The sequence below is a fragment of the Amblyraja radiata genome, chromosome 43, assembly GCF_010909765.2.
Source record: "Amblyraja radiata isolate CabotCenter1 chromosome 43, sAmbRad1.1.pri, whole genome shotgun sequence".
In the NCBI taxonomy this organism is placed as follows: domain Eukaryota; kingdom Metazoa; phylum Chordata; class Chondrichthyes; order Rajiformes; family Rajidae; genus Amblyraja; species Amblyraja radiata.
This window is the reverse complement of record NC_045998.1, coordinates 7,102,973-7,173,997: the sequence shown is the minus strand read 5'-3', so window position 1 is coordinate 7,173,997 and position 71,025 is coordinate 7,102,973. Positions and strand designations below refer to the sequence as shown.

The 71,025-nt window shown below is 47.4% G+C and overlaps 4 protein-coding genes and 1 long non-coding RNA gene across 5 annotated transcripts; 2 read left to right on the top strand and 3 right to left on the bottom strand.

The window, feature by feature from the left end:
- The first annotated feature begins 1,343 nt into the window (after positions 1-1,343).
- LOC116968058 (single-stranded DNA cytosine deaminase-like) lies at positions 1,344-5,262 on the top strand. The gene is made up of 3 exons (XM_033014687.1): positions 1,344-1,783; positions 2,821-2,936; positions 4,947-5,262. Exons 1-3 carry the CDS (start codon positions 1,372-1,374, stop codon positions 4,998-5,000), a joined length of 582 nt encoding a protein of 193 aa, XP_032870578.1. The 5' UTR covers positions 1,344-1,371; the 3' UTR covers positions 5,001-5,262.
- A 7,322-nt stretch (positions 5,263-12,584) lies between these two features.
- LOC116968057 lies at positions 12,585-14,847 on the top strand. Its single transcript, XR_004410400.1, has 3 exons — positions 12,585-12,596; positions 13,262-13,267; positions 14,785-14,847. It is a non-coding gene; the product is annotated as an uncharacterized LOC116968057 (long non-coding RNA).
- An 82-nt stretch (positions 14,848-14,929) lies between these two features.
- On the bottom strand, positions 14,930-15,467 carry LOC116967978 (histone H4). The gene has a single exon (XM_033014614.1). The coding sequence runs from the start codon at positions 15,426-15,428 to the stop codon at positions 15,117-15,119; it is 312 nt and encodes a 103-aa protein (XP_032870505.1). The 5' UTR covers positions 15,429-15,467; the 3' UTR covers positions 14,930-15,116.
- A 10,363-nt stretch (positions 15,468-25,830) lies between these two features.
- On the bottom strand, positions 25,831-64,610 carry LOC116968015 (histone H3.v1-like). The gene is made up of 3 exons (XM_033014647.1): positions 64,173-64,610; positions 28,157-28,802; positions 25,831-26,638 (listed from the first exon to the last, which is right to left on the bottom strand). The coding sequence occupies exons 1-3, from the start codon at positions 64,579-64,581 to the stop codon at positions 26,224-26,226; spliced, it is 1,470 nt and encodes a 489-aa protein (XP_032870538.1). The 5' UTR covers positions 64,582-64,610; the 3' UTR covers positions 25,831-26,223.
- Positions 64,611-66,092: 1,482 nt separating this feature from the next.
- LOC116967979 (histone H4) lies at positions 66,093-66,500 on the bottom strand. Its single transcript, XM_033014615.1, has one exon. The coding sequence runs from the start codon at positions 66,457-66,459 to the stop codon at positions 66,148-66,150; it is 312 nt and encodes a 103-aa protein (XP_032870506.1). The 5' UTR covers positions 66,460-66,500; the 3' UTR covers positions 66,093-66,147.
- Between the last annotated feature and the right edge of the window lie 4,525 nt (positions 66,501-71,025).

Below are 71,025 nucleotides of genomic sequence, written 5' to 3'. Positions count from 1 at the left end.
GGGGGGCGGAGGGAGGGAGAGAAGGAGTGGGAGATGGAGGATGGAGTGGGAGAGAGAGAAGGGAGTGAGGCAGAGATGGGGGGGGTGGGGGGGAGAGGAGAGAGGAGGGGAGGAGAGAGAGAGAGAGAGAGAGAGAGAGAGAGAGAGAGGGGGGGAGGGAGAGAGAGAAAAAGAGAGAGAGAGAGAGAGAGAGAGAGAGAGAGAGAGAGAGAGAGAGAGAGAGAGAGAGAGAGAGAGAGAGAGAGAGAGAGGGAGAGAGAGAGGGAGAGAGAGAGGGAGAGGGAGAGGGAGAGGGAGAGGGAGAGGGAGAGGGAGAGAGAGAGTGTTTAACTCTGTCTATCTCCTATTTACTGTGTAGGTTCTGCCCATGTTATTGCTCCCAAAATGCAACACTTCACCTTTCTCTGTATTAAATTCCGTTAAAAAATCCTCACCCCATCTGTCCAACCGATCAAGATTCCTGTACTTTCCTGTCTAGTTTCCCACAGCATCCTCACATAGATCTGATCTGGCCTAGGAGAGTTGTCTATCTCCACACTCGTCAGGACCTTCGGCACCTCTGCAACCGTAACACCGTCTGCTGTCAGGACAGCTCAGTATCCCCATCCTCCTGCGTTTCTCCACGCTAAAGATAGAGGAGACATACTCATTGGGGACCTTTCCCATCTCCTATGGCTCCATACAGATTGACTACTTTTCCCATTCTCTCCCTGGTTATCCCTTTTCCCTTTACATCTCTTGGGATTATCCTTATTGCTATGTGCCACACGTATTTCCTGTTCCCTTTTTGAGCTTCTGATTGATACACTTAATCCCTGCTGCCTATACCTGTCCCAAGCCTCCTACTCTTGACAAAAGCCTCAATTTCCCTCGTCATCCAGGCTTGCCTGCCTTGCCCTTCCCTCTAACAGGGAAGAGCAAGAAGACGTTCCTGTACCACTACCACTGGGCCAAGGGGAGGGGGAAGGAAGGGAGGTTCACTGTGTGTGTGCGTGCATGCGCGTGTGTGTGAGCGAGAGATGGAGAAAGGGAGACAGTACAGTGCAGCTTCACTCTATGTGTGTGTGTGTGAGAGAGACAGAGGGGGAGGAAGAGAGAGGACGAAGGAGGGAGAGAGAGAGAGAGAGTAGGTCGGTGGGGGGTTGGGGGGAAGGTCTGGACGGTGCGGAGGGAGCTTCAGTCTGTGTGTGTGTGAGACCCCGGGGAGGAGTGGGCGGCAGGACAATGCGGAGGGAGCTCCACTATAATGTATGTCGGTGCGCGCTTACAACATACGAGAGGAGTCGGTGGCGCAGCTCTGTGGAGGGAGTTTCACTCTTTTGTTTCTCCTCTCTCTTTCTCTCTCTCTCTCTCACTCCCCACAGCTGCCTGATGACCAAGAAGAAGTTCCTGTACCACTTCACCAATGCCCGCTGGGCAAAGGGGAGGCATGAAACATATGTGTGTTACGTATTGGAGCGCCGGGACAGCCCCGTCTCCCGCTCGCTGGACTTCGGCTACTTGCGGAACATTCCGGGCTCCCACGCCGAGGAGCTGCTCCTCCGGATACTGTCCGGCTGGCCCCTCGACCCCCTCAGGCCCCTGTGCCTCACCCTCTACGCCTCCTGGAGTCCCTGCGCCCAGTGCTCCCTCCGCCTCGCCACCTTCCTCCAGCGATGGCCCAACCTCACTCTCCGTCTATTCGTGGCCAGACTCTACTACTGCCAGGGCTCTGGACCCCACCCCGGGGGGCTACGGAGGCTGAGGGGGGCGGGGGTCAGTCTGGGGGTCATGGGGTACACAGGTACGCGGAGGTGACGGGGGGAAGGAGGAAGATGGGTGCAGGGGAGCGGAGGAAAGGAGGGGATGTGGGTGGTAGAGAGAGGGAGGGGGTACAGAGGTATGGGTAAGGGGGTGGGGTGAGGGAGGGAAGTGTGGATGGGAAGAAAGGAGGGAGTGGTGCCGAGGTACGAGGAGGAAGAGGGGTACACAAGTATGCGGGACTGGAGGAGGGGCGGAGAGGGGGTGAGAGGGATGGGTAAGGGGGAGGGAGAGGGGAGGGAGGGATAAAGGTGAGGGAGCGGTTGAGTGGGAGGGAGTACACAGGTATGGGGAGGGGAAGGGCAGAAGGGGGGAGGGGAGGTGGAAAGGCAGAAGAGGGAAGGGGGTGAGTGGGGAGGAAGGGTGGGAAAAGAGAAGAGAGGGGCTGGGGTCACAGGCACGTGGGAGAGGAGAGGAGGGAAGGGGGGGGGGTGTAGGAATGCGAGCGAGATGGAAGGGGAAGATCAGGAGAGAAGAGGAGAGGAGGGGGAAGTGAAGAGAGCAGGAGAAGGGGAGAGGTAAGATGAGGATGGAGGAGCGATGAGGGAAGTGGGAGAGGAAAGGAGGGGATGGGAGGACGTGTGAAGGTGAGGGGAGGTGTTGAAGAGTGAGGGGAGGGGCGTGGGATTGCTGCGGGTACGAGAGGGAGAATGCAGGGGAGAAGGAGGGAAGAGTATAGTGAGGGGAAGGGATAGGGGCAGTAGGAAGGGATTGAGTATGGAGGAGAGAGGGCGGTGAAGGGAATGGAGGAGGAGGGAAGGGGAAAGCGCAGTAGGAAGGCGTTGGAGGGTTGAAAGGGGGGGGGTGAGGAGGTGACGGGGTGAGATGAGTGGATGGGGTAGTGAGGGAAGAGAAGAGAAGGCAGTGAAGGGGAGAGTGAGGACGAGGGAAGGGGAGAGGGAAGTGGCAGTAGGAGGTGAGAGGACAGGGGGAGGTGAGGGAAGAGGTAGTGGGGGATGAGGAGAGGTGAGGGTAAGGGGAAGTTTTCTCTCACCCCTGCTTTCTCCCTCTGTCCCCCAGATTATTCCTACTGCTGGGATAATTTTGTGGCACGTCGGGGGTCCCTGTTCAAGGGGTGGGACGGGCTGCAGTCAAATTCAGTAAGGATTTCACGTCTGCTCCGTAGAATTCTACAGGTCTGTGGCCCCTTCCCCTGCTCCCTTTCCCTTCACCCCCCCCCCCCCCCCCCCCCGCCTATGCTACACACCCTGCACCCCCACATGCCCCCCCCCCCCCCCCCCCCCAAGGTAGGAGAATAAAAAAACATAGGACATTATACTTATACAGAACTGTGAAGAGGGTGTTAGGAGGTTGCAGGGTGACCTGGGCAGGTTGAGTGAGTGGGCAGATGCGTGGCAGATGCAGTATAATATAGATAAATGTGTGGTTATCCACTTTGGCAGATTATTATCTCAATGGGGTTAGGTTAGGTAAGGGGGAAGTGCAGCGAGACTTGGGTGTCCTTGTACACTGGTCACTGAAATTTGGCTTACAGGTACAGCAGGTAGTGAAGAAAGCTAATGGAATGTTGGCCTTCATAACAAGAGGATTTCAGTCTAGGAGTAAAGAGGTTCTTCTGCAGTTGTATGGGGCTCTGGTGAGACCACATCTGCAGTATTGTGTACAGTTTTGGTCTCCTAATTTGAGGAAGGACATACTTGTGATTGAGGCATTGCAGCGGAGGTTCACGAGATTGATCCCTGGGATGGCGGGACTGTCATATGATGAAAGATGGAAAAGACTAGGCTTGTATTCACTGGAGTTTAGAAGGATGAGGGGGTTTCTTATAGAAACATATAAAATTGTAAAAGGACTGGTCAAGCTAGATACGTTGGGCGAGTCCAGAACCAGGCTTAGAATAAAGGGGAAAGTACACAAACATGCTGGAGAACTCAGCGGGTGCAGCAGCATCTATGGCGTGAAGGAAATAGGCAACGTTTCGGGCCGAAACCCTTACTCCACTTAGAATAAAGGGGAGGTCATATAAAACTGAGATGAGAAAAAACATTTTCACCCAGGGAGTTGTTAAGTTATGGAATTCCCTGCCACAGAGGGCAGTGGAGGCCAAATCACTGGATAGATTTAAGAGAGAGTTATATAGAGCTCTATGGGCTAGTGGAGTCAAGGGATATGGGGAGAAGGCAGGCACGGGTTATTGATAGGGGACGATCAGCCATGATCACAATGAATGGCGGTGCTGGCTCGAAGGGCCGAATGACCTCCTCCTGCATCTATTTTCTATGTTTCTATGTTTCAAGAACGTTGGTGAAGCTGCACTTGGAGTATTGTGTGCAGTATCGGTCGTTTAGCTGGAACGGGTGCAGAGAAGCTTTACAAAGATGTTACATAGATCCCTGAGACTGGCGCCACGAGTATTAGAGGCGGAGATAGATTAAACAATCAGAGCCTTTTCCTCGCAGGGTGGAAACATCAAAGACTAGAGGGTGTAGCTTTAAGGTGAGAGGGGTAAAGTTTAAAGGAGATGTGCGGCGCAAGTTTAATTACACCAAGGTTCGTCGGGACCTGGAACGCAGTGCCCGGGTGGTGGAGGAGGCAGATATGAGTGGTATTTAGGAGACTTTTAGATAGGCACATTGAAGTGCAGGGACTGGAGGGAGATGGATCACTTGCAGCCAGAGGAGATCAGTAATATGGATTCCCTCCCTTTCCCTTCCCTCGCTCGTCCCCCTCATATTCCCTATTGCTTCTTCCTCCCTCCCACGACCTCCCTCTCCCCTCCCTCCATCATCTCATTATTTAAAGTTATCTCTCTCGCTCCTCACCCTCACCCTCTTGCTGTCCAACACACCATCCCTCCCTCTCTCCTCCCACCCTCTCCCTCGATACCACATTTCACCCTTCTCCTTTCCGCCCTCTCTTTCTTCCCATCACCGCCTCCGCTCTCCCTCCCTCCTTCCACTCTCTACTCCTACTCTCCCCATTCCCTCCGCCCTTCATCTCTATTTCTAACATTGTCGCCCTCTCTCTTTTCTCTCCACCCACATCGCCCCCTTCTCTCCCTCCCCCTCCCCCCATATCACCTCCTCCCTTAAACCCCTCTCCCTCTCTCCCACGTTCCCTCTCCCTCTCCACCTGCTCCAAGTCTAACATTATCTCACTCTCTCTCTCTACCACCCCATTTGCAGCCATTGGATGAATTTGAAGACTTCAGCGAGACCTTCCTAATGCTCGGCCTTTGACCTTCGACTTGATCTCTCCTTCCCTCCCCTCCTCTTCCCTTAATTTCCCTCCCTCTCCTACTTCTTCCCTTCCTCTGCCCTTGCCTCCTCTTTCCTCCTCCCCTTGCCCCTCTCTACCCTCCCCTTACGTCCCCAGGGTGATGGTAGCAGAAGTTAGATCGGCCTTCTTGACAGTAAACCCACACCAAGTCATTGGTCCTGATGGAGTTCCGCCTCGTGTCCCCAGTAGCTGCATGGACCAGCTAGCGGGAGTATTTCGCGGACATCTTTGATCTGTCCCTACTCCGTTCTGAGGTACCCACCAGCTTCAAGTGGACCACCATCATCCTAGTGACAAAGAACAGCAAGACCTCATGCCTAAACGACTACCGTCCAGTGGCCTTGGCATCCAACATCATGAAATGTATTGAGAGGTTAGCAATGGAAGGCATTAAATGCGGCCTCCCCAGCTGCCTTGACCCACTGCAGATTGCCTACTGCCACAACAGGTCCACGGCCGATGCCATCGCCCTGGCCTTACACTCACACATGCAACATCTGGATAAGAGTGACACCTGCATCAGACTCCTATTCATCGTCTACAACTCTGTCGTTAATACCATTATACCATCCAAGCTCATCACCAAACGCACGCGACTTGGTGTCAGCCTTCATCCCTGCAACTGGACCTTCAACTTTCTGACCAACAGATCCCAATCAGTGAGGATAGGTAACAAATCATCCTCAACACGGGGGCTCTGCAAGGATGCGTTCACAGCCCCCTTCTTTACTCCTTGTACACCCACGACTCTGCAGCCATGGACAAATCTAATTCAATATTCAAATTCGCAGACGATGCCATCATTTTGGATCAGATATCAAATAATGATGTGTCAGAGATTGAGAACCTTTTGTCCTGGTGTTGAGATAACAACCATTCTTTCAATGTCAGCAAGATAAAGGAGATAGTGTTCGACTTCAGGACGCAACCCCAGTTTGTATTGACGGTGCCAAAAGTAGAGATGGTTGAAAACACCAAATTCCTCGGAGTCAATATCACCAACAACTTCTCCTGGACCACCCATATTGACCAAGCAAGCACTCCAATGCCTCTACTTCCTTAGAAGGCAAAGAAAGTTTGGCATGTCCCCTACAACTATCACCAACTTCTACAGATACACCATAGAAAGCATTTGATCAGGATTCATCACAACCTGGTTTGGGAACAGCTTCATTCAAAATCGCAGAACATTGCAGAGATTTGTTGACGCAGTCCAGACCATCGCACAAACTAAAGATAGACATAAAATGCTGGAGTAACTCAGTGGAGCAGGCAGCATCTCTGGAGAGAAGGAATTGGTGATGTTTCGGCTCGAGACCCTTCTTCAGACTGAGAGTCAGGGGAAAGGGAAGACATATATAGTTGATGTAGAAATATAGAACAATTTAATGAAATTTATGGAAAATAGTGAAAGAAACAGGCCATTGTTAGCTGTTTGCTAGGTGAGTACGAGAAGCAGGTGCGACTTGGGTGGGGAAGGGATGGAGAGAGAGGGAATGCAGTTGTTACTTGAAATTCAATCCATTTTCATACCACTGGGTTGTAAGCTGCCCAAGCAAAATATGAGATGCTGTTTCTCCAATTTACATTTAGCCTCACTCTGACAATGGAGGAGGCCTAGGACAGAAAGGTCTGTAGGGAATGTGAAGGGGAATTAAAGTGTTTGGCAATAGGGAGATCAGGTAGGTCCAGGCGGACTGAGCTTAAGTGCTCAACGAAATGATCGCCCAGCCTAGGTTTGGTCTTGCCGGTGTGAGTCCACGTCTTGAACAGCAGATACAGTAGATGAGGTTGGAGGAGGTGCAAGTGAACCTTTGCCTAACCTGGGAGGACTGTGAGCGTTGAGAGAGGAGGAATATGGACATGTGTTGCATCTCCTGTGGTTGCACGGGAAGGTACATGGGGAGGGGGTAGTTTGGATGGGAACGGATGAGTTAACCCGGGAGCTGTGGAGGGAATGGTCTCTGTGAAATGAGTGGGGATGGGAAGATGTGGGGTCCTGTTGGAGGTGGCGAAAATGTTGGAGGATTATATGTGGTATATGACCACACAATTAAAGCACACGGTATTGGGGGTAGGGTGTTGACATGGATAGAAAATTGGTTGTCAGACCGGAAGCAAAGCGTAGCAGTGAACGAGTCCTTTTCAGAATGGCAGGCAGTGGCGAGTGGAGTGCTGCAAGGCTTGGTGTTGGGGCCACAACTGTTTACCATATATTTTAATGATTTGGAAGAGGGAATTAGGAGCATCACTAGCAAGTTTGCGGATGACACAAAGCTAGCTGGCAGTGTGAGTGATGAAGAGGATGTTAGGAGGTTGCAGGGTGACCTGGACAGGTTGAGTGAGTGGGCAGATGCGTGGCAGATGCAGTATAATATAGATAAATGTGAGGTTATCCACTTTGGCGGCAAAAGCAAGGGGGCAGATTATTATCTTAATGGGGTTATATTAGGTAAGGGGGAGGTGCAGCGAGACCTGGGTGTCCTTGTGCACCGGTCACTGAAAGTTGGCTTACAGGTACAGCAGGCAGTGAAGAAAGCGAATGGAATGTTGGCCTTCATAACAAGAGGATTTCAGTATAGGAGTAAGGAAGTTCTTCTGCAGTTGTATAGGGCTCTGGTGAGACCACATCTGGAGTATTGTGTACAGTTTTGGTCTCCTAATTTGAGGAAGGACATCCTTGTGATTGAAGCAGTGCAGCATAGGTTCATGAGATTGATCCCTGGGATGGCGGGACTGTCATATGAGGAAAGATTGAAAAGACTAGGCTTTTATTCACTGGAGTTTAGAAGGATGAGGGGGCTCTTATGGAAACATATAAAATTATAAAAGGACTGGACAAGCTAGATGCAGGAAAATGTTCCCAATGTTGGGCGTCCAGAACCAGGGGCCACAGTCTTAGAACAAAGTGGAGGTCATTTAAGACTGAGGTGAGAAAAAACTCTGTCACCCAGAGAGTTGTGAATTTATAGAATTCCCTGCCACAGAGGGCAGTGGAGGCCAAGTCACTGGATGGATTTAAGAGAGAGTTAGATAGAGCTCTAGGGGCTAGTGGAGTCAAGGTATATGGGGAGAAGGCAGGCACGGGTTATTGATAGGGGACAATCAGCCATGATCACAGTGAATGGCGGTGCTGGCTCAAAGGGCCGAATGGCCTCCTCCTGCACCTATTTTCTATGTTTCTATGACGGCAGATGGAGTGAAACATTAGGACTAAGGGGACTCTGTTCCTGATGCGACTGGGGGAAGGGGGAGCAAGAGCAGAGCTGCGGGGTACCGAGGACACACATGTGAGGGCCTCATCCCTGATGGAAGAAGGAAACCCCTGTTCCTTAAAGAATGAGGACATCTCGGGTGTCCTGGTATGGAACACCTCATCCTTGGCACAGATGCAGCGTAGATGGAAGAATTGGGAGTAGGGGTAGTGTCTTTGCAGGAAGCAGGGTGGTAAGTTCTAATCCAAGATGTCCTCATTCTCACTCATATCTTCTCCCCACCCCCCTTCCCTCCCTCGCTTCTTTCTTCCCTCATTTCACCTCACCTCCCTCTTGGCTCCCCTCCCCTTCCCTCTCTCCTCTTCCACCCACACCCCTCCACTCCCTGGCCTGTGGCACGGCATCAAGGCCTATGTTGCCAATCGTGGATAAAAATGATACCAAATATTCCCTCTGGGGATTAATTTGCGGTTTGTTTGTTCGCCATGCCTTTGATAGGTAAACTCTTCCATTTTATCCCGGTCCGAGAAAAAAAGAGGTCCTCATCTTTGACCTCGAGTTATACAGTTAGAGAGTCACACAGCACGGAAACAGGCCCTTCGGCCCAATTTGTCCATGCGGACCAACATGCAAATCTACATTAGACCCACCTGCCTGCGTTTGGCCCATACCCCTCTCAGAATTTCCTATCCATGCACAAGCCCAAAAGTTACTTAAAATTTGTGATAGTACCTGCCTCAACTACCTCCTCCGGCAGCTGGTTTCATATACCCACCATCCTCTGTGAAAAATGTTGCCCCTCCTATTAAATCTCTCCACCTTCATCTTAAACCTATGTCGTCTGCTTCTCCATTTCTCTACTCAGGGGGTAAAAGACTCTGTGCATTCACCCTATTTATTCCTCTCATGATCTTGTACACCTCTATAAGGCCCATAACCAGGGGTCACAGTCTTAGAATAAAGGAGAGGTCATTCAAGACTGAGTTGAGAAAAAAACGTTTTCACCCAGAGAGTTGTGAATTTATGGAATTCCCTGCCACAGAGGGCAGTGGAGGCCAATTCATTGGATGGATTTAAGGGATAGTTAGATAGAGCTCTCGGGGCTAGTTGAGTATAGGGATATGGGGAGAAGGCAGGCACGGGTTATTGATAGGGGACGATCATCCATGATCACAATGAATGGCAGTGCTGGCTCGAAGGGCCGAATGGCCACCTCCTACACCTATTTTCTATGTTTCAATGTAAGATTACCTCAGAGCCTCCGGTGCTCCATGGAATAAAGTCCTAGTCTGCCCAACCACTCCCTGTAATTCAGGTTCCTCGAGTCCTCGTAAATCTCTGCGTCCTTTCCAGCTTCACGACATCTTTCTATAATAGGATTAGTAAAACTGTGCACAATACACCAAGTGCGGCCTCACCAAACATCTTGCACAAATGTTATGTGATGTCCCAACTTTTACATTCAGTGCCCTGAGTGATGAAGGCCAATGTGCTAAAAGCCTTCTTGACGGCCCTATCTACCTGTGGCATCACTTTCAGGGAACTACATGCAGGTCCCTGCATTCCTAGATCCCGCTGCTCTACAACACACCCTGCCTAGCTGTGACAACGCTTTCCGGGAACAATGTACCTGTACTTCTAGATCGCTCTGCTTGCCAACACTCCCTATTTGCCTGTGATGTCACATTCAGGTAGTGAAAATCATGCCATGTCTCTACCTCGTTAGCCCCTCCATCCCTCCCTAACCCAGGACTTGAAGTAATTAGCATTACAGATGAAAGATTACGCATTACCGATCAAAGTTCTTGTGTAATATTCCTTGTAAAAAATAAAAAGAAGATTATAACAATGTCTATTTTCCTTTGAAGCTCTGATCTAATCCAGAGGTTCGAGGGTGGGGGGGTTATATACAGAATAACAGATCCCTGGCAGTGGGTTACAATCTTGGATCTAACCCAGGGTTTGTGGTATTTATATATAAAAAATAACAGATCCTTGCACTGCAGGCTGTGATCTATTATTGCGGCTACGGGAGGCTTATATATACAATAATGGATTCCTGGGAGTGGGTTACAGGCTGAGATCTAATCAAGGTGTTTGGTGGAGTTTATAAACAGAATAACAGATCCCCAGGAGTAGGTGATCGGCTGGGATCTAATCCAAGCATTCTGGATGGGTTTATATAAAGAATATCAGATCCCTGGGAGTGGGTTACAAGTTTGGATCTAAAGAAATGTATTAATATATGTATATATATATGAATTACACACATACCTTGGAACCGACACACACACTGCATGACGTTCCCTGTGCACCGTCCTCACACACGCTGGGCCCCTACATCTCCCTCTGTAACCCCCTCTCCCCTCTCCCCTCTGGCCCCTCCCCATAACCTTTTCCCCTCCAGCCCCTACAGGCCAATTCCCAGTCTCTGTAACTCCCTTCCCTCCGGTCCTAACACCCACCTTCTCTCTCCCTTTCTGTGATCACCGCTGGCCATTGCTTATCAACAAAAGCTTTTCACGGACACAAAGATAATTAAAATATGAAACAGAGAGTCCGAATATCAATGGAATTGTTAAAGTCATGAAAATTCAGTCTTGACAACCAATCATCCAGTCTGCGTTTGGTCTCACCGATAAATAATAATCAAAAATCTTGAACAATGGATACAGTAGATGAGGTTGGAAGAGATACAAGTGAACCTCTGCCTAACCTGAAAGGACTGTCGGGGTCCCTGATAAGAGACGAGGGAGGAGGCATAGCGACAGGGGTTGCATCTTCTGCGGTTGCAGGGGAAGGTACCTGGGGAGGGTGTAGTTTGGGTGGAAAGGGATGAGTTAACCAGGGAGATGCGGAGGGAACTCTCTCTGCAGAAGGCGGAAAGGGGTGGAGATGGGAAAATGTGGCTAGTGGTGAGATCCCGTTGGAAGTGTTGGAAATTTTGGATGATTATGTGTTGTATGCTACGGCTGATGGGGAGGAAAGTAAGGAATAGGGGGACTCTGTCTTTGTTGCGGCTAGGGGAGGGAGAGCAAGGGCAGAGCTGCGGGGTACCCAGGAGTCACGAGTGAGAGGTTTATTTATGATGAGAGAGGGGATCCCCCGTTCCAAAAAAATGAAGACATCTCGGATGATCTGGTATGGAACAACTCAACTTGGGCGCAGATTCGGCGTAAATGGAGGAATTGGAAGTAGGGGATCCTGCGGCCTACACCAACTTAAAGCCACGGTCTCCGGTGGGGAAGAGCCGATCCTGGACTTACCTGGACTTGTACTTGTCCTTTTACCATCTGGACGGCCGCAGCAACGGCTGCGGAGGGTTGAGGTCCCGACCACGGTGGAAAATGGAGGAGGACTGGCCAAATTGTGTGCCTTCCACCACAGTGATGAATGCTATGGTGAATGTTTATGTTAAATTTTTATTGTGTTTTTGTGTGTGTTCTTTATCATTGTACCGCTGCTGACATATTCATTTCACTTGCACTTTATGTGCAATGTGACAAATAAACCGTATTGTATTGTATTGTATTGTAGAATCTTTGTAGGAAGCAGGGTGGGAAGAGTTGTAGTCAAAATAGTTGTGGGAGTCAGTGGGTTTGTAATAGACATCAGTCAATAGTCTATTTCTTGTAGGTAGACACAAAATGCTGGAGAGACACAGCGGGTCAAGGTCAAAGGTCAAAGGTCAAAAACTTTATTTACCATTTGTGCTTGCACACATAGGAACTCTTGTGCGGCTATTCAGAGAGTCAAGTTACATTAAAAAATTAAAGTTAAAAATTTAAAATTTTTTTAAAATTTAAAAAGACACACAGAAGACACATAGAGCATTGTAGCTTGCACAAACACTATATCAGGACATCAGTTCATTTTGTTGTGTTTTGGCCAAGAGTCTCACTGTTGCAGGGAAGAAGCTCTTAAAAAAGCGTGTTCTTTTTGTGGCGATACTGTCCGCTCGTCTGTGCCTGAGGTTGTATGTGCAGTTTTTGTGTTTGAGCAGGGAGTGAGCTGGATGTAATGTGTCTCTAATGATTCTCCCTGCTCTTTTTTGACAGCGCTGTGTGTAGATTGTGTCCATGGAGGGGAGTTCAGTTCTGATGATCCTCTCAGCAGTCTTTATGACTCTTTGCAGAGCCTTCCTCTCTATCTGTGTGGTGTTTCCATACCACACCGTGATGCCTGTGGTGAGGATGCTCTCTACCAGTCCTTTGTAGACCTGGGTGAGAGGGCGACAGTGCAGACCAGCTTTTCTGAGCAGCCTGATGAAGTACAGTCTCTGCTGGGCTTTTTACATTGTGGCTGCAGTGTTCAAAGTCCAGTTCAGATCTGATGTTATTTGTAGTCCCAGGTATCTGGTGAGGTAGCATCTATGGAGAGAAGGAATTGGCGACGTTTCGGGTCGAGACCCTTCTTCAGACTGATGTCAGGGGAGGGCGTAGGACTAAGAAATAAAGTGGCCGGGGACAGTGGGACTAGTGGGAGGACTGGGAAGTTGGATGGAAAGGAGGGAGCGAGCAAGGGCTACCTGAAGTTAGAGAAGTCAACATTCATACCGCTGGGGTGTAAACTACCCAAGCAAAATATGAGGTGCTGTTCCTCCAATTTTCTCAGGGCCTCAATCTGACAATGGAGGAGGCCCAGGACAGAAAAGTCAGATTGGGAATGGGAGGGAGAGTTGAAGTGCTGGGCCACCGGGAGATCAGCTTGGTTAAGACGGACTGAGCGGAGGTGTTTAGCGAAACGATCACTAAGCCTGCGCTTGGCCTCACCGATGTGACACCTGGAACAGCGGATGCAGTAGATAAGGTTGGAGGAGGTGCAAGTGAACTGCTGCTCACCTGGAAAGACTGTTTAGGTCCTTGGGTAGAGTCAAGGGGGGAGGAAGGGACAGGTGTTGCATGTCCTGCTGTTGCAGGGGAAAGTACCTAGGGAGGGGATGGTTTGGATAGGAAGGGACGGGTTCACCAAGGAATTACGGAGGGAACTTTCTCTGCAGCAAGCAGAAAGGGGTGGAGATGGGAAGGTATGGCCAGTGGTGGGATCCTTATGGATGTGGCGAAAATGTTGGAATATTATATGTTGAACGTGGCAGCTGATGGAGTGGAAGGGGAGGACAAGGGGGACTCTGTCCTTGTTACGAGAGGAGGGAGGGGGACTAAGAGTGGAGGTGTGGAAAATATCGTCCTGGGCACAGATGCGGCATAGACGGATGAATTGGGAGCAGGGGATAGAGTCTTTACAAGAAGTAGGGTGGGAAGAAGTGTAGTCAAGATAACTGGGAGTCAGTAGCATTATAGTAGATGTCAGTCAATATTTCTTGTGATGGAGACTGTGAGATCAAGAACGGGGAAGGAAATGTCGGAGATGGTCCAAGTAAATTTGAGTGCAGGAAGAAAATTGGTGGTGAAGTTGATGAAGTCCATGAGTTCTGCAGGTGGTAGCACCGTTGCAGTCATCATTGTAACAAAGATAGGGTTTGGGGATAGGGCCAGTGTATGCCTGGAACAGGGATCGTACAACGTACCCTACAAAGACGCAGGCGTAACTGGGGCCCATGCGGGTGCCTATACCCATGCCCGGGTGGAAGTGGGAGAGGTCACAGGGGAATTTGCTAAGAGTGAGGAACAGCTCCGCGAGGCGGAGTAGAATGTTAGTAGCCGGAAATTAGATGGTTCTGCGGTAGAAGAAGAAACTAAAGGCTTTAAGGCCTTCCAGATGGGGGGGTGGATGCGTGACTGAACGTCCATTGTAAAGATGAGGGAGTGGGGGCTCAGAAAGCAGAAGTTATTAAAGAGACGAAGGGCATGTGAGATATCTTGGACATAGGTCAGGAGAGATTGGACGGGGGGGGGGGGGGGGGGGGGGGGGGGGGGGGATAGGATGGAGTTGAGGTACATGGAAATAATTTCAAGCAGGCAGAAACAAGGGGTCTGCTGGGGCAATTGTGTTTGTTGATTTTAGGGAGAAGGTAAAAACGGGCTCTGGAGTTTAGAAGGATGAGAGGGTATCTTATTGGAACATATAAGATTATTAAGGGTTTGGACACGCTAGAGGCAGGAAACATGTTCCCGACTTTTAAAGCCTTGGTGAAGGGCCGGCCCACAGCGTGAGATTGGCTGTAGTACAGATGCAAACATGTCGTTCCCGCGCTGCGATTGGCAGCAGCTCAGTCAGCAACTGGCCGCCAGTTTCAAGTCTGAGGCCCGCGGGGAAAATATTATTTGTGACCAAATACAGAGATTTGTGAGCGGCGGGCGGAGCTCAGGCAACCAGTGAGGGCAGGCACACTGTCGTGTGGTTCAATTTCAAATTGCCCGCCAGTTTAACAGTAAGCGGGAACCGAGGTAAATACTCCCTTGCAATTGTGGATGCAGCACCATTTTGTACCTACCAACTTAATTTCGAATTAATTTAAATCACCTCCGTAAACCACTGTCTGAATATGCGGTGCGAATTTACAGACCCGATGTGGAAACTGACGGTATTCAGTTCCACCTGAGACTGGAGATAAACCACTGCTTCCCAGGAAAGTTTCGAGTCGACCTTTGTGTTGCTGGATTTACAAAGCGTTAAGTGGCAAAGGAGAGAACGGAGATAGCATCTATGATATTCGGCCTGGCGAATAGTCTACTATAAGCCCCCCCTCAGTTTAAACTTTCAGAATATCTGCCTAACTTCACCCTTCCTCATCACAACCGTTGAAAGCAAGAATCAATCAAATGCATGCAGCGGTCGGGCAATAACTAAAAGTTCATTCATTACATATTTTCATGCTCGCGGTCACTGCTCCCTCGGTGAAATGGTGGGTGGCTCTTAAAAGAGCCTTTGTTTTGTCGATTGGATAAAGGGTAAAATTCTTCAACCGCCGAAGCCATAGAGAGTGCGGCCCTGGCGTTTCAGAGCGTACACCACATCCATGGCAGTGACCGTCTTACGCTTGGCGTGCTCGGTGTAGGTGACCGCATCCCTGATCACATTCTCCAAGAAAACCTTCAGCACCCCACGGGTCTCCTCGTAGATGAGACCCGAGATTCGCTTGACACCGCCACGCCGAGCCAGGCGGCGGATAGCTGGTTTGGTGATGCCTTGGATATTATCACGTAGTACTTTGCGATGCCGTTTTGCTCCGCCTTTCCCTAGTCCTTTACCTCCTTTCCCTCTGCCAGACATGATGTTTATTCACTCAAGGCGCTGCACAATAAAAGGCCGAATGCCACTGTCTCCTTTTATACACAGCGCCCCGACCTGCTCGAGAAACGTAGAGAGAGAGAGAAAGAGAGAGAGAGTGAGGCGAGAAGGGGAGGAGACAGAGTCATAGTGACAGACAGAGCAGAAAGCGGCCTCTCATCCCCAGCTCCTCCCCCGGTTTTCTGCAACCGCCAATTTCCAACGGTTTGCTGACAATACACCCGAGACTCAGCGCCCCGCAAACTTTCACAGGCACGGATTCCACATTAAAGGTCAATCAGTAATATTACTGCCTAAATACTGTGACGTTACTTCGTCTCCTTCCCATTAATAGAAACATAGAAAACAGTTGCAAGAGTAGGCCATTCGGCCCCTCGAGCCTGCACCGCCATATAATCTAATCATGGCTGATCATCCAACTCAGTATCCTGTACCTGCCTTATGTCTCCATACCCCCTGATCCCTTTAGCCACAAGGGCCACATCTAACTCCATCTTACATATAGCCAACGAACTGGTCTCAACTACCTTCTGTGGCAGAGAATTCCACAGATTCACTGTGTAAAAAATGTTTTTCTCATCTCGGTCCTAAAAGACTTCCCCCTAATCCTTAAACTGTGACCCCTTGTGACTTCCCCAACATCGTGAATAATCTTTCTGCATCTAGCCTGTCCAACCCCTTAAGAATTTAGTAAGTTTCTATAAGATCCCCCCTCAATCTTCTAAATTCTAGCGAGTACAAGCCAAGTCTATCCAGTTTTTCTTCATATGAAAGTCCTGCCATCCCAGGAATCAGTCAGCTGAACCTTCTCTGTACTCCCTCTATGGCAAGAATGTCTTTCCTCAGATTAGAAGACTTAAACTGTACACAATACTCCAGGTGTGGCCTTACCAAGGCCTTGTACAACTGCAGTAGAACCTCCCTGCTCCTATACTCAAATGCTTTTGCTATGAATGCTAATATACCATTCCCTTTCTTCACTGCCTGCTGCACCTGCATGCCTACTTTCAATGACCGGTGTACCAAGACCCCCAGGTCTCGTAGCATCTCCCCATTTCCTAATCGGCCACCATTCAGATAATAGTCTACTTTCCTGTTCTTGCCACCAAAGTGGATAACCTCACATTTATCTACATTATACTGCATCTGCCATGCATTTGCCCACTCACCCAACCTATCCGTCACCTTGAAACATAGAAAATAGGTGCAGGAGTAGGCCATTCGGCCCTTTGGCCCTTCGATCCATTCAATATGATCATGGCTGATCATCCAACTCAGTATCCTGTACCTGCCCTCTCCCCATACCCCCTCATACCCCCTGATGCCTTTAGCCACAAGGGCCACATATAACTCCCTCTTAAATATAGCACTCCCTCTTAAATATCGCAGCCTCCTCGCATCCTCCTAGCATTCTCCTCACAGCTAACACTGCCGCCCAGCTTCGTGTCATCCGCACACTTGGCGATGTTGCATTTAATTCCCTCGTCCAAATCATTAATATATCTCCCTATAACTCAGACCCTCGCGTCCTGGTAACATCCTCATAAATCTCCTCTGCACCTTTTCAAGCTTGACATCTTTCCTATAACATGGTACCCAAAAATGAACATAATACTCTAAATGTGCCTCACCAAAATCTTGTACAACTGCAACATGATCTCCCAACTTCAAAACTCAATACTCTGACTGATGAAGACCAACATGCCAAAAGTATTTTTGACCATCCTATCTACCTGTGACGCCACATTCAAGGCATTATTTTACCAGCACTTCTAGATTCCATTGCTCTACAACAGTCTTCCCATTCATTGTGTAGATCCTGCCCATGTTAGACTTCCCAAACACCTTGCATTTTGCTGTATTAAATTCCATCAAACATTCCTCAGCCCACCTACCCAACTAATCAAGATCCTGTTGCAGATTTTGACAACCAACTTCACTACCTCCAATACCACCCACCTTTGCATCATTGTAAACTTGCAAATCATGCCATACACCTTTTCATCCAAATCATTGATATAAATGACAAACAGCAATGGGCCCGGCACCGAACCAGAGGTACACCAGTAGTCACAGGTGTGCAGTCCAGAAAGCATCCCTCCATCATCACCCTCTGCTTCCTCCCGTGAAGTCAAATTTCTTTACATTCAGCTATCTCTCAAGAGGATCCCATGCGCACCAACCTTCCAGAGCAGCCTACCATGCTGAACCTTGTCGAATGCCTTGTTGAAATCCATATATACACCTTCCACCACTCCCCTCATCTTCTTCTGTCGTATGTCTTCTCGACCTGCATCTCCACTGGCTGTGTTGGGTCCCCACACTCGCAGGAGGCGCTGTCCACGAGGCCCCACCTCTTCATCACTGCTCCATAGCGTCCGATGCCTGTCCTCAAGCGGTTGAGGGTTGTCCACTGCTTTCGAGGCAGGTCCTGACGTCCTTGGGGACATTGATGTACTGGTGTAGCCTAGATGGTTCTGCTGACTTCCGCTGGTCTCTCCATCTCATCTTGACCCAGGCAGCCTTAGAAGTGTCAGCCGGTGTTGTGCAGAGCAGCTCTTGGTCTGGCGTGGCAAAGGGTTGCCTTGACTTGAGGCGCACTCGTCGTGGTGTCTCTGTTATGATCTGATGGAGGAGGTGGGATTCACTGGTCTGTGCCTTTCGAGAGAGGGCCAGCGTGGCTGCTTCTCATATGATGTTGGCTGGGGCGATGCCAGCGAGGATGGTCAGTTGGTTTTCTGGGATGGCTCGTAGGCATCCGGAGACAGTCCGCAGGGCGCTGTTGATGGCAGCATCCATCTTCATGGCTTGAGGGCTACAGCACCAGACAGGGGCGCAGTACTCGGCAGCTGATAACACCAGGGCCACTGTGGAAATGCGCAGTGTCTTCGTCTTGGCTCCCCATGTGGTGTTGGCTAGGTGGCGTATCAGTGCGGCACGGGCGCTTGTCTTTGCCTTGGCACCTTCCAGGTGTTGTTTGAATGACAACATTCTGTCGAGCGTCACACCGAGGTACGTGGGGACGGGCTGGGACCGTAACTGCCCTCCCTCTCTGCCCCTCCCTCTCTGCCCCCCCTCCCTCTCTGCCTCCCCCCCCCCACCATATTCCCCCCCCCCCACCGTATCTCCCCCATCCCTCTCTTGGGAGTGGTGCGTATTGGGACCTATGGGTGAGTGGTGCAGTATTGCATTTGGGAACCAACACTCCCCTGTGATGCCGTGTGCCCTCCAACCCCTCAATCTCTACCCCATCACACTCGCTCTCTACCCTCTCTCTCTCTACCCCCTCTCGCTATACCCCCTCCCCCTCGCACTCCCTCTCTACTCCCTCACCTTCCACCTTTGCCTCCTGCTCCACTTACACCCCCTTCCTCTCTGCCCTCGCTCCCTCTCTGCCCTCCACACATCTCTGCCCTCCAATCCCTCTCTGCCCCCCTCCTCCCTCTCTGCCCCCCTCCTCCCACTCTACCCCTCCCTCTCTGCCCCACCCTTCCCTCACTGGCCCCCCTCTCTCACTGTCCCCCTCTCTCTCTGCCCCCTCTCTACCCCCTCTCTGACCTGCCCCCTTATCTGCCCCTCCCTCTCTGCCCCCCCTCTGCCCCCTACCACTCAGCCCCCTCCCTCTCTGTCCCCTCCCTCTCTGTGCCCCATCTCTCTCTGCACCCCTCCCTCTCTGCCCCCCTCCCTCTCTGCCCCCCTCCCTCTCTGCCCGCCCCTCCCTCTCTGCCCCATCCCACGCTGCACCCCCTCCCTCTCGCCCTCTACTCTGTCTCTATCTCTCTCTTACCCCCTCTCTCCCTCACTCTTTTACAACCCCTCTCTCACCCATTCTCTCTTCCCCCCACCTCTCTCTCCCCCCCTCTCCCTCTTATCTCTCTCCATTCACTCTCCACTCTCTCACTCTCCACCTCCCTTTGAGAGTCTGTCCCTTCGGCACAGAGACTCTCGCAGCAGCGGCGTAACACTTCCGACGCCTCTGACGGCCTGGGAATGCACTGCTCCATGGCCGGAGCTGCAGCGAGCGAATCGTCAGACCCGCAAACACTCGCCAGCTCTGACTCCCAGCATCTGTATCCGCCAGCTGCTTTCATTCGTCCCTCAGCCCCGGCTCTCCAATATCCGTGCAGTTTATCTGAGTTTTGAAATTTTCATTGATCACAGAATTTCTCACCACAGAGCGTGAGAAATTTCTGATCAGCGTGAGGGCGTGAGAGTTTATTCAAATGCGTGATTCTCACGCTCAAAGCGTGAGAGTTGGCAGCCCTGAAGTCTTTGTCCTTGTGTCTGTGTGGGCCAGGGTTGTGTCAGCTTTCTGTCAATCTCCTTAATTCCTATCTTCTTCCAAACACTAGACCACAGCCTTCCCATTTTCACACATGCTCCTCACAATTTCCCGCGGACACGATAAATATCTTCCCGTCGCATTTCAACCTATATTTCCCAAGTTACTAATCTTTTAAAAACTGTTTCAAAATATTAAAGTTTTTCAAGTTTTTCAAGTTCTCATTTTGAAGGAAAAAACACCGACTGACGTCACAATTGACTCGCAAGGCAGGACAGGACACTCCGCAGGGGAAGGGCCTCAATTGGTGGAAGCGAAGCACTGTGATTGGTTACTTCACAGGAATCTCCGTCCGTTTCCAATTATCCAGCATTAAAGCTACTGAACGCTGATCTGTTATCAAAGTGAAGTGCTGGCGAGCAAGGAAATGACTCCATTTCCTCACTGCTTCAATAATTGCTGTAACTTCCTTTTCGACAGTTGGGTATTGCAATTCACTACCTTGGAGAGTACGAGACATGAAAGCCACTGGTCGTCCTCCTTGATTTAATGTTAGATTTTTAGAATGTACGACATCTAAAAACCGTTGTACATTTTCATCATGTTCAGCTTGGTCTTTTCCTGCAATAGTTATATTCTCAAGATAAGGGAAAGTATCTTTAAGGTTTTCCTGTTCAACAAGTTTGTCCATCTCTGAAAAACAGCCACGCTATTAGTTACACCAAAAGAAACTGCAGTAGTGATGTAATTTCCCATTTGCTTCAAACGCAGCGTATTTCTTCTCTGATTCCTTCAAAGGAATTTGGTAGCAAGCACTTTTTAAGTCAAAAGTAGAGAATATCTTATATATTTATAACCTGAATAAAGTCTAATTTGAAATGTTAATAAAATGATTGACAGCAGCGGCTCCGCAGAACTCCGCCTCCCCGTCCTGTCACGTGTTACCGGACACGTGGCAGTGGGCGCGCTCTGTGATTGGTGGAAGCGAAGCACTGGGATTGGTTGCTTCAAGGTCCAATCAAAGTGTTGATTGACACCAACCAATGACAACGTTCGCTTTCCCCAATCCCTCATTAGCATAGGGCGGTGGGGCAAAGATCTTAGAGCAGAGCAAAGATCTTATAGCGGAGCTAAGACCTTTGGAGCAGAGCGCTCTGCTCTAAATTCTTTGGGGCAGCCTATTTAGTCCGCGCTCGGATTGAGTTCCCTACATTTGTGTGTCCAAAGCCGACAGACGAAATGCCTGACCCACCGAAAGTGAAAGTGGCCAAGAATGCCGTGTCCAAACCTGCAGGCAAGGCGGGTAAGAAGCGCAGGAGGTCGAGGAAGGAGAGTTACGGTATCTACATCTACAAAGTGATGAAGCAGGTTCACCCCGACACCGGCATCTCCTCCAAGGCCATGAGCATTATGAACTAGTTCGTCAACGATATTTTCGAGCGCATCGCGGGTGAGGCTTCCCGCTTGGCTCATTACAACAAGCGGTAGACCAACAGCTCCCGTGAGATCCAGACCGCCGTGCGCCTGCTGCTGCCCGCGGAGCTGGCCAAGCACGCCGTGTCGGAAGGGACAAAGGCGGTGACCAAGTATACCAGTTCGAAGTAAACATTCTCAATCCTGATAAACCAAAAACCCAAAGGCTCTTTTAAGAGCCACCCACAATCTCACTGAAAGAGTTGTAGCATTATTTCGACATCGAATTGTTGCAGAATTGTATGGGGACTTTTGGAAAAACAGGTACAATATGTTAAATTGTGTTTATGTTTATCAAACTGCGGCCTGATTGTTTCCTGAATGCCGCTTTTACTGAGATCACAACAAGTTCAGTCACAGAACCACTTGACGCCGTAATCTCGCATCCGTCCGCACTTTATGAACTCACTCGACCATAACTTAACGCTGTGTTATTTACACAGAAACCCATCCGTGAGACGCATTTGCTCCGTTCGATTACCAGTTAATGGAGATATAAGATTAATTTCCCAGAATCTCTCTTGTCTATTGTAAATGGATCGGGAACAAGTGACTGACGAAATGGGGTACGCAAGATCGGAGTTTATAATGTATTTGTTTTTGGAGATTATTGGGGAAAACGTTTTTGAACTTTTTCAAACACTTGGGGTCCGACGGTTGGTTTCCGCGCTTCTCTTGTTGCCGGCTGTTCACTGGTGTACGACCAAAGATCTTAGAGCAAATCGTTGTGTACGACTACACTCTGATTAGGCTGTTCCTCTCACCAGAGATTCATCCCGGAAGTACAAGGAGGAGGGGTGGTGATTTCTCTATTTCTGGTAAAATATCTGGTTAGAAAAGACAGAGCAAAATGGTAAGGGGTCCTGCTTAAACGGAGCTATTCGTGCGCAGATAAATAGTAGTCCCTCTGCGGGATTTAGACTAAAATGGACATACGGAGACTCGACTGTGCTAGATATATAGAACGGTTGGCATTAACGGAAATATCCCACTCACGCCGGTACTCAGCTCTTCCGGGCACTTTAGGTGTCTCTTAAAAGAGCCTTTGGGTCATTAAATTAATATTTCGCCAAGTTACTTGCTCTTACTGTTCGCGCTGGTCTTCTTGGGCGTCAGCACCCCGCCCTGAGCCATGATCACCCTTCCCATCAGCCTGAATCTGTGGAATTCCCTGCCAGTGGAGGCCAATTCACTGTATGTTTCCAAGAGAGAGTTACATTTCGGTCTTAATGCTAAATACATCAAAGGATATGGGGAAAAAGCAGGAATGGGGTACTGATTTTAGATGATCAGCCACGATCATATTGGATGGCGATGCTGGGTTGAAGGGCCAAATGGCCTATCCTGCACCGATTTTTAATATTTTCTATGTCTTTCTAAGGTGGCTAAATCCCTGAGGCCTGACCAGGTGTATCCCAGGACATTGTGGGAAGTCAGGGTAAAATTGCAGTGGATCTGGGAGATATACTTGCATCATTGTTAGGCACAGGTCATCTATTTGGGTAATTTGCTGCGGGGGATTTTGAGAACAGGGTCTACCAGCATTTGGACTGATTAGAGTGGGGAGGGGAGAAAACTGGAACAGGGCAAGGCCCATTGAGTGATAGGCAGATACAGGTGGGGATGGTTTGTGGGCAGATGGTTTCACTATTGAAATATTTAAAAATAAGAAAAGGTGAGTGATAAGGACAGAGGATGTGCGGATTGTGATAGAGGTTGTGATTAGGGAGGAAGAAAAACAAGGGTTGGATTTGGGAATTGTTTATAGATTAGTTACCTAAAACTGGTGAATTCAATGTTCATACCATCAGGTTGTAGGCTGCCCAAGCAGAATATAAAGTACTGTTCCTCCAGTTTGTGTGTGGCCTCACTCTGGCAATTGAGGAGGCCCAGCACAGTAGGGTCAGTTTGGGATTTGAAGTGGGAATTAAAATGGTTAGCCACTGGGAACTCCAGGCCTTGGTGGATTGAGCACAAGTCTTCAGTGAAACGGTCACCGAGTCTACACCTTGTCTTGCCATACAGGAAGCCATAGCAGGAACACCAAATACAACAGAGGTGGTTAAAGGAGGTGCACATGAATCGTTGTCTCATGTTAAGGACAGCTGAGGTCCTTGGGTAAATGTGAGGGAAGAGGTCGAGGCACAGGTGTTACATCTCCTGCGGTTGCAGAGGAAAGTAGCTGGGAAAGGGGTGGTTTGGGTGGGAAGGGATGACTGAAACAAGGCGTTGCAGAGGGAGTGGTCTGTTGAAGGCAGAAAGGGATGAAGATGGGAAGCTGTGACCGGTGGTGGGATCAAGGTGACGGTAGCGGAAATGTCAGAGGATGATGTGTTGTATGTAGAGTCTGGTGGGGTGAAAGATGAGAATCAGGGGATCTCTGTTCTATCTGGGGGCACGGGAGTGAGTGCAGAACTGCAGGACACAAAGGATATAGGGGCAGGATGTAAGGCGGTGTGCAGATAACATTGTAAGTCAGTAGGTTTGCAGTAGATGCCAGTCTATTGCCTGTCCCCTGTGATTGAGACAGAGAGATCAAGAAGGAGAGAGGTGTCAGAAGTATGCCACGTGAAAGAGGGCAGGGTAGAATCAATGGTAAAGTTAATAGAATCAATGGTTTCTGCATGGGTGCAAGGGACAGTCCTGATGCAATCATCGATGTGGCAGGGAAGCATTTGGGGCATGGTGCCAGTGCACATTTGGAACAAGAATTGTTTGACATAACCAACAATAGCTTCGGTCCGTGCAAGTGCTCATGGCCACACCTTTAACCTGAAGAAAGCGAGGAGCCAAAATAGAAGTTACTGCGGGGAGGACAGCTTCTGCCAGGCAGACAAGGTTGTTCATAGAGGGGAACTGATTGGGTCTCTGTTCAAAGTAGAACTGTAAGGCCTTTCCTGGTGGGTGATGGAGGTGTAAAGAGATTGGACGTTCATAGTAAAGATTAAATTGAATTCAATAAATGTTATTAGCCAAGTATATATACATGCAAGGAATTTGGTAGCAAAAACATGAAGGCAGATAATTATCTAAATGGTGTTTAGTTGGGAAAAGCAAAAGTAAAACATGATCTGGGGGTCCTTGTTCATCAGTCAATGAAAGTAAGCATGCAGGTACAGCAGGCAGTGAAGAAAGCGAATGGCATGTTGGCCTTCATAACAAGAGGGGTTGAGTATACAAGCAAAGAGGTCCTTCTGCATTTGTACAAGGCCCTAGTGAGACCACACCTGGAGTATTGTGTGCAGTTTTGGTCCCTTAATTTGAGGAAGGACATTCTTGCTATTGAGGGAGTGCAGCATAGGTTCACAAGTTTAATTCCTGGGATGGTGGGGACTGTCATATGCTGAGAGAATGGAGCACCTGGGTTTGTATACTCTGGAATTTAGAAAGATTAGAGGGGATCTTATTGAAACATATAAGATTATTAGAAGTTTGGACACGCTAAAGGCAGGAAACATGTTCCTGATGTTGGGGGAGTCCAGAACCAGGGGCAACATTTTAAGAATAAGGGGTAAGGCATTTAGAACAGATGAGGATACACTTTTTCACACAGAGAGTTGCGAGTCTGTGGAATTCTCTCTCAGAGGGTGGTGGAGGCCGGTTCTCTGGATACTTTCAAGAGAGAGCTTGATAGGGCTTTTAAAGATAGCAGAGTCAGAGTATATGGGAAGAAGGCAGGAACGGGGGGTACTGATTGTGGATGATCAGCCGTGATTACATTGAATGGTAGTGTTGTCTCGAAGGGCCAAATGGCCTACTCCTGCACCTATTGTCTATTGAATTTGCCTTGGTGCTTTGCTCGCAAGTAACAACAACACAATATACAGTAGACTATTAAAAGCAAAACATAAAACATAATTTAGATGAGCCAATGTGGTTCTAGAAATTGTAAGTTATTCAAGAGTTGGACGTGTGAGGTGTCTCCAATGGTGGTCGGGAGAGACTGGACAAGGAGGATAACAGAGGAAAACTGATTGGGTCTCTGTTCAGGGAAAACCAGAGAGCCTCACGACCTTCTTGGAGGAGTATTGAGGTGTAGGGGGCCTGGACATAGCAGAGGGATTACAAGTAATGATGATGAACAGACATTGGGGTGTGACATAGGATCCAGCCCCGTGGAATACACTGGTGAGGAAGGTACTCTCCTCAGATGAGGTGGGGGTGAGGGGGTGAGGGTGAGGGGGGGGGGGGGGGGGTGATTGGCTGTCACCGAGGTACATTGTTCAGTAGAGTGACGGCCGCAAGGAAGAAGCTGTTCCTGGACCTGCTGGTCCGGCAAAGGAGAGACCTGTAGCGCCTCCCGGATGGTAGGAGGGTAAACAGTCCATGGTTGGGGTGAGAGCAGTCTTTGGCGATGCTGAGCGCCCTTCGCAGACAACGCTTGCTAGGTATATCCTAGGTAAGGATATAAAATATAGAATACAGAACAAATCTGGTTTACTGCAAGGCCGACAGTTGTTTTTCGCGCCATTTCTGTGCGTACTAAATGCAGATGTTGTAGGTGAAAGCAGCGACTTTACAAAGAAGGCGAAGAGCAAACAGCGGGCGCGGTTTTCTTGGGTCAGCGGCGTGAGATTCCGCTCAGTAATAGCGAGCGTGGGACGTTGCTAAATAAAGTCCCGCTCATAGCCCGGGCCGCCACTGTAATGATATAATGAACAGCTGAGTAGAGCATGTGAAGGATAAAACAACCCAGTGACCCAGACATTAATTCAGGAACACTCACGGTGTCTGTGGAAGGGCCGAATAATGACATGTGACGCGGGGGAAATGATCAATAAAGGTGTTTGTTCTTGGAGAGACGAGAACGCGTCACAAGGGGATTCACATGGAAACCGGGTCCGTCCGGGACACTGGAGCCCGTGGGGTCAGACTCCGCTCGGCAGCTGTGACTGCGGTGCCAGTTCTGGTAAGAAAGGCCGGGACCATAATGTAAGAGGACAATGAACAGGAGGACACAGCTCTTTCCACTGCCGGGTTGGTGGCTCTTAAAAGAGCCTTTTGTTGTCCTTGGTTCGGAGTTTAAGCGCGCTCCCCGCGGATGCGGCGGGCCAGCTGGATGTCTTTGGGCATGATGGTGACACGCTTGGCGTGGATGGCGCACAGGTTGGTGTCCTCAAAGAGCCCCACCAGGTAAGCCTCGCTGGCCTCCTGCAGGGCCATGACGGCCGAGCTCTGGAAGCGCAGGTCTGTCTTGAAGTCCTGAGCGATCTCACGCACCAGGCGCTGGAAGGGCAGTTTACGGATGAGCAGCTCGGTGGATTTCTGGTAGCGCCGGATCTCCCGCAAAGCCACGGTGCCGGGCCGGTAGCGGTGAGGCTTCTTCACTCCGCCCGTGGCTGGAGCGCTCTTCCGCGCCGCTTTGGTCGCCAGTTGTTTGCGAGGAGCTTTCCCTCCGGTTGATTTGCGCGCTGTCTGCTTGGTCCGGGCCATTATACTTCAACACTTGTATTACAGCCTGAAATAGAGGCACTGGAATGACGGAGCCGGCTCTGGAGCCGACTTTTAAAGCCTTGGTGAAGGGCCGGCCCACAACGTGAGATTGGCTGTAGTACAGATGCAAACATGTCGTTCCCGCGCTGCGATTGGCAGCAGCTCAGTCAACAACTGGCCGCCAGTTTCAGGTCTGAGGCCGGCGGGGAAAAAATTATTTGTGACCAAATACAGAGATTTATGAGCGGCGGGCGGAGCTCAGACAACCAGTGAGGGCAGGCGCACTATAGTGTGGTTGGCTACTGGTTCAATTTCAAATTGCCCGCCAATTTAACAGCAAGCGGGACCCGAGGTAAATACTCGCTTGCAATTGTGAATGCAGTATTATTCTGTTCCTACCAACTTAATTTCGAATTAATTTAAATCACCTCCGTAAACCACCAAGTCGGAATATGCGGTGCGAATTTACAGACCCGATGTGGAAACTGACGGTATTCAGTTCTACCTGAGAATGGAGATAAACCACTACTTCCCGGGAAAGTTTCGAGTCGACCTTTGTGTTGCTGGATTTACAAAGCGTTAAATAGCAAAGGGGAGATCTTTGGACTGGAGAATAGTCTACTATAAGCCCCTCTTCAGTTTAAACCTTCAGAATATCTGCCTAACTTCACCTTTGCCCAGTCCTTTGCCTCCTTTCCCTCTGCCAGACATGATGTTTCTTCACTCAAGTCGCTGCACAATAAAAGTCCGAATGCTACCAAAGATCTTATAGCGGAGCACTGCTATAGGATCTTTGAATGCTACTGTCTCCTTTTATACACAGCGTCCCCACCTGCTCGAGAAACGCAGAGAGAGAGAGAGAGAGAGGCGAGAAGGGGAGGAGACAGTCAGAGTGACAGACAGAGCAGAGAGCTGCCTCTCATATCCAGCTCCTCCCGCAGTTTTCTGCAACCGCCAATTTTCAACGGTTTGCTGACTATACATCAAGACTCAGCGCCCCACAAACGTTCACAGGCACGGATTCCACATTAAAGAGCAATCAGTAATATTTCTGTCTAAATGCATTGACAATTAATAAGTCTCCTTCCCATTCATCTTCAGAGCTCGTACCCTCTCCCCATATCACCCCTCCAACACAATTCAGTGGTTTACATCCACATTAACCCGCTGATCTGGGGATCCTCCCAGTTGGACTTTGGGCTGTGAGCGGGAATTCACCATCAATGTTGCAGTTTCACAGAGAAGCCTTAAACTGCGCCCAATCTCTGTTTATTTCAGACACCAGGGAGGGGGCAGTGAATCACCGGGGATCTCAGGTTTAATGGGAATTATGTCCCATTGGCAGAGACTCGTCCTGGGACTGTAACCATTGATTCAGGATCAGCTCTTTCCAGGGAGATGTGAGTGGCTCTGAGAAGAGCCGTTGGGTTTTGGTCTTTACAAGTTGATCTTTTTAATTCATTTTCTTGTCGTTTTCTTCGGGACTTTCGCCGCTGGTTTCGGCTTCGGCGCTTTTATCGACGTCTTTTTTACTGGGGCCTTCTTCGGGCTCGTGGTCTTCTTGGGCGCCGCTTTCGTGGCCACTGATTTCTTAGCCGCCGGCCTCTTTGGTGTTAGTTTCTTGGCCCCAACTCTCTTGGCCGGTGGTTTCTTGTTTACAACTTTCTTGGCCGGAGATTTCTTGTTTACAGTTTTCTTGGACATTTTCTTTGCCGGAGGTTTCTTGGACGGGGTTTTTTTAGCGATCGGATTTTTTGTCTTCGAAACCTTGGACGCTGGTTTCTTGGCTTTCTTTGCCATTTTCACGGCGCCTTCTTTCGCAGCGGCCTTGAAGGAGCCCGAGGCACCCGTGCCCTTGGTCTGAACCAGGGAGCCGGTTTCCAATTTCCTCTTGATGGTCACCTTGATGAGCTTGTGGTATTTTTCAACATCGATACCGCTGGCGGCCAGTCCCTTCGATACCGCCACCAGGGACATTCCTCGCCGTTCCTGGCAATCCGCAACAATTTTGTCGATCCGTTCCCCCAGCTTGGGACCGGCGGTCTTTTTCCGGGCGGCCGCCGCCTTCTTCTTGGGAGCCTTGGTTTGGGCCGGCGGAGGAGCCGCTTCGGCGGCTGCGGTCTCGCTCATATCAGCAACTCTGCACAAGTGATCTCTCACAGTCAGGACTGGGTGAGAAATGAAGCGAGAGGCGGCGGCACAGAGCAACTTAAAGGCAGAGAGCGGACGGGGCGGAAACATCCTGTTGGCAGCTCCCGGCGCCACTGTGTTTCTCTCTCCTCAAAAAGTCTCCGATTCTCATGAAAATCGGACACCTTTGTGTCCCAGACCGCCCCTTGTCAGTCCTTGAGGCCGGAAGGTTTGCTGTAGAGAAGGTTTGACCCGAATTCAATGCAGCACTTTCCATTTAAACTGGTTTCATTGCTGCGCTGAGCGTGTTCTCTGCCCCGATCGCTGACATACTCGCTACTTTTCGACTGAAATGTTAAAACGAACTAACACGTTGCGGTTCTTTCGCACCTCAGGATTGAGATCACTGGCGGGGCGAACTTGTGACAGGAAAACATTTTCATTTTCCACCGGGGGGGGGGCTGGGAAATCCGGCGATATGATGGCACCCACAAACACAGTGACATCGGTCTAAATCGCGGGCCCCTTTAACATGTAGAAACGAGGAACTGCAGCTGCTGGTTTACAAAAATAAACACCATGTACTGGAATAACTCAACGACTCCGACAGCATCCATGTATAAATCCAAGCCAAAATAGAGGAAGAATAGAACCAACATTTAGCAGAGGATTCATGCATTGCAAAGGCCTTTTTGGCCAAGTCTGTATTTCAGTATAAGAACCCACAAGCTGTTGGCTGGTGTCAGGAAGTTTAGGTCCCAGATCAGTGTTTCAGATAAGACATGTATAAGTATCTCTTCAATTGTCAATATGTATGAGATTCTTGCAGAGGACTTCCACCATGTTGTAAATGCATGAGTTTGATTGGATTGCTGCAAAAGATATGTAAATAATGTTGCAAGACAGTTACCCTGCTGTTTGTTGATTGGCCAAAGTGTTAAGCCCGAGCAGAATTGTTTTGAGTTCCAGGGGAAATGATGTATTATTCAGTGGACTAAGTAAGTTTATTGGCCAGGTATTCACATACAAGGAAGTTGCCTTGATGCTCCGCCCACAAGTAACAACATGACATACAGTGACAGTTACGAATGACTCAGAAAACACTAAACATTAATAGTAATAAAACACCAAATGATAAAACATTTCTGCAAGAAACATTGTTTTAGATATACTGTAATTGTTTGGCAGAACTGTCAAAAATGTATTGATGTAATTAATATGATTGATTGGACTGTAAAGAGACCAACGCTATGTAGTTCGGCCTCTTAAGGTTCATGGACCTATAAAAGGTAACCTCATTTTAGATCGGTGTCGATCTTCTGGAGGGGCACTTTGGACTGCGTGACCTTTTGGTGTGTGTCTGCTTGCATGAGGCTGAAGGGCTTGGCCAGGTAGAGACAAGGATCGAACCTGCGGTGATTTATGTATCGTATAGGGGAATTTGCTGTTCATTCTAAAAATAAAGTTCAGTTGGTCCAGTGCCTGAGTCAATGTTTTTTACTGAACAAGACTAGTGGGGGTAAGTTGGAGAAGAGTGTATTTACAAATAGCAACATAGAAAATAGGTGGAGCAGTAGGCATTTTGGCCCTTCGAGCCATTCAATATGATCATGGCTGATCATCCAACTCGGTATCCTGTACATACCTTCTCTCCATACCCCCTGATCCCTTTAGCCACAAGGGCCACATCTAACTCCCTCTTAAATATTGTTTTGTATTGTATTCAATTTATTGTCATTATCTCATAAGAGACAACGAAATGTATTTTTCTTACAGTCAAGTAACATAAAAATAAATAATAAATAAATAAAACATTTTTTTTAAAGCACAAACACAGAAGTCCATGACACAACATAACCCCACAGCGGCACCAAAGTGGAGGAAGGAACCATAGTCCAGCCAGCCTCCCCGCCGATCTTCCCAGATGTTCACCCGTGGTCGGGACCTCCCGAACACCCGCAGTCACCGTCACGGGCGGCCCAATGCTCAGGCCCTCTCGCCGGGAACGATGGAACCTCGACGGAGAACATCCTCAGCGGTCCAGACCTCCAGATCAGTCACCTCCAACCGGAGTCCGCGGCTCCCGAAGTCAACAGGCCGAGCCGGGCGGAGTCGCAGGACTCCGCGATGTTGGGCAGCGCCGCCCGCGTTGGGTGCTCCGTGAACCACAGCTCCGCGATGTTGGTGCAGCAGGCCCAGCACACCTGGGCTCCAAACGGCGATCCCCTGTAAGGCATCGCCCGCCCCGCGATGTATCAAACGCTGCGCCGCCACTGCTGGAGCTCTGGTCGATCCCGGCAGGAAAGGCCGCGTCAATCCAGTAGGTAGGCCGCGGGGGGAGGGGGGGGCGAGGACGCGACTCGAATAGTAGTCGCATCCTCTCCAGGAAGCGACTGAAGGACGGTATCTCCCTTACCGTAGCCTCTTCCCCCACATTAAGACATTAAAAAACCCACAAAATACGCACTTCAAACATAACAAAAAAAAAAAAGATACCGGACTGAAAGCGGAGGCAGCTAGCAACAGCGCCACCAGATGTCCAATATACCCAATGAACTGGCCTCAACTACCTTCTGTGGCAGAGAATTCCACAGATTCACCACTCACTGTGTGAAAAATGTTTTTCTCATCTCGGTCTTTAAAGACTTTCCCCTTAACCTCAAACTGTGACCCCTTGTTCTGGACTTCCCCAATATCGGGAATAATCTTCCTGCATCTAGCCTGTCCAACCTTAAGAATTTTGTATGTTTTTATAAGATCCCCCCCTCAATCCTCTAAATTCTAGCGAGTATAAGCCGAGTCTATCCAGTCTTTCTTCATATGAAAGTCCTGCCATCCCAGGAATCAGTCTGGAGAACCTTCTCTCTACCCCCTCTATGGCAAGAATGTCTTTCCTTAGATTAGGAGACCAAAACTGTATGCAATACTCCAGGTGTGGCTCACCAAGACCCTGTACAACTGCAGTGGAACCTCCCTGCTCTTATACTCAAATCCTCTTGCGATGAATGCTAACATACCATTCGCTCTCTTCATTGCCTTCTGCACCTGCATGCCTACTTTCAATGACCGGTGTACCATGACACCCAGGTCTCGTTGCATCTCCCTTTATCCTAATCGGCTACCATTCAGATAATTAGATACTTTCCTGATTTTGCCAGCAAAGTGGATAACCTCACATTTATCCACATTATACTGCATCTGCCCTGCAGCCTCCTAGCAATCTCCTCACAGCTAACACTGCCCCCCAGCTTCCTGTCATCCGCAAACTTGGAGATGTTGCATTCAATTCTCTCATCCTGATCATTATAATATATTGTAAATAGCTGGGGTTCCAGCAGTGAGCCTTGCGGTGTCCCACTAGTCACTGTCTGCCATTCTGAAAAGGACCCATTTACTCCTACTCTTTGCTTCCTGTCTGCCAGCCAGTTCTCTATCCACATCAATACTGAACCCCCAATGCCGTGTGCTTTAAGTTTGCATACTAATCTCTTATGTGGGATCTTGAGCCTTCTGAAAGTCCAGATATTACACATCCACTGGTTCTCCCTTATCCACTCTACTAGTTACTTCCTCGAAAAACTATATAAAATTCGTCAGACGTGATTTACTTTCATGAATCCATGCTGACTTTGTCCAATGAATACACCACTTTCCAAATATGCTGCTATCCTATCTTTAATAACTGACTCTAGCATTTTCCCCACTACCGATGTTAGACTAACTGGTCTGTAATTCCCCGTTTTCTCTCTCCCTTCCTTTTTAAAAAGTGGGGTTACATTAGCTACCCTCCAATCCTCAGGAACTACTCCAGAATCTAAAGAGTTTTGAAACATTATCACTAAGGCATCCACTATTTCTGGGGCTACTTCCTTAAGTACTCTGGGATGCAACTTATCTGGCCCTGGGGATTTATCGGCCTTTAATCCATTCAATTTACTTAACACCACTTCCCGGCTAACCTGGATTTCACTCAGTTCCTCCATCTCATTTGACCCCCGGTCCCCTGCTATTTCCGGAAGATTATTTATGTCTTCCTTAGTGAAGACAGAACCAAAGTAGTTATTCAATTGGTCTGCATGGAGAAAATGGATAAGTGATGTTTCGGTTCAAGATACACTTCAGACTTTCGTGCCTTTAATATGCTCCCTCTGTCGCAATGTTCACATGGAGACATATAGCACGATCAAGGCCCTTTGGCCCAACTTGCTCCTGCCGACCAATATGACCCTCATACACTAGTCCCATTCTTTGATTGTTGATGTTAAGGTATTTTGCATTCATCTTGATGTAAATGTATTGTACATTTTATCTGTTCCTCTCATCATTTTATACACCTCTATAAGATCACCCTTCAGCTTCCTGCACACCTAGGAACAAAATCCTAACCTGGATCTCACTGTAGCTCAGCCCCTCAAGTTATGGCAACACACTTGTGAATCTTCTCTGCACTTCCAGCTTAAAGACATCCATCCTATAACAGGTTGTTAAAATTGAACGCAATACTCCATTGCAAGATTGGCAACATATTGTACAACTGTAACATGAAATCCCAACTTCTATACCCAGTACCCTGACTGATGAAGGCCAATGTATCATGGCACGGTGGCACAGTGGTAGAGTTGCTGCCTTCAAGCGCCAGAGACCCAGGTTCGATCATAACTATGATAGGTGTCTGCACGGAATTTGTACATTCAAGGATGTGGCCCTAGAAATCGTGGATGCCAATTTGCAGACGACACAAAGCTGGGTGGCAGTGTGAACTGTGAGGGGGTTGCTAAGAGGATGTAGGGTGACTTGGACAGGTTGGGTGAATGGACAGATAGAAATATACAAACATAGAAAATAGGTGCAGGAGGAGGCCATTCGGCCCTTCGAGCCAGTACCGCCATTCATTGTGATCATGGCTGATCGTCCCCTATCAATAACCCATGCATGCCTTCTCCCCATATCCCTTGACTCCACTAGCCCCTAGAGCTCTATCTAACTCTCTCTTAAATCCATCCAGTGACTTGGCCTCCACTGCCCTCTGTGGCAGGAAATTCCATGAATTCACAACTCTCTGGGTGAAAACATTTTTTCTCACCTCAGTCTTAAATGACCTCCCCTTTATTCTAAGACTTGTGACCCCTGGTTCTTGATTTGCCCAACATTAGGAACATTTTTCCTGCATCTAGCTTGTCTAGTCCTTTTACAATTTTATATGTTTCTATAAGATCCCACCTCATCCTTCTAAACTCCAGTGAATACAAGCCTAGTCTTTTCAAGCTCACATGAGTGGTTGAGTAAAGGAGCAAAGAGGTCCTTCTGAAGTTTTGCAGTTGTACAGGGTGCTAGTGAGACCACACCTAGAGTGTTGTGTGCAGTTTTGTCCTCCAAATTTGAGGAAGGACATTCTTGGTATTGAGGGAGTGCAATGTAGGTTCACAAGGTTAATTCCCGAGATGGCGGGGCTGTCATATGTTGAAAGAATGGAGTGGCTAGGTTTGTATATTGTGAAATTTAGAAGGATGAGAGGGTATCTTATTGAAACATATAAGATTATTAAGGGTTTGGACACGCTAGACGCAGGAAGCAAGTTCCCGATGTTGGGGGAGTCCAGAAACAGGGGTACCTCCAGTTTTAGGGACAGTTTCTTCCCGGCTGTTATCAGCCAACTGAACCATCCACTCACTAACAAGAGAGAGGTCCTGCCTTCCCAGCTACCTCTTTGGAGACCCGAGGATTATCTTTAATCGGAAATCACTGGACTTTATCTTCCACTAAATGTTATTCTCTTTATCCTGTATCTGTACACTGCGGACAGCTCAATGTAATCACGTATCGTCTTTCCGCTGAATGGATAGTGAGCTAAAAAAAGTTTTTCACTGTTCCTCGGTACATGTGAAAATAATGAATGCAGACTAGTAATAAGTTGAGGGTTACAAATGCCTCAGATTTGGGATATTGATTGTATGGAGACTTGGGCATAGAAATGGAGATTAATCTGAGCAAGTGTGTGTGATGGTGGAAGTTGGAACATGTTTTGCACCAGCTGTGAACAGTTGGGAAAAAAGAGAGAGAGGGAGAGAGAGGGAGGGAGGGAGGGAGGGAGAGAGAGGGAGAGGGGGAGAGAGGGAGATAGAGAGACTTTCACATATCAGTTGCACAAGACGTTGATGAGGCCGAACGTGGAGTATTGTGTTGAGTTTTGGTCGCCCTTTTATTTGAAGGATGTTGTTATGCTGGAAAATGTGCAGAGGAGACTTATATGAACGTGTAAGAAGGAACTGCAGCTACTGGTTAAAACCAAAGATAGACACTAAAAGCTGGAGTAACTCAGCGGGATGATCGGCATCACTGGAGAGAGAGTATAGGTTATGTTTCGGGTCGAGACCCTTCTTCAGACTGGTTAGGGATATGGGAAGTGAGAGATATAGACGGTGATGAGGAGAGATAAAGAACAATGAATGAAATATATGGAAAAAAGTTACGATGATATAGGAAACAGGCCATTGTAAGCTGTTTGTAGGGTGTAAATGCGAATCTAGTGCAACTTGTGTGGGGTAGGGATAGATTGAGAGGGAATGCCAAGGCGACCTGAAGTGAGATAAATCAATATTCATACCACTGGGCTGTGAGCTGCCCATGTAAAATAGGAAATGCTGTTCGTCCAATTTGCATTTAGCCTCACTCTGACAATGGAGGATATCGAGGACAGAAAGGTCTGTGTAGGAATGGGAAGGAGAATTAAAATGTCCAGCAATCGGTTCATGCGGGCTGAGCGATGCTGTTCCACAAAATGATCGCCCAGTCTGCAATTGATCTCACTCAGTGGCGGACTGAGTCGAAAATTATTGGTTGCCAGGAGACAAAGGGGGCCCACCCACAACTACAATGCTATCATTTAATTTTCGTAACGAATAAATAAAAATTTCAGAAAATACATATGGAAAAAAGGTACAATTAACATTTTTGTGGAAAAAATGTGTATTTCTCAGTAATTACAATGTACATGTACTGTACATATTATTGGCTGTAGATACCAAATGTAAATACAGAATGTTATAATAGATTTTTTTGATTAAAACATTTTTTTAAAGTAATTGGTTGATATTTTTAAATAGTTTACTGCACAATTACACATTAACAGATAGTTCAAAAGCACAATAGAGCATTGCAGGCAGTCCACTATATTAAGAGCAATCGTTTGTGTTCGCTAGATGATTGTGCGAATCTGCCAATAATTGCTTCTGCATCCAATTCATCTAACAATTCCTTTTCAATGGATAGCAACATGTATGATTCAACATTCTCCTCAGACAGCGAATTTCTTAACCTTGTCTTTATGATCTTTAGCTTTGAATATGTCCTCTCACATTGGACTTGAGTAACTGATAGTGTGCAGATGACTTTATTAAGTTCATAAAAGTTATCATATGCCTTGTCATGAAGTTTGTTGGATGCCGGAGTGTTTAGTACACACGATGGGCAAGTGCTGCAAATTTTACAATTGTTGCAACTGGAATCCATATTCTCACCATCATTAAGCAATAGCTTTAATACATCAAAGTTTGAAGCAAATGAAAACAATTCCAATATTACTTGATCTTTGCTGATTTGTGGAAACAGCTTAATAATACCTTCCAATGCATCATCTTCAAGGCCCTTCTCAGCAATAGTTTTAAACTTTACTGGGTCCAAGCAGGACAAATCTTTATACAACTGTTTGTGTTGTACAAAGCGTGATTCTAGTGACTGGACAATGCGATCCATTATTGGGTCAAACACATTTACTTGAAAATCAGGTAGAGAATCTGAGGTACACAAAAATGCTGGAGGAAACTCAGCGGGTGCTGCAGCATCTAGGGAGCGAAGGAAATAGGCAACGTTTCGGGCCAAAACCCTTCTTCAGACTGATGGGGGGTGGCGGGGAGAAGAAAGGAAAAAGGAGGAGGAGGAGCCCGAGGGCTGAAGAAGGACAGCAAGGGCTAACAAATTTGGGAGAATTCAATGTTCATGCCCGCAGGATGCAGTCTCCCCAAGCGGAATATGAGGTGCTGTTCCTCCAATTTCCGGTGTTGCTCGCTCTGGCCATGGAGGAGACACAGGACAGAGAGTATCTGAGGATTTTCTTTCATCACCAATAAGCTCATCTGCCATTCTTTTCTTCTTCCTCTGCCTCTTAACTGGCAATGCTGTTTCCAACACATCAATTTCCAATGTTTGATTTTCATCCAGGAAAACATACACCGAACAACTTTACGAAGATTACCAATGTAGATACGTTTTATATGCCAAATATTATGCCGCATATATGCCACATATTATGAATATTGTTGATTGCAAGAATAACTTGAAGGATCGCCAGATAAACCCCTACTTGATAAAAAATATAAAATAACTTACTTACACTTCAATAGGCTATTACAGCACAGAAACAGGCCATCTCGGCCCTTCTAATCCGTACCAAACACTTATTCTCACCTAGTCCCATCTAACTGCACTCATACCATAACCCTCCATTCCTTTAATAGAAACATAGAAAATAGGTGCAGGAGTAGGCCATTCGGATCTTCGAGCCTGCACCGCCATTCAATATGATCATGGCTGATCATCCAACTCAGTATCCTGTACCTGCTTCTCTCCATACCCCCTGATCCCTTTAGCCACAAGGGCCCCATCTAACTCCCTTAAATATAGCCAATGAACTGGCTTCAACTACCTTCTGTGGCAGAGAATTCCAGAGATTCACCATTCTCTGTGTAACATTACATCCCAACTTCTATACTCAATGCTCTGATTTATAAAGGCCAGCACACCAAAAGCTTTCTTTACCACCCTATCTACATGAGATTCCACCTTCAGGGAACTATGCACAGTTATTCCTAGATCCCCTATTCCTATTCCTAGTATGAAGAAGGGTTTTGGCCCGAAACGTAGCCTATCTCCTTCGCTCCATAGATGCTGCTGCACCCGCTGAGTTTCTCCAGCATTTTTGTGTACCTTCGATTTTCCAGCATCTGCAGTTCTTTCGTTAACATTATTCCTAGATCCCTCTGTTCAACTGCATTCCTCAATTCGCTACCATTTACCATGTATGTCCTATTTTGATTTGTCCTGCCAAGATGTAGCACCTCACACTTATCAGCACTAAACTCCAACAGCCATCTTTCAGCCCACTCTTCAAAATGGCCTAAATCTCTCTGTAGACTTTGAAAATCTATTTCATTATCCACAACACCACCTATCTTAGTATCATCTGCATACTTACTAATCCAATTTACCACACCATCATCCAGATCATTGATGTTTATGACAAATAACAGTGGACCCAACACAGATCCCTGAAGCACCCCACTAGTCACCAGCCTTCAATCTGACAAACAGCCATCCACCATTACTCTCAGGCATCTCCCATTCAGCCACTGTTGAATCCATCTTGCTACTCCACCATTAATACCCAACAATTGAACCTTCTTTACCAACCTTCCATGTGGAACCTTGTCAAAGGCCTTACTGAAGTCCATATAGACAACATCCACCGCTTCACCCTCAATAATTTCCCTAGTAACCTCTTCAAAACATTCAAGAAGATTAGTCAAACATGACCTTCCAGGCACAAATCCATGTTGACTGTTCTTAATCAGACCCTGCTTATCCAGATGCTTATATATATTATCTCTAAGTATCCTTTTCCATTAATTTGCCCACCACTGACGTCAAACTAAGAGGTATATAATTGCTATGTTTACTATTAGAACCCTTTTTAAACAATGGAACAACATGCGCATTACGCCAATCCTCAGGCACCATACCCGTTTCTAATGACATTTGAAATATTTTAGTTCCATATCAGAAAGGGGAAAGTCAGGGAGGGTGGTGAAGACATGACAATAGTGGGTTGTGTTCAGAGGAGGGCCGGGCAGTAGACAAAGGCCAAGGCGAGATCTGGTGGGAGGGATGGTGGATGCACAGAGAGGAGAAGGCCATGAGGACTACTGTATGGTCGGGGTAACCTGGTTAAAACAAAGATACTGGAGCAAGAGCAAGATGGTCCACTCGGCGAAAAGGCGGTAGTAGTGTAGGGGTTTTGTTTCCTTTTACTCCGCTTCGGGCCCAACTGCCCGAGTTATTCTCTCCCTTGTCGGAGGGTCAAACGGCCACCACTCCACTCGAGCGGTTCCCAAGAGAGAGAATACAACAAAAGGGATTCCCCTGGGTTCTAGAACTCGGAATTATGGTGGGATATGATAAAAGGTTGACTTGACCAAAGTGTGCTGATGAGAGAAAACAGAAACCAAGATGGACTCAAAGCAAGTCTAAAATTTACAGGCTTTATTAAACAATGAGGAATCGAATCTCACCAACACTACATAATACGTGGCTAAACTTATGCTTTAAACTAAGACTATGGAAGGAAAACTATCGGGCACGTCGTAAAACTTACTTTAATCAATTTTACTTGCAAGTACACCCCCCCTTTCCCCATCTTCTCTCGACCTCTATCCTATTTCGGGAACTTCACCAGGTCACTGGGGTACTTACAGCTAGATTGATGCAGGGTCACGAGCCGTCCAGCAGAGCAGAAAGAGAGCGAGTTCTGGCTTGACTCCTGCTTTTTATACCCGCGTTTCTCCCTTGAAACCCCCCAGGTGGTCCTCTGGACAAAAGGGTCTTTTGATGATTCCCAGTTTCGATCTGGCATGAACAATAGGCTTCCAATGATAAGGGGTTTGCGGATGTCATGATCCCTCAGCCTGATCGTTATCCCATCGCCTAGATGGGCTCCCATTGTCCCGATGGATGGGTCATCCACGATGGTGATTGTGCTTGCTGCTGGCCTTTTTACCACCGTCTGCTGAGGCTCGGTTCCTTCCTTTGTGTTTCCAAGATAATCTTGTTATCTCCGTCTCAGCCTTTCCTGCTCACACCACTCGCATAGTGGTGTAATGCCCAGGCCCACAGACAGGTTCGAAACTGGTTCTTTCTTTGTGGATTGGGGTTTTTTTCCGTTGCAGCCAGCCAGCAAATCTGTTTTTAAAAATGTCCATGTCCTTATCCGAGTTCTTCCATTATTTTGGAGGATTTGCCCCAATAACTTACATGCCCCTACGATACATCCAGGCTTGCACAGACCGTATCGATTGACAAAGTTAGTGGGCAACTCCTCCAGCCTCAAGAGCTGTAAACACTCCTGGCGAGATGGTGAAATTATGTACCCCGAAAGACCCCTTAATTGCTAAACTAGGCCCTCGAAGCACATTCACTTACACTATACACCTTTTGCTTTAAATCAATCCCACAAACCATACAGCACCATCACGACCATTCCCTGAAAATGCAGGGATCACAACATATGTACGAAAACTATTGCAATGGAGTACAGACATTTTACAGTGACGAGGTGTCGTTACAGCGACGTCGGGCGGCTCGATTTACCAGCTGTTGTAATTTGGCCAACCTCCTCCACCTTTTAAATTTGCAATGAATGCATAGCAAATACACCACAATTATCATCTGGCAGATGATCAGAACATGGGACACGATGCGGACCCATGCTGGAACTATGATCCAGGACTCCTGGTCCCACCAACTTGGAGACTTGATCTCTTCGATCTCCCTGGCGATATCTAGTGTCTTTTGTTCCAGGGAGAAGAAGTGTGTGTGCGACAACTCGACCGCCACCAGCAACTCTTTTAATTTTTCCTTCACTGGGGGAATATCATACCCGAAATGGGCCACATAGTTAAATAAGTCAGTTACATTTTCTCGTGCCGAGAGGTGAACCGAAGAAGGATGGGTAATATTCGCTGCTGTGCCACATGGACTTCTGCCCTGGGTTTAAAACAGAAGCTGCTGTGCGGTATCGGGCACCACAGCTGTGATCCGTGCTGATACCGCTGGGCACTTGTGGTGACACAGTACGTCCCACTGCCTATATACGCCACCTGTGGAGGGACATGGTCTGCCGCCATCCCCTCCATGGTACAGTTTATAGGCTGTGCCCCAACAGTCCTGAACCCACACTGAGGCCTAGCCTCGGCGCCCATGTGTTGGGGACACAGGATTACCTGTGCTCCCCGGCTCCGACAACCCAAAAGGTCAATGCCTGTCACAGCTTGCTCCCTCACTATGACATAGGGCGGGACCTTCCCGTAGCGGAGATGCACCCCCCCACGAACAACTCCCACGTTCTCCACTCGGTACAGAGGAGCTGGTCGTGCCGAGGTTCCCATCACCGGGATTCTTACGACCACTCCCATTATGGTGTGATTGGTCTTTCCGCAATCCACCGGTACTGGGTTGGCCTCGGAGGCCACACGAAGCTGACAAGGACTCAAAGTGCTGTTATAAGGGTGTAGCGCTGCTAGGTGCTGGTTGCTTATCCAGGAGGGGACCCGACCTTGTCTCATGTCTTCCAGGTTGCTCCTCACCTCCCCAACAACCACGCACCATACAGCCCACACACCTCATTCTGTGCAGCCTGATCGGACGCATTCTGGTCCGCATTAATCAAAGCATTTATCGTTTTTGCATGTGTCTCCAATTGTGCTATGATTTCTTTTAGATGTAGAGTCATTGCCACCTCTTCGTGCAGCCCTGATCCTACCACCTCCCCCAGAATCTTTCGTAACTGGTCCTTCAACTGATTGATCTGCAGGACCAGTTCTATGTTGTCCATGCTATTAATAATGGACGTCCCCGTGTTAAATGCTGTGAACCCGTCATTAACCACCCCTCGTCTTTGGCTACCGGACCCCATAGTGAAATCCCCTCCCCTGTGGTATATCTCTTCTATGTCTATGTCCCTGAAATCCAGGTTGTGGAATTTCTGGAACATGTCTTTTAACAGGGCCTGATATAATTCCGTCTCGTGGGGGCACCATGCGGGTAACCGCACTTCAGTCAAATACGATGGACTCCTCTGTGTCCCCGCGACGCGCCACGCAATCTGGAGGCACATCATTGCCATCATCCATACGGCGGGGCTACCCATCTGGAAAAACAAAGCAGAACACCTCCTTGCCTCCACAAAGCTATCCGCCTCCCTGCACTCCATCACACCCATGCGAGAGTGGCCATCCGGCTGACGGAAGCGGCTACCGTCCTAATAATGACAGTTGGGGTTTTGTCTTTGTCTGTTGTGGCCTACTTTTCCACAGCACATCCCTTCGATGCAGCCGACGTTCCCATACTGTCCGTCCCTGTACTACCCTGTATCTATACAAAACCCTATATCTAATTACCAAACGCTAACTACACAAACCACACACAAACCAATGCTATATACAACGCCACCCGTCTCCGGGTAGCTAACTCATAACAGGTCCCCTTCACGCTGGGGCCACCCCTCTGGTGGGCCCACCCGTGCAGGCCAGAACTCCTCCTGTCGAGGGGCCTGACTGCCCCTCACCTCCCTTTGCACTATGGGGTTTCGAGATACCCCTACGTTCCCTGCAGAGACTGGGCTCCCTCCAGCCGCACTCCGTAGTGCCCTGTTTCGGCCACTCTCCTGCCCGGCCCTCCTGTGGCCGGCCCTAGCCCTAGGTTTAATCAGGGATGGGGACCACCTTACTGGGGGTTTAGTGACCCTGTTACTCCTACGTCTGACCGGGGGTTCCCACACCAGAGGTGATACCTCCATCTCCTCTGCTTCTGCTAGTTCTGCCTCTCTTAAGCAGTCTATGGTACCTGCCTGCGGAGGGCTGGAGTCAGCATCCTTCCCCGCTGCTTCCAGTCCTCGCCCTGGGACACAGCCGGCTACTTCAGGCTGACTACATGTGGGCTCGCCTGGCTCCCCTACGGTTTCCACATCAACCCGGGTCTGTTCTTGATCCTGTTCCCTGACATGTTCCTGACCCCTTTCTTACTTTTCCCTGCCCTTGTGGGGTCGAACAATTTACACTGGTTGATGTGGAACCATTATGACTCTACGGGGAAGCTGAATGACATACACGATGGGACTGGCCTTGTCCACTATGTTTTATGGGCCAGCATACAAGGGTTCAAACACCCTTATCCTAGCATATCTCCTGACCATTACCTGGTCTCCCACTGCCCACTCGCAATGCCTGCGAGGCTCCAGCAGTAGCTTGTTTCTTTGGTGCTGGGCCCCCATGTTTCTGGCTGCCTTCCAGTGAACCTGCCTAAGTTGTTCAAATAGCCTCTTGGCGAACATGTCCCTGTTCACTTCCCTGAGCTGTCCCTCTGTTAGGGCTGGGACAATAACGTGCATGGGCGTTCTCATGACCCGCTCCGTCATAAGCTCATGGGGAGAGTACCCCGTACTCCTGGACTGGCTGGCCCGAATCCCCATAAGGACCAGGGGTAAAACCTCCCCTGTTTCCTTCCTTATCCTTTCCTTTATCGTCCGGTTCAACCGCTCTACCGGACCTGAGGACTGGGGGTGGAAGGTCACATGCCACTTGGCCTTGATGCCCAGTATTCTAAGGGTGGACTGCATGACCTGTCCCGTGAAATGGCTCCCCTGATCTGACTCCACGAACTGTGGGAGTCCCCACCTGGTGAACACCTCCTTAACCAGGATTTTTGCTGTACCCATAGCGGTGGCTGCTCTGCAAGGGAAGGCCTCTACCCATTTATCTCCCTTGAATAACATGCCTTCCTTTACTGACATGTCTTTACCCCCATACGGTCCCTCTATCTTCTCCTGCCTGCAAATGGCTGCCGAGGCAGCCTTTAAAATGGGGTCTTGTGCCTGGACCGTGGTCAGGTCTGGGGCAAAACCACTCCCGCACCCTCCTTTTCTCGAGGCTGCTCCCTGGCTGCAGCTACCTGTCCTTCCTCGTAGGGGTCACATGCTTTCCCACTCCTGGCTCCTTCTCTGGCCAAGCGATCCGCCCTCTGATTTCCCTCGCCCCGTGGCCTATAGGGCGCCCCACTAGATAGAGGGGATGTACGGGGATTGTCCATGTGGACAATGCTACTGGAAGCACCTGTGTCCAGCAGGTAACTCCCGACCACATCCTGGACCTCCATCTTGACCCAGGGTCTCCCACATGGGCCATACTCTAACGGGCATAGGAATGTGGGCTGTTTCGCTGGCAGTCATAAAGGTGCCGAGGGTGCGGATACGGGCGCGCCCTGGCCTGTAGCCATGGCTACCTGTCCGGACCCTCCTGCCTTTGACTGCAAATAGGTCAATAGATCTCTTACAGTTATTGTTACCAGCACTGCTGCTCCCTCCTCCGGGGCTGGGTCGCTGTTACCGGGGTCCTATCCCCCACTGCTCTACTTGGGTTTCTGCACTCCCTCTTGCTTCCCACACCCGTAGCACACCGGCCACATCTCGGAAGAGGTCCGGCTGCCTTCCTGTTTCCACTCCCTCCTTTTGGGGGGTGCCGGTGCTATATTGTGCATCTTGCCCTTAGAGGGCTTCTCCTCACTTCTCTCCCCAATGTGATACCCAAGGGTGAGCTTCCTGATCACCTCCTCCTCGTTGGGTCCGCTGGGTCGAACAAGTGCTCGGCCTTTGCCCTAACTCGCAGGGAGGCAATTCGCCACCAGAGTCTTCAGCCAATGGGCTGTTCTCTCATCTAAATTCTGCCTATCTAAAGGCATCCCACACGCTCCCTCATACACTGCCCACAGTCTGTCTGCGAACATGTCCGGGGACTCAGCTACCTGCTGCTTCGTCTCCCCCACCCTGGCGAAAGGACTACCCTGATTCAACCCCATGGCCTCCAGAACCGCTGTGCCACTACCCATGTTTCAGGTCTTCCCCCTTCCCTGGAGGTCACTGCCTTGCATAGGTATGAATCCAGGGTCATCAGTAGTAGCTTTACCCGTTCTACCTCATCACAATTGTTTATGTCGGCTGCCTGCTGCACCTCCATAAAATGCAATGACGGGTCTCCCGCCCTGGTTAACGTGGGAACGTGAGCTATTATCCCCCTGAGCACGTGTGCCCCATGGGGAATGGTGATATCACTCTCTATGGGTCCCCTATCTGCCTGCCCTACCGGGTACCATATTTCCTTTGCCGTACCGGGCACATCTGCCCTACCTGGGGCTGTTGCCCCTTTACCCCCGGCTCTCCCACCATGATCAGTAACCCCACCACCTCGTGGTGTGCTACACATGGCGCAGACGCCACTAACTGAGGGTGCTCTCCCGCCCCTCCTTGGGCCTGTCCCTCCCCGGACAACCCGAACCCCACCTGCCGACCCTGACCTATTCCCGGCGCCTTAGGAGGTGGTCTATTCCCCTTTGCCCCTGGGGAATCATCTGCTGAGGGAAGCCCTCTGCCCCCAGGGGACCCCCCTGGTCCTACCAGGTGAACCCGTCCCCTAGTCTTGGATAGAGTCTCCTCCAGCTGCGCTATACTTGCCTGGCAAGGACCGTGATCACAATCCACTAGCTCGCTACGGGCCACCCTGTATGCTGCTTGGATATCTTGGAACTTTCCCTCCAGCTCCCTGTACCTCTGTGTACTCTGAGCCAGGAGTCCCTGGGCGTTCCGTTCCCTCTCCTTTGCCTCTACCACCTGGCATTGGAGTAATTCCTGGGCATTTCTGTGGGACTCCCTAGCCTGCAAGATACACCGCCTGGCTCCACTGAGTTCCTCATATAGCCCTTCCCCTTCTCTAGCGCTTTCCTCAGCGCTGGCCCTAGCTTCTCTCAGTTGCTCTTCCAGACTATCTACCTGTCTCTCCATTTTGGCTACCTGCTGTGATGGGCACGCTAGCCAAACTGCCTTGTCCTGCCCTTTATTATAAGCTTTGCTTTCCGTCCATTGAGCTGCAGCTGCTGCGGGCTGTGCTCTCAAAAGTGCTATCACCCATTGTTTGGTGAGATTGATCTTTTTAAACAGATACGAGGAGATTCTCTCCTCCATCTTGTTACGTTCTCTCACCCCCTCTGGCAAGTCACATATCCCAAACCACCGAGGTCCTGCCATGGTCGCCATTCCGTAGGGGTTTTGTTTCCCTTTACTCCTCTTCGGGCCCAACTGCCCGAGTTATTCTCCCCCTTGTCCGAGGGTCAAACGGCCACCACTCCACTCGAGCGGTTCCCAAGAGAGGGAATACAACAAAAGGGATTCCCCTGGGTTCTAGACCTCGGAATTATGGTGGGATATGATAAAAGGTTGACTTGACCAGAGTGTGCTGATGAGAGAAAACAGAAACCAAGATGGACTCAAAGGAAGTGTAAAATTTACAGGCTTTATTAAACAATGAGAAATCTCACCAACACTACATAATACGTGGCTAAACTTATGCTTTAAACTAAGACTATGGAAGGAAAACTATTGGGCACGTAGTAAAACTTACTTTACACAATTTTACTTCTTCTCTCAACCTCTATCCTATTTCGGGAACTTCACCAGGTCACTGGGGTACTTGCAGCTAGATTGATGCAGGGTCACGAGCCGTCCAGCAGAGCAGAAAGAGAGCGAGTTCTGGCTTGACCTGCTTTTTATACCTGAGTTTCTCCCTTGAAACCCCCCAGGTGGTCCTCTGGACAAAAGGGTCTTCGATCAGTTTCGATCTGGCATGAATAATAGGCTTCCAATAATAAGGGGTTTTCTGATGTCATGATCCCTCAGCCTGATCATTATCCCATCGCCTAGATGGGCTCCCATTGTCCCGATGGATGGGTCATCCACGATGGTGATTGTGCTTGCTGCTGGCCTGTTTACCACCATCTGCTGAGGCTCGGTTCCTTCCTTTGTGTTTCCAAGATAATCTTCGTTATCTCCGTCTCAGCCTTTCCTGCTCACACCATCTGCTCAGTGGTGTAATGCCCAGGCCCACAGACAGGTTCGAAACTGGTTCTTTCTTTGTGGATTGGGGTTTTTTTCCGTTGCAGTCAGCAAATCTGTTTTTAAAAATGTCCATGTCCTTATCCGAGTTCTTCCATAATTTTGGAGGATTTGCCCCAATAACTTACAGTAGGTCATGAGTCTTTTTTTGTGCCATCTTGGGAATTGACTTCCGTCATGGTGTCCACACCTACAAGCGTAGCATGCTGTTCTGCTATAAATTGCTCGAATCGCCAACGCAGGCGGCCCAACCTGTCTTTCTTCAGGTTCCCCACTAAAAACGAAAGGCGAGAAAAAAATTATTATATTCTATCGTGCAGTGAAAATATTATTTAGCCTGCCCGATCTCTCCGTATAGCTCAGATAGTCGAGTCCTGGCAACATCCTCGTAAATCTTCTCGTTACTTTCTCACTTAATGACATCAAGAGCATTTTTTTACGAGGGGTTTGTCGTGGAAGGACAAAGGTTGTCACATAATTTATTTCTGCTTCTCTGTGATCTCATACAAATTCAGCTGAACATCTAGACTGTTGCACATGTGCAGCTTCCATATCGAAGGGAACAAAAACGTGCCATGAGGAGCACACATTAAAGCCTTAATTTCCTTCCCAATGTATGATGACTTTAACCATATACAATTCTATTCCTATGATCCCAACAATGTAATATATTATATAAGACATAATTTGTTAATTTTTATATTAATATCTCTGTTAATACGTCCAGCATTCTATTTGCTTTATTAATTGCTATGTCAACCTGCCCCACCTCCTACAAGCATTTTATTTTTTTTATTTTTTTATTTAACCTTTATTTAACCAGGATAAGTCTCATTGAGATTAAAAATCTCTTTTACAAGAGAGTCCTGGCCAAGACAGGCAGCAGCACAGTTACACAGTTACAGACAATAATTTAAAAAAACAACAGAGAACATATAAATAGAGTCACAGTCAGATTCAAATTCAGCAGGGGTGTTAAAATTAACAGCAGACTCAGCAGAGCCTGGGCCTGGGTTAGGTTGAACATTCCCTGAAATCATATTTGTAAAACAAACAGACACAGTTAGAGACAGGAGGAGACGTGTGCTGCCATCTTGGATTTTTGCCACAGAAGATGTCGAGACGGTGCAGGTTTGGAATTCCTCCCACACCACACGAAAGCCAGACCGGCCCAGTCAGCACCGGCGAGGCAGTAAGGGGGGGGGCTGTTCTGGATGCAGGTGTCAAGGTCCAGAAAGATTTTCTCCCCTCTTTTGGTGCGCTAGTTTCATGGCAGGTTGCCAGCCACAGTTGTGGGAGCTCGGCAGTTAGTTGATAAGACTGCTCGCAGTCCCAAAACAAGCAGAAACTTTTTAAATAAATCTCTGCAGCGTCGCAGCGATACTCCAAGATGTTAAAGGTTCCGCTGTGCCTCCTCCGAAGTCCAAAAAGATGTTTAAATTCACCCACTTTTGTGTCTGGACGGGAGCTCCGCAACACCACACCTCTCTGCTGCCACACCTCCTGCGCTGTATTTATGCACATATATACCCTTGTCCCTGATGCTGGAAGGCCAATGATGCTGTGTCCCCCGCCATCTCCTCGGAGACAGTAACACGTAAAGATACTGGAGCAAATTTGTATCCTAACTGATAAAATTGATAATGGCACAATATGTATGTATGGCACATGTAATGGCACAATATGCATGTATGACACTTTTATTAGCATTTGTGAAATATTCATAAAACTATAATCACACATAAAGCTACACAGTTTAGGCGCATAGAATATGTACGTATTTTATTCAAGGAAGAACATATATATATAACTTTCTCAAGCATAATTTAGACAACATTTAAATGATTTAATCGCACTTCAAAAAATCAAGATGATAATTTTCTTTTGGTAGACTGAAATTGGTGCATCACATATATTTTTTTATTTTTTTTTAACATTTATTTATTAGAAGTAGACATATTATAAAATGTAGTTACATGTTATAGTAAAAAAACTTTTCATATACATCAGTCATACATTATTAAAATTTTCCATTATCAATTACTTCTGCTTCTAGTGTTTTTATTTTTTATAGAAAGAGGGAAAAAGAGAGGGTAGAAAGTTACAAATAAAAAAGAAAGCAAAAAAAAAATACAACAGAAAAACAAGGGAGGTGGAATGGGTTACCTGTAATACATCAATGGAGATAGGTTCGTGGGTTATAAAGTATAGCTTTTCATCTATTCCTGAGTTCAAGTTTCAGCTGGGTCCTCGCGCTGTGCCAATCTATCCCTTCAGATAGTTAATGAATGGAGCCCAAATTTTATGGAAAAGATCTTGTTTGTCCATTAAGACAAGTCTAATTCTTTCTAAGTATAGGGTCTCCGACATTTCCGTAATCCACATTTTAATTGTGGGGGTTGTAGGGCCTTTCCAAAATGTTAATATTAATTTTTTTCCGGTTATTATACTGTAGTTGAGGAAATTTCTTTGGTTTGTTGTGAGTGTTAAGCTTTGTTCTGATATTCCAAGTATTATTAATTTTGTGTCTGGGTCCAGTTTTGTATTAATAACTTCTGAAGTTATTTCAAAAATATCAGTCCAGAAATGTTTAAGTTTTATACAGTTTGCAAACGTATGTGTTAAATTAGCCTCTAAATGTAGACATTTATCACAAATAGGAGAGATTTGTGGGAAGATTCTATTTAGTTTTATTTTAGAGAAGTGTAGTCTATGTAAGACCTTGAATTGTATTAAAGTATGTCTGGCATTTAATGAACATTGATGTATTTGTTGTAAACTTTCGTCCCACATATCTTTCGTGATAGGATGACCTATTTCATTTTCCCATTTGTATCTATATGGTTCGGTCGGTGGTACCTCGTTGTTTAGTAGGGTGTTATAAATATAAGCTATTAGTTTTTCAGTATTAGGATGCTTGTTCAGACATTCATCAAGAATTTCTGATTCCCTATTCCTGTAGACTATTTAACATAACCTCTAATTTGTAGATATCTGAAGAAATTATTTGAGTGCAGTCCATAATTCTGTTGTAACTCTTGAAATGAAAGAAAAGTACCTTTCCCATAAAGATGTCCTATATTTTTGATTCCATAATTTTTCCATTGTGTGAAACCTTTGTCCATAAAGGATGATTTGAACAAAGGATTATTTACAATGGGAAGGCAGAGTGGTATATTATTCAATTTTAAATCTTTTTTTATTTGTTTCCAAATTCGTATTCCACTATGTATTATGGGGTTTTCTTTATAGGTTTTTTTGTGCTGCATCACATATATTTTAAATGGTAATTAGGAGAAGATGCTGATTTATTTAAATAAACTTAAATATCATGAAGACCGAGGTCCTACATCAACCTCCTCCCAACCAGCCGTCTACCCAGCCCACTATAAAAGTGGACGACACCACACTTGAAAACGTTGACCACTTCCCCAACCTTGGCAGCATTCATTCCTCAAAAGCTGACCGACTCTGAGGTCGACCATCGCCTCAGTTGTGCCAGCGGAGCCTACACCAGACTCCGGAAAAGAGTCTTTGAAGACTGAGATGTAAAGGCCCAAACAAAACTGCTGGTGTACAGAGCCATTGTCCTCTCTACCCTGTTTTATGGAGCCGAGTTATGAACCACCTACAGCAGGCACCTTAAAGCCCTGGAACAATACCATCAAAGATCCTTCGGAAAGATTCTGGGGATCAGCTGGGAGGACAAACGCATTAAATCAGCATTTTGGAGGAAGTCAACATGACCAGCATCACCACCATAATAATGCAGCACCAACTTCGATGGACTGGCCATGTCATTGATGAAGCCGAATTTTAGTTAAAAATATTAGAAGATATTAAATTGGCTTCTGGGCTAGCTTACAGCTTATATTTAGTCTCAAATTAGGCTTGCCTCAGGTTGCGGTGTGTGAGATAATAAATACCATAACATTGTCTCCCAAGTGACGAGAGAGGAAGCAGAGGAGCTAGCTAGATCTCTTTGAAGTAAGATGTCGTAAACCAAGTGTCCTATGTTTATGAGGGAGGAGGTGACAAGAGAGGAGAAGCTAGACTGATCTAAGGGATTGTGACAAAATGCCTTTGATGTGATGCCTTTTCCTGTACTTCTGACCATGACTAATGTCTGTGGAATGTGCTAAGGTGACAAGGAAACACTATATAATGCGATGTAATTCTGTTGTTCAGAGAAGGTGGATGAGGACGGTGAAGTGTCTGTAATTGCTCACTTGACTGGAGTTCTCCCTCCCTTCCATCGGCCGATAATAAGTAAAGTTTTGAACTGGTCTACCACACAGTTTGTGTGGTGTCTGTTTATTAAGAAGCGAACCTGTTTAGTGGTTATAAAAGTAATTTTTTCATCATTCACATGTCCAACACACGTCTCCCTCAACAAATCCTGCACTCTCAATTGAAGGAATGTCAGCGAGCCCCCAGTGGTCCAAAGAAACGCTTCAAGGACAACATCAAGAACAGTTTGAAGGAATTGTACATCACATCAAACAACTGGGAGCACATTGCACTGAACAGGGGCTCCTGGAGGAAACCTGTGCAGGAAGGAGCTGCACGTTACGAAATGGAACTACGCCTTGTCGCAGGAACAAAGCGACAGTACCGTAAGTAGAGGGATAAGGGGGCTTAATGACTACCAACCAACGCCAGTCTCCACTGCCCACGTTGCACCAAGGTGTGTGGATCGCGGATCATCCTCTACAGACATCTGCAGACCCACAAGTTGATGACACTATGTCAAGGACCGTCATACCCGTTTCGAGTGACCGCTGATGATATGCTAAATCCATTTCATTTGTATAATTCTCATTTTTCCACCTTCCAAGTTTTTATTTGTCTTGGCCGTGTCACGCAACATGCAGGTCAAACATTCTATTACGACCTGATGCCTCTTCAGTTGATCCTGCCCTCATATTAATCCATCATAAAGCATATGACACATCTACGTCTGACTTTGGCTCCTTGATGGTGCCTTCTGAATACTTTCTAGCATTCTGTGAAGTGTGTGAGAATGTGTTTCGCACAGAATTTGTCGATGTCAAAATGACGAGGAACAACATTTCCCATCTCATAAACACAGCAATACACAATACACAGGATTACAAGGACATGGACTTGTGCTGACATGGAGTCAATGCTAGAATTGTAGCAATCTTTGTGAGTGTTCACATACATTATTGACTCAAATTTAAGAATAGAAAAATGCAGGATATGACCGTTAAAAGGAAGTGTAAGAAAGTTCAAAAAGTGGCACATAAGTAATGTACAAAATGTTCTTAAATTATTTATTTGAAGTAATACACTTGTTTATATACATAGTCAAAATTGTGATTGTTAACCGCACAAAATATTGCAAATGACAATTTATTTATTATTGTATATATGTTGGACATTTTGTCCTTTAAGGTAAGCAGGGGTGGGGCTATCATCGTTTGAAATACGTTGAATTCTATATCACTTTCATTGGTTAGCTGATATGCGAAACACCGCAATACCTGTATAACTCGTAAATTATGTAAATCTTACCATTAATGACAAAAATAAAAAGCGTTATCCTTGTTTATGAATTTCGATGTTTCATTATTTAAAATTAAGTGGGTTGGTGCAATATCTGCGGGGCCGAGTTATTTTTCACGCTTTAATGGTGTTTGTTGTCGGTAAAAGCAGAGGGCTTCATAAAGGGGCCGAGGAGCAATCAGCTGGCGTGGTTTGTTCGGGTGGTGTACACACATTTTGAGTCGTTATGAGATTTATAACATAAACAGATCCACCCGAGACGTTGGATCAGCGGCGTGTAATTCCGTTCAGCAACAGCGAGCGCGGTACCGTGCTAAATAAAGGCCCGGGCCTCCGCTGTAAAGGGATAAGAAACAGCTGGGCAAAGCACGTGAAGGAAAAAATAACCCAGTGACCAAAAGGCTGTTTCAGAGCCACTCGCTGTTTTTGTGAAGCGCCGGAAAAGGCAATAAAGACGTGTTATTGAGATCAGAACGTGTCACAAGGGGATTCACATGGTAACCGGGTCCGTCCAGGACACTGGAGTCCGTGGGGTCACTGACTTCCAGTGCCAGAGACCCATCTTTGATCCTGACTAAGGGGGCTGTCTTTACGGAGTTTGTACGTTCATCCCGTGACCTGCATGAGTTTACTCTGGGACATATATTGTTTCCCTCTTCAAATACCTAGATTGATCTGACCCCCACAAGCTGATGGTGTAGTAAACTCCAGACATTCCCTTAGCCTTGTGCAGGGGTGTTCATGTCTTTCTGCACAACAAAGGAATATGTGGCCCTATACAGTAGTGCTGGGTTGTTGCAGTCTGTGACCTTTCATTATGAAGCCTTATGGCATAAGCTCAGTGCTTGTCAAACAGTGTTGTGCTTTCCATGTCTGTCTGTCTGTCTGTCTGTCTCTTCCCTTTGTTCTTGTATCTGTGTGGGCCAGGGTTGTGTCAGCTTTCTGTCAATCTCCTTAATTCCTATCTTCTTCCAAACGCTAGGCCACAGCCTTCCCAGTTTCACACATGCTACTCACATTTTTCCCATGGATACGATAAATCTCTTCTCGTCACATTACAACCTATATTTCCCAAGTTACTAATCTTTTTAAAAAAAAACAAAAAAACTGTTTTTCAAAATATTAAAAGTTTTTCAAGTTCTCATTTTGAAAGAAAAAATACCGACTGACGTCACAATTCACTCGCAAGGCAGGACGGGACACTCCGCAAGGGAGGGGCCGCAATTGGTGGAAGCGAAGCACTATGATTGGTTGCTTCAAGGTCCAATCAAAGTGTTGATTGACACCAACCAATGACAATGTTCGCTTTCCCCAATCCCTCATTAGCATAGGGCGGTGGGGCAGCCTATTTAATCCGCGCTCGGGTTGAGTTCCCTACATTAGGATAGTAGGGAGATATTATATCGGGGGTATCGGCCGACGGCCTGTGTAGGCCCGGTAAACGGTGCTCTGGGGTTATCTATGGAATCTCTCTCAAAGTTAATATGAGTGAACTGGTTCAGGAACTCAGGAAGAGATGTGAATTAATTATGAATGCCAAAAGAATGACCAAAGGAGCAAAGAAAGAGGAAACTGAGTCAGTCCTGCTTGAATTCAAGACAGAATCCCTTCCAAAAGTGGTCCATTTTGGATTCATGCGATATAGTGTAAGAGAGTACATACCCAAACCAATGAGGTGCTTCAAATGTCAGAAATTTGGGCATATAGCTAAAATGTGCAAGGGGGCGAGGAAATGCGCAAGGTGTAGTGGGGACCATGAATATGGTCAGTGTGGAGAGGGGGTCAGACCAAAGTGCTGTAATTGTGGAGGAGAGCATAGTGTGGCTTACTGGGGCTGTGAGGTGATGAAACGCGAAGCTGAAGTACAAAACTTAAGAGTGAAGGAAAAGGTCTCCTATGCAGAGGCAGCAAAAAGGGCTGACCCTACAAAACAGATGAATGAAAGAAGGATCAGGAGGGAACAAGATGTGGGCATAATGGAGACAATAAAAGAAAAAGAAAAGAGTATATGGAAAGAAAAGAAAAACCTGGTAATATTTATAGCAGGAGTAATAAATGCGACAGCAGAAGTAAAATCCAAAACAGAAAGGATCCAAATCATTGTAAAGGCTGCAGTCCACCACTTGGGCATGGCAGGATTGAAGTGGGAGGAAATACATGATGGTCTCAGTATCCAGGCAAGCCAAGAGTCAACATGTGTGGGTTAATAATATTAATGTTAATCCTACAATGGAATGCAAGAAGCTTGTTAGCCAATGGGCAAGACTTTAAGCAATTCATAGACAGTAGGAAGGAAAAACCAGATGTCATATGTATCCAGGAAACCTGGTTGAAACCAAGTTTAGATTTTGTTCTATATGATTATGTTGCAGTGAGATGTGATAGGGGAAATGGGGGAGGAGGGGGTTGTGCCACTTTCATTAAAAAAAAAAGGGATACCATACAGGGCATTAGGAATTGGGCAGGAACAGGAATATGTGGTAATAGAAGTGTGGTCTGAGAGGAGGAAAATAGTGGTAATAAATTACTATAATCCATGTAAGCGATTAGAGGTCAATAAGTTACAGGAAGTAGAAGGCCAGAGCAAATCTAATGTTATTTGGTGTGGGGACTTTAACGCACATAATACATTATGGGGCAGTGGAAAGTCAGATAATAATGGACAGGTAATTGAGGAATTATTAAATGATGGTAATCTAGTATGTCTAAATGATGGAAAGAAGACCAGGGTGGATGTTAGGACAGGGAAGGAGTCTGTGTTGGACCTTACACTTGTTTCTAATAGGATTGCTGCTAAATGTAACTGGGAAGTATATGAAAAGGGTACCATAGGAAGTGATCATCATCCTGTGCTATGCAAAATAAATGTTACTTTAATTATGAGTAAAGAAAACAGAAGTGGACGATGGGTTTTTGGAAAGGCTAATTGGGAGAAATTTAAGGAGGAAAGTGATAAATATGTAAAACCGATACAAGAAGAGACAGATATAGAAAACTTTGAGAATAAATTGTCAGAAGGTATCAAAAGAGCAGCATTAGTTTCCATACCTAAAAGTAAAGGAAGATCAAAAAGGAAAGCTGTGCCGTGGTGGGACAATAAATGTAAAGAGGCAGTGGTGAATAGAAACAGAGCATTCAGGTTATTAAAAAGAACTCATAACTACCAACACATGATTAATTACAAACAGGCTCAGGCAATTGTAAGGAGGACTATAAGACAAACAAAAAGAGCATATTGGAGGAATTATTGTGACTCGTCTGTGGTAGATACACAGAACGGTTGCAATTAACGGAAATATCCCACACCCGCCGGTACTCAGCTCTTCCGGTCACTATAGGTGGCTCTGAAAAGAGCCTTTGGGTCATTAAATTAATATTTCCCCAAATTACTTGCTCTTACTGTTCGCGCTGGTCCTCTTGAGCGGCAGCACCCCACACCGATTCACGGTCACTCTTCCCATCAGCCTGAATCTGTGGAATTCTCTCCAAAAGAGAGTTACATTTCGGTCTTAATGCTAAATAAAGCAAAGGATAAGGGGAAAAAGCAGGAATGGGGTACTGATTTTAGATGATCAGCCATGATCATATTGAATGGCGGTGCTGGGTTGAAGGGCCAAATGGATTGTGATAGAGGTTGTGATGAAAGAAAATGAAGGGGTGAGTTTGGGAATTGTTTGTAGATTAGTTACCTTAAACTGGTGAATTCAATGTTCATACCATCAGGTTGTAGGCTGCCCAAGCAGACTATAAAGTACTGTTCCTCCAGTTTGTGTGTGGCCTCACTCTGGCAATAGAGGAGGCCCAGTACAGAAAGGTCAATATGGGAATTGGAGGGGGAGTTAAAATGGTTAGCCACTGGGAACTCCAGGCCTTGGTGGATTGAGTGCAAGTCTTCAGTGAAACGGTCACCCAGTCTACACCAGGTCTCGCCATACAGGAAGCCACAGCAGGAACACCAAATACAACAGAGGTGGTTAAAGGACGCGCACATGAATCTTTGTCTCATGTTAAGGATAGCTGAGATCCTTGGGTAAATGTGAGGGAAGAGGTCAAGGCACAGGTGTTACATCTCCTGCGGTTGCAGAGGAAAGTAGCTGAAGAAGGGGTGGTTTGGGTGGGAAGGGATGACTGAAACAAGAAGTTGCAGATTGTGTGGTCTGTTGAAGGTAGAAAGGGATAGAAACATAGAAATTAGGTGCAGGAGTAGGCCATTTTGGCCCTTCGAGCCTGCACCGCCATTCAATATGATCATGGCTGATCATCCAGCTCAGTATCCTGTACCTGCCTTCTCTCCATACCCCCTGATCCCTTTAGCCACAAGGGCCACATCTAACTCCCTCTTAAATATAGCCTATGAACTGGCCTCAACTATCAAAATCAATCAATCAATCAACCTTTATTGTCATCTTGCAAGCAACAGTTGTACAGTGCAAAATGAAAAGACGTTTCCCAGGGAATAGCGGAGCATCGCACATGAAATTTAAAACATTTCACACATAATACTAAAAACAATCCAGTCCCTGATGGAACAGTATAAATAGTTAAAAGCAGGTAAAACACAACATTAAAATACAATAAACCAATCATAAAATGTCCAGGGCAGCTGATTTGAGTGGCCAGTGCCAGTTATTAAAGTGGCCAGTGCCAGTTATTAAAGTGTCCATGCCAGCCGCAGAATCAAGTGACTGTGAGTACAGAGTGACTGTTTAGCAGCCTCACAGCCTATGGTAGGAAGCTGTTTAGCAGTCTTGTAGTCCGGGCTTTGATGCTTCGATATCTCTTGCCTGATGGCAGGAGATCCAGGTGTATGTGGAGGGGGTACAGTTTGTCCTTAGCAATTCTCTGAGCTTTTTTCAGACAGCGGCTCTGGAACAGTTCTTGTACCGAGGGTAGGGAGACGCCAATGATCCTCTCTGCTCCCCTCACTACCCTCTGCAGAGCCTTCCTGTCCGAGCAGTTGCAGGTGGAGTACCACGTATTTATGCTGTACGTGAGTACAGACTCCACCGTACCCCTGTAGAAAGTCCTGAGGATGTTGGTGGGGAGTGAGGCCTGTTTTAGTTTCCTCAGGAAGTGCAGTCGCTGATGGGCCCGTTTGACGGTCCCAGTGGTGTTCCTGGACCAGGTGAGGCTGTCTGTAATTTGCACACCGTCGGTGGCAGAGAATTCCAGAGATCCACCACTCTCTGCGTGAAAAATGTTTTTCTCAGCTCGGTCCTAAAAGATTTCCCCCTTATCCTTAAACTGTGACCCCTTGTTCTGGACTTCCCCAGCATCGGGAACAATTTTCCTGCATCTAGCCTGTCCAATCCCTTAAGAATTTTGTAAGTTTCTATAAGATCCCCCCTCAATCTTCTCAATTCTAGCGAGTACAAGCCGAGTCTATCCAGTCTTTCTTCATATGAAAGTCCTGACATCCCAGGAATCAGTCTGGTGTATCTTCTCTGCACTCCCTCTATGGCAAGAATGTATTTTCTCAGATTAGGAGACCTAAACTGTATGCAATACTCCAGGTGTGGTCTCACCAAGACCCTGTACAACTGCAGTAGAACTTCCCTGCTCCGATACTCAAATTCTTTTGCTATGAAAGATGAAGATGGGAAGCTGTGACCGGTGGTGGGATCACGGTGACGGTATGTATTACTTAAAGGAAAGCTGGAAAACAAAGTAGTGACACTGATCAATGTATATGCCCCCCCCCCCCCCCCCCCCCCCAGAGAGTACCAAATGTTTTTTCAAAACTCTGTTTGACATTATTGCTTTAGAGACTGAAGGTATTTTGGTATGTGGAGGGGACTTCAATGTGGTCATGAAACATAATTTCGATACAACAAGCCTCGAAAAACCAAGATGCATCTGACCAAGTTTATTAACACATCAGTGCAGGAAATGGGCCTAATTGATATTTGGAGAGAACTTCACCCTTTAGAAAGGGACTACACACACTAATCAGTTCCTCACTCAGCCTACTCCAGGATTGACTAATTTTTAATGAATACAGATGAAAGCCACAGGATCACAGAGTGTAAAATCGGGGTGGCAGATCACAGTGCGATCAGCTTGACAGTACACCTGAATAGTAGAAAAATAAATACTGTTTGGAGGCTCAATGTGGGTATTTTGAATAATAAGGCAAAGTGGAACAAATAAGAGAAGAGATAAAAAGGTACATAGAAGAGAATGAGAATGGGGATGTGGATCCTGTAATACTGTGGGATGATATGTAGGCAGTTATACGTGGAAAGCTGATCGCCCTGACATCATCACAAAAAAAGGCCCGACTAGCTACGTATGAACATAAAGTAGAAAAATTGAAAGAATTGGAGAAAAAACATAAAAATATACAGGATCAGTTGGTACTAAAACAGATTAAGGAAATAAGGGGGGAGATGAGATCCTCAGGGGAGATATGGAAATAAGGACAAGATTTGTAAAGCAGACCTATTATGAAGCAGGATCAAAAGCAACTAGACCCCTGGCCAGACACCTGCGTAAACAGCAGGCCTCTATTACAATTCATAAAATAAGAGATCCTAAAACCAATCAATTATCACATGAGCCAGATGAGATAGAAAGAATATTTGAAGAATACTATAAGAAACTCTATTCTAAACCACCATCAGCTGACGAAATGACAATGAGAAGTTTTCTTAACTCACTCAACCTGCCATCCATTGGTGAGACACAAAATAATACTATTATGTCACAATTTACAGTTAAGGAGCTGGAAGCTGCAATCAGTAGACTTAAGGCGAGACTACAATGTATTTACCTCAATCATTTGAAATAGACTCGAGACTTTTGTACCAGATCTGATTAATGAAGACCAAACTGGATTTATTCGGGGACGTCAAACACAGGATAATATTAGAAGAACCCTCCACATTGTGGATAATGCTCAAAAAAAGGATACAAATATGGTTCTGGTCAGTTTAGATGCAGATAAAGCCTTTGATAGTGTTAGTTGGGTGTTTTTATATGAAGTACTAAGGAAATTTGGTTTCAATGAAGATGCAATTCAGTGTATTAAAACAATATATCAGGAGCCTACCCAATTATACCAAAAATAAAAAGCAGACAACTTGCTGTCCAATAAGACTGTTGGAGGCTGTGTGGGAGTACGGAGGCAGACCACTCGCATATTTTCTGTAACTGTGTAAAGATAAGGCCATACTGGGAAAGTGTTAATGCAGTTGTAAAAAAGATCTTGGGTTATAAAATCCCAAATACCTGCCCTGTGATGTATCTGGGGCGTATTAAAGATATTGTAAATAAAGAAGATACATATTTGACTGCAGCAAGTATGAAGGCCATTACCAGGCAGTGGCTTAATGAAAAAAGTCCAAAACAGGAACAGTGGTTAGAAATTGTGCGAGACATCTTTAAAATGGAGAAATTGACATATTCCTTGAGAGTCAAGGAGAATTTATTTGAGAAGATCTGGGAAAAATGGACTGTTTATTTGTGCCATGACACCAATTAGATAAATGCCAAACTAGATATGGGAAGATTGTGTTATATAGAACTAGATGGTATGTTTGTGTGAATATTGAACTATCTCCAGATAACTAGTCAATGTAATGTTTTTTTTGTTAATTTGGTAAGTGAAACACACGGTTATTCCTATTTTTTATTTATTTACTTTTTTTTTTTCCCTATCTACTTATTTTTTTTATTTTAGTTGTTGTTTTTCTTATTTTGTTTTATTTATGGTGATGGTGTTGCACTGTTTTGTATATATCTCTGAAAAATCAATCAAAATTTAAGTGAAAAAAAATGTGACGGTAGCGGAAATGGCAGAGGATGATGTGTGGTATGTAGAGGCTGGTGGGGTGAAAGATGAGAATCAATGGATCTGTTCTATCTGGGGGCAGGGGAGTGAGTGAGAACTACAGGACACAAAGGATATAGGGGCAGGATGGAAGGAGGTGTACAGATAACATTGGAAGTCAGTAGGTTTGCAGTAGATGCCAGTCTATTGCCTGTCCTCTTTGAGGGAGACAGAGATCAAGAAGAGGGAGAGGGGTCAGAGGTATGCTACGTGAAAGAGGGCAGGGTAGAATCAATGGTAAAGTTAATGGAATCAATGGTTTCTGCACGGGTGCAAGGGACAGTCCCGATGCAATTATTGATGCGGCAGGGAAGCATTTGGGGCATGGTGCCAGTGCACATTTGGAACAAGAATTGTTTGACATAACCAACAAAAAGGCGGAATAGCTTGGGTCCGTGCAAGTACTCATGGCTACATGTTTAACCTGAAGAACGTGAGGAGCCAAAAGAGAAATTATTGAGGGGAGGACAGCTTCTGCCAGGCAGACAAGGTTGTTCATAGAGGGGGTACACAAAATTGCTGGGGAAACTCAGCGGGTGCAGCAGCATCTATGGAGCGAAGGAATTAGGCGACGTTTCGGGCTTCTTCAGACTGATGGGAGGTGGGGGAGAAAGAAGGAAAAGGGGAGGAGGAGGAGGAGCCCGAGGGCGGGCGGATGGGAGGGTGGGAGGAGACAGCTAGAGGGTTAAGGAAGGGGAGGAGACAGCAAGGGGTTGCAAAATTGGGAGAATTCAATGTTAATGCCATACGGACGCAAGGTCCCCAGACGGAATATGAGGTGCTGTTCCTCCAATTTCCGCTGTTGCTCACTCTGGCTGTTAGAGGGGAATCATAGAGGGGAACTGATTGGGTCTCTGTTCAAAGAAGAAATGTAAGGCCTTTCCTGGTGGGTGATGGAGGTGTAAAGGGACTGGACGTTCATGGAGAAGATTTAATTGAATTGAATACATTTTATTAGCCAAGTATTATGCATACATACAAGGAATTTGCCTTGGTGCTTTGCCCACGTATCAACACAATATACAGTAGACAATTAAAAATATAACATAAAACATAATTTAGATGAGCCAATGGGGTCCTAGAAATTGCAAGTTATTCAAGAGTTGGACGTGTCAGGTGTCTCCAATGGTGGTCCGGAGGGACTGGACAAGAAGGACAATAGAGAAATCTAATTGGGTCTATGTTCAGGGGAAACCAGAGAGCCTCACGACCTTCCTGGAGGAGTATTGAGGTGTACGGGGCCTGGACATAGCAGAGGAATTTCAAGGAGTGTTGATGAACAAACATTGGGGTCTGACATAGGATGCAGCCCCATGGAATACACTGGTGAGGAAGGTATATGACGTGCTCACTCTCCTAGGTAAGGATATCTATCTATCTATCTATCTTCTATCTAATATATAAAACTGTGTGCCAGTCGCCTGCCGTCCGTCCGGCTGCCTTTCTTCCTTTTGATTTGTTTCCATCGTGTGATGTCACAATGCCCAATGCTCGCAGATGTCCAATCACAATGCCCAATGCTCACTGATGTCCAATCGGAATGGATCCATTTACATGGACTGCTGCCGGCTGCATTTCTTCCTTTGATTCACTGCAACTCCAAAACCAGACGCAGAATCGCCGCCATCTTTTCCATTTCGGTAGAGATTTCACTTTTCTTTCTAAGTATCATTACAATTCGTCGTGTTTAAGTACACGTTTTTAATCAAATCCTTCCCCCCCCCCAATATTTCAAAAATAAACTAGCTTCACAACCATAGAAGCAGCACCAGCCCCAGCCCCTGGTGAACGTTCCATCGTGTGATGTCATAATGCCCAATGCTCACAGATGTCCAATTGGAATGGATTAATTTACATATGCCTTTGCAGGAGCCCCAGCCCCTGGTGAACGTTCCATTGTGTGATGTCACAATACCCAATGTTCACATATGTCCAATCGGAACTTAAGAGGGAGTTAGATGTGGCCCTTGTGGCTAAAGGGATCAGGGGATATGGAGAGAAGGCAGGTACGGGATACTGAGTTGGATGATCAGCCATGATCATAATGAATGGTGGTGCAGGCTCAAAGGGCCGAATGGCCTACTCCTGCACTTAATTTCTATGTTTCTATGTTTCCCTCTCCATACCCCTCTCCCTCTCCCACCCATCCTCTCTCCCCCTCACCCTTTCCCTCTTTATCCCATCCCCTTCCCTCTCTCTTCTCTCCCCTTACCCCTACCCATCTGTCCCTCTTCCACCTCCACCTTCCCCTCTCTCCCCACTCTTCCACTTTTCACCCCCTTATTCCACCCCTCTCCCTCCCGCACCCCTCTCTCTTACCCTCCCTTTCCCTCTCTCCCACACCCCTTCCCCTTACCCCTCTGTTCCTCTTCCATCACTCCCCCGTCCCTCTTCCACCACTCCCGCTACCCCTCCCTCCCCACTCTTTCACTTCTCTCCCCCTTCTCTCCTCACCCCTCTCCCTCTCCTATCCCTCTCTCCCCCACCCCCTTCCCTCTCTCCCCCCGCCCCCTTCCCCCTATCCCTCTGTCCGTCTTCCATCACTCCCCCTACCCCTCTCCTCCTCCCTCCCCACTCTTCCACTTCTCTCCCCCCACCCCCTCCACTCTCCCTCCCCACTCTTTCCCCTCTCTCCCCCCACCCCTCTCCCCCTCCCTCCCTCCTCCCCTCCCCCACATCTCTCTCCCAATCCCCCTCTCTCACCCCCTACCCCGCTCTCCTTTCTCTCCCAAATCTGTCCCGTTTCCTCCTCCTCCTCCTCTCCCCTCTTCTCCCCCCCCCTCCCCCCACCTGTGTGTTTGGGGGGTGGTTAATGTGAGTTTGATGCCGCAGTCCCCCCCCCCCCCCCCCCCCCCCCCACCAATATTTCAAAAAACACTGGCTTCTCACCCAGCCCCTGGTGAACGTTCCATCGTGTGATGTCACAATGCCCAATGCTCAAAGACATTCTTGCCATAGAGGGAGTACAGAGAAGGCTCATCAGACTGATTTCCGGGATGTCAGGACTTTCATATGAATAAAGACTGGATAGACTCAGCTTGTACTAGCTAGATTTTAGAAGATTGAGGGGGTATCTTATAGACTTACAAAATTCTTAAGGGGTTGGACAGGCTAGATGCAGGAAGATTGTTCCCGATGTTGGGGAAGTCCAGTACAAGGGGTCACAGTTTAAGGATAAGGGGTAAATCTTTTAGGACCGAGATGAGAAAAACATTTTTCACACAGAGAGTGGTGAATCTCTGGAATTCACTGGCACATAAGGTAGTTGAGGCCAGTTCATTGGCTATATTTTAGAGGGAGTTAGATCTGGCCCTTGTGGCTAAAGGGATCAGGGGGTATGGAGAGAAGGCAGGTACAGGATACTGAGTTGGATGATCAGCCATGATCATATTGAATGGTGGTGCAGGCTCGTAGGGCCGAATGGCCTACTCCTGCACTTAATTTCTGTTTCCCTCTCTTCACTCCTGTCCCTCTCCCACCCATCCCTCTCCCCCCCACCCCCCCTTCCCTCTCTACCTCACCCCCTTCCCTCTCTCCCCCCGTCCCCTTCCCCCATACCGCTCTGTCCCTCTTCCACCACTCCCTCTACCCCTCCCTCCCCACTCTTCCACTTCTCTCCACTTATCGCACCCCTCTTCCTCCTCCACCCCTCTCTCTTCCCTTCCCTTCCCCTCTCTCCCCCACCCCTTCCCCTCTGATCCTCTTTCACCATTCCCCCGTCCCTCTTCCACCACTCCCGCTACCCCTTCCTCCCTCTCTCCCCACTCCTCTCCCCCTCTCCTCATCCCTCCCCCACCCCCTTCCCTCTCTCCCCCACCCCCCTTCCTTCTCTACCCCACCCCCTTCCCTCTCTCCCCCCGCCCCCTTTCCCTCTGTCCCTCTTCCATCACTCCCCCTACCCCTCTCCTCCTCCCTCCCCACTCTTCCTCTTCTCTCTCCCCTTTCCCCTCCTCTCTCCCCACTCCTTCCCCTCTCTCCCCCACCCCTCTCCCCTCCCTCCATCCTCCCCTCCCTCCCCATCCCCCCCTCCCCCACGTCTCTCTCCCCATCCCCCTCTCTCACCTCCTAACCCGCTCTCCTTTCCCTCCCAAATCTGTCCCGTTTCCTCCTCCTCCTCTCCCTGTGTGTTTGGGGATGGTCCGGCTGCTGTGACTGCGGTGCCCGTTGTGGTAAGAAAGGCCGGGACCATAATGTAAGAGGACAATGAACAGGAGGACACAGCTCTTTCCACAGCCGGGTTGGTGGCTCTTAAAAGAGCCTTTTGTTGTCCTTGGTTCGGAGTTTAAGCGCGCTCCCCGCGGATGCGGCGGGCCAGCTGGATGTCTTTGGGCATGATGGTGACTCGCTTGGCGTGGATGGCGCACAGGTTGGTGTCCTCAAAGAGCCCCACCAGGTAAGCCTCGCTGGCCTCCTGCAGGGCCATGACGGCCGAGCTCTGGAAGCGCAGGTCTGTCTTGAAGTCCTGAGCGATCTCACGCACCAGGCGCTGGAAGGGCAGTTTACGGATGAGCAGCTCGGTGGATTTCTGGTAACGCCGGATCTCCCGCAAAGCCACGGTGCCGGGCCGGTAGCGGTGAGGCTTCTTCACTCCGCCCGTGGCTGGAGCGCTCTTCCGCGCCGCTTTGGTCGCCAGTTGTTTGCGAGGAGCTTTCCCTCCGGTCGATTTGCGCGCTGTCTGCTTGGTCCGGGCCATTGTGCTTCAACACTTATATTACAGCCTGAAATAGAGGCACTGGAATGACGGAGCCGGCTCTGGAGCCGACTTTTAAAGCCTTGGCGAAGGGCCGGCCCACAGCGTGAGATTGGCTGTAGTACAGATGCAAACATGTCGTTCCCGCGCTGCGATTGGCACCAGCTCAGTCAGCAACTGGCCGCCAGTTTCAGGTTTGAGGCCGGCGGGGAAAATATTATTTGTGACCAAATACAGAGATTAGTGAGCGGCGGGTGGAGCTCAGACAACCAGTGAGGGCAGGCACACTAGTGTGGTTGGCTACTGGTTCAATTTCAAATTGCCCGCCAATTTAACAGCAAACGGGAACCGTGGTAAATACTCCCTTGCATTTGTGAATGCAGTATTATTCTGTTCGAACCAACTTAATTTCGAATTAATTTAAATCACCTCCGTAAACCACTAAGTCTGGATATGTGGTGCGAATTTACAGACCCGATGTGGAAACTGACGGTATTCAGTTCTACCTGAGACTGGAGATAAACCACTGCTTCCCGGGGAAGTTTCGAGTCGACCTTTGTGTTGCTGGATTGAAAAAGCGTTAAGTAGCAAAGGGGAGAACGGAGATTGCCTCTATGATATTTGGCCTGGAGTACAGTCAACCAAAGATCCTATAGCGGAGCTATAGGATCTTTGCAGTCAACTTTAAGCCCTTTCTCAGTTTATTACTTCAGAATATCAGCCAATGAGCTGTCCTCATCACAACCGCTGAAACTTCAGCTTTCCTCATCACAACCGGTATGTTAGCATTCATAGCAAAAGGATTTGAGTATAGGAGCAGGGAGGTTCTACTAAAGTTGTACAGGGTCTTGGTGAGACCACGCCTGAAGTATTTCGCACAGTTTAGGTAATCTGAGGAAAGACATTCTTGCCATAGAGGGAGTACAGAGAAGGTTCACCAGACTGATTCCTGGGAAGGCAGGACTTTCATATGAATAAAAGACTGGATAGACTCGGCTTGTAATCGCTAGAATTTAGAAGATTGAGGGGGGTCTTTTCGAAACTTACAAAATTCTTAAGGGGTTGGACAGGCAAGATGCAGGAAGATTATTCCCGATGTTGGGGAATTCCAGAACAAGGGGTCACAGTTTAATCATAAGGGGGAATTATTTTCGGACCCAGATGAGAAAATCATTTTTTTACAGTGGCGAATCTGTGGAATTTTCTGCCACAGAAGGTATTTGAGGCCAGTTCATTGGCTATATTTAAGAGGGAGTTAGATGTGGCCCTTGTGGCTAAATGGATCAGGTGGTATAGAGAGAAGGCAGGTACAGGATACGGAGTTGGATGATCAGCCTTGATCATATTGAATGGCGGTGGAGGCTCGAAGGGCCGAATTGCCTACTCCTGCACCTATGTTCTATGTTTATATGAAAGCAAGAATCAATCAAATGCATGCAGCAGTCGGACAATAACTAAAAGTTCATTCATTACATACTTTCATGTTCCCGGTCACTGCTCCCTCAGTGAAATGGTGGGTGGCTCTTAAAAGAGCCTTTGTTTTGTCGATTTGTTAAAGGGAAGAATTATTTAACCGCCGAAGCCATACAGAGTGCGGCCCTGGCGTTTCAGAGCGTACACCACATCCATGGCCGTGACCGTCTTACGCTTGGCGTGCTCGGTGTAGGTGACCGCATCCCTGATCACATTCTCCAAGAAAACCTTCAGCACCCCACGGGTCTCCTCGTAGATGAGACCCGAGATTCGCTTGACACCGCCACGCCGAGCCAGGCGGCGGATAGCTGGTTTGGTGATGCCTTGGATATTATCGCGAAGAACTTTGCGATGCCGTTTGGCTCCGCCTTTGCCCAGTCCTTTACCTCCTTTCCCTCTGCCAGACATAATGTTTGTTCACTCAAGTCGCTGCACAATAAAAGGCAAAATGCTACTGTCTCCTTTTATACACAGCGCCCCGACCTGCTCGAGAAACGCACAGAGAGAGAGAGGCGAGAAGGGGAGGAGAAAGAGTCATAGTGACAGACAGAGCAGAGAGCGGCCTCTCATCCCCAGCTCCTCCCCCGGTTTTCTGCAACCGCCAATTTCCGACGGTTTGCTGACAATACACCCGAGACTCAGCGCCCCGCAAACTTTCACAGGCACGGATTCCACATTAAAGGTCAATCAGTAATATCACTGCCTAAATACAGTGACGTTACTTCGTCTTCTTCCCATTCATCTCCAGAACCTGATCCCTTTCCCGAAACCGCTTCTCTCTAGACCTCACCATCTCCATCGCAGGTAACAGACTACTGACCGACATCTACTACAAACCCAGTGACTCCCATGGTTATCTGGACTACACTTCTCATCTCACTACTCGTCTCACCCTGACGGGACGGGATCCAACGGGTCCCCCTTGTTCTAAGGAACATTACATTCTCCAATTGTAGGTAATTGACCTATAAACAACCCCATAACAACACCCCTTGTACTTTTACACCCACCCCCCCCCCCCACCCCACTCTTCCCAATGCCCCACAGGGAATTACACCCCATTCCTCCCCTTCCACCAATATTCCATCCGCAGTCATCACAACTTGTACCTCTTCTATCCGCATCTCACACTTTTTGTTTTTATCTCTAGAATTTGTCCAACCATTTGCCCGTCAAACCATCCGCCCCTCATCAGTAACCATGTATTAATTATGTAGGAAGGAACTGCAGATGCTCGTTTAAACCAAGGATAGTCACAAAATGCTGGAGTAACTCAGCGAGACAGGCAGCATCTCTGGAGAGAAGGAATGGGCCTTGACTTTTCAGTACAGTTAGCTCCAATCTCACTGAATCTCTTCCAGTTACTTCCCCACCGCTGATGTTCATTGGCCTTTAGTTCGTTGGCTGGTACTTGTGGCCTCCTGCACCTCGGCAAACCAAGTGTAGACTCGCCCATCGTTTCACTGAACATTTGCACCCAGTCTATCAAGGCCTACTACCAGTCCCTATTGCTAACCATTTTAACTCTCCTTCCTTCCTGTGCTGACCTTTCTATTCTGGGCCTCTTCCAATACCGAAATGTTCTAACCATTAGTCTCTCAAAACTGTCCTCGCGTGTGTTCACCTGCCACGCTTTGTCCTGCCTCTGTCTCCCAGCTTTCTCTCCCCCTCCGACAATCAAACTGCAAAAGGGTTCCAGACCGAAAACACCACGTGTTCATGTTGCCCATAGATACTGCCTGACCTGCTGAGTTATAACCATATAACAATTACAGCACAGAAACAGGTCATCTAGGCCCTTCTAGTCTGTGCCAAACACTTATTCCCTTGTCCCACTTAGGAAACCTGAACGGAAACATCTGGAGATTTTGCGCCCCACCCAAGGTTTCCACGCGGTTCCCGGAGGTTGCAGGTGGTTGCCGGAGGGTGCAGGTAGTGGAAGCAGGTAGGAAGACTGACAAAAACCTCCGGGAACCTCATTTAACTGGACAAAAAAAAAAAAAAAAGACAGACAGGCTGTAGGGGTCACTGCAACATAAGTTGCGCCGCCAACCGCAAATTATGAAGCTAAGGAAACATTTTTCAGTCCATGGGGCACCACATACTCTTCTGTCTGATGGGCATTTCAAAACCCAGCACTTTAGAGATGTTGCTGCACAGTGGGACTTTACTCATTTCACCAGCAGTCCGGAATGTCCCCAATCGAATGGACTGGCAGAACGGGCAGTCCACAGCGCAAAACAAGTGATGGGGACAGATCGCACAGAGCACAGTCGGCCGTGTTCTTGGATCTCCTTAATCTCAGAAAAGTACCACGTGACACCACACTTGGCTCTCCAGCACAAAGACTGATGTCCAGAGAGACACGTACCACTCTTCCTGTCTGAAAGCAACTGCTGGACCCACACATATACAAGCCGCAGGTGGTTCACGCTCAACTACTCAATAAAAGGCTGTCACAGAAGGCGTGTTATAATCAAGTCGACCCCTCCAGTGTTTGATGGAAGGAAGGTTACAAACCCAGAAAGGTTCTGATCGCATGGACATGGTCAAAGAGGGATGCCAGTAGCCAAGATCCTATCTTGCTCAGTCAGAGGGATGCTTCTACAGACGGAATCAAAGACACATTTTACCGGTAGATGAGCCGGTGCCGTACGATCCTATGGATTACCCAGATGAAATGATGGGGACAGAAGACATAAATGCTCTTCTAAATAATGGACATGTGACAGTGAACCATGAACAGTGTTGGGATCAGATGCCCATGTCTGCACCTGTGGAAGAACCGCCTGTGATGTTGGTCCCAGTGGAGAAATCGACTATGAAGAATACACCTGTGAAGCCTGTGCCGGTGGTGCCATCACCTGTGAGAAGTACCACAGAAGGGCTCTACAAGACACGTGCAGGATGGGTCTGCAAGCCGAATCCCAAATACAAAGACTAAATGTTTTTTTAATTCAAAACATTGTTGATTTGGTTTGCTTTGCTTTGCTATAGTAGTTAAATGATCATTTTATTCATTTTTTATATATGTAAGCTTGGTTACATGTTTTCTTTTAGTTTATGAGGCAGGAGCTAAAGAAAGAAGATGTAGATCAGTCACTATATTTCTGACCCATGTCAGGTATTTGTAATGACTTGTCATGGAATGTAACCTAGCTTGCTCATTACTAGTATTCAGGGTGCGGTTCGGCAGTCGGATCACAGATGCTGGAATGTATGGAGGCTTTCATCCGGTCTCCACATCCAATGGTATATAAAGAACTTTATATGAAGTTGAATGACTTATCGTTAGTACCACTTCATACACCTGCCTCACTCATTCTCTCTGTAACCCCCTCTGGAGCAGTGACCATCCTCCATTTGTGGCCTCTTTAGCATCCTTGCATTCCTTCCCATTTCAGACTGGAGGCTTCTGCTCAGTGAGTTTGCTGGTTCTTCTATTCTTTGTCATACATGAATGAATAAGTTTATTGGCCAAGTATTCACGTACAAGGAATTTGCCTTGTCCGCCCGCAAGTGACAATGACATACAGTGACAGTTAGGAATGACACATAAAACATTAAACATTAATAATAAAACATTATTGAATAAACATGTGAATTAAATAAAATATCAGAGCACAAGGAGGCTACAGATTTTTGGTTATTGAGTAGAGCTACTACTTGTGGAAAAAAGCTATTTTTATGTCTGGCTGTGGCAGCTTTGACAGTGTGGAGTTGCCTTCCAGAGGGAAGTGATTCAAAGAGTTTGTGGCATGGGTGAGAGGGGTCAGAGATGATCTTACCCACTCGCTTACTGGCCCTTGCAGTGTACAGTTCATCAATGGAGGGTAGGTTGCAGCCAATAACCTTCTCAGCTTGAGAGGAATAGATTGGATAAATTCACACGCTTGCATATGAGTCATTGTGTGAGAATGTACATGATATCGTTGGGAAGCTTGCAGGTGACACCACAATTGGCAGTATAGTGTACAGGAATAAAGGTTGTTTATGCTTACAGCAGGATTTGAATCAATTGGGAAAGTGGACAAGGCAATGACAGATGGAATTTAACACATTAATGTGTTAAATTGATGGATTTTTGGTAGTGGATTTACTGTGGATAGTGATATCAGGGCAGGGGATTTACAAGGCATGGTTGGAACTTGCAGAGGTGTTGTATAGATTGTCCTTGGGATACCAGTACACAGTTGCCTGAAAGTGGCAACACGGGTAGAGAGAGTGAAGAAGGCCTACGTCATTCTTTTCTTCATCAGCTGAGGCTTTGAGTACAAGAGATGGACATCAGTTGTACAAACTGTTGATTACAGAGTATTGAGAGTATTGCCTGTAGTTCTGGTTGACACATCACATGAAAACATTGCTTCAGATAGTGCACAGAAATTATTGCAAGAATGTTGCCTCGATTCGGTGGGCCTGCAGGTGAGATTGGGAAGGCTGCTCTGTCAGGAGCGAGGAGGCTGAGAGATGACATGTTAGGGGTGCATAACATTCTGAGTGGCGTAGGTGGGGGATAGCTAGAATCTGCTACCAGTGGTAGGTGTGCTTAACTGGAGAGCACAGATTTAAGGAGGGAACATAATTTAAGTTGATTTAAGGTGTAAATGCTTCACACATGATCGTTATTATCTGAAATGAGTTGCTAGAGGAGGTGGTGGTGCAGAAACAGAAACAAGATTGAAGACATACCTGGGCAGGTACTTGAATAAGTAGAGCACAAAGGGATATGGAATAATGCATCCAGTTGGGATTAGTATAGGGCATGATGATGATGGTGGTGTGTGTGGGGGGAGGGGGGAGGGGGGGAAGGTGGAGGGGGAGGTGGAGAGAATATTCTCAGTGACCTGATTCTGCACTGTACAACTCTGTGACTGTGACACACCACCACTGCCTGCACTGGCTTTGGCTGCCTGAGTGCTCAGCTCTGAGCTTGCCTCACTGAACCATTTGTTCTTTGAGATGTTACTTGGA

Coding starts and splice junctions, on each gene's coding strand:
- LOC116968015 (XM_033014647.1), bottom strand. CDS start 64,581: ATGGCCCGGACCAAGCAGACAGCGCGCAAATCGACCGGAGGGAAAGCT. Junction 28,803..64,172: donor CATCCGCGGGGAGCGCGCTT/AAACTCCGAACC, acceptor TTTCTCACCCAG/TCCTGACTGTGAGAGATCAC. Junction 26,639..28,156: donor AAGGCCCCAGTAAAAAAGAC/GTCGATAAAAGC, acceptor CAAGTGTTGAAG/TATAATGGCCCGGACCAAGC.
- LOC116967978 (XM_033014614.1), bottom strand. CDS start 15,428: ATGTCTGGCAGAGGGAAAGGAGGTAAAGGACTAGGGAAAGGCGGAGCA.
- LOC116968058 (XM_033014687.1), top strand. CDS start 1,372: ATGACCAAGAAGAAGTTCCTGTACCACTTCACCAATGCCCGCTGGGCA. Junction 1,784..2,820: donor GGGGGTCATGGGGTACACAG/GTACGCGGAGGT, acceptor TCTGTCCCCCAG/ATTATTCCTACTGCTGGGAT. Junction 2,937..4,946: donor TGCTCCGTAGAATTCTACAG/GTCTGTGGCCCC, acceptor CCCCATTTGCAG/CCATTGGATGAATTTGAAGA.
- LOC116967979 (XM_033014615.1), bottom strand. CDS start 66,459: ATGTCTGGCAGAGGGAAAGGAGGTAAAGGACTGGGCAAAGGCGGAGCC.